The 72,089-nt window shown below is 28.7% G+C and overlaps 1 long non-coding RNA gene across 1 annotated transcript; it reads right to left on the bottom strand.

The window, feature by feature from the left end:
• Positions 1-25,047: 25,047 nt before the first annotated feature.
• On the bottom strand, positions 25,048-45,988 carry LOC129910574 (uncharacterized). Its single transcript, XR_008771526.1, has 3 exons — positions 45,870-45,988; positions 25,227-25,320; positions 25,048-25,096 (listed from the first exon to the last, which is right to left on the bottom strand). It is a non-coding gene; the product is annotated as an uncharacterized LOC129910574 (long non-coding RNA).
• Positions 45,989-72,089: the final 26,101 nt, after the last annotated feature.

The following is a 72,089-nucleotide window of genomic DNA, read 5'->3' as shown; positions in this document are numbered from 1 at the left end:
TTAGAAGATTTATATTGACACAAGTCCAATTAAAATTGAATAATTTTAACAAAAGAATAAAATTGGTCATGTTTCAAATTGGTTTTAAACTTATTTAAAAAAAAAAAATTCAAAAATTCAAAAAAAAAAACTTATTTCGAAAGTACAATAGCACCATTACAATCCAATGAATAGATCTTAATTGAGCCCTGTTCTTTATTCATCGTTTCATCTTGATAGCATACAACACAAACAATTATTTTGATGATGTGGAAAATTTATGCTGAAATACCTTGGCGATATATAATATAAACAATGAAATAGTTCAACCATCAATTTTAATTCCTAGAATAACCGCTTGGTAAATAGGATTAAGGTATTTCGACGGCAAAATACACACACAAAATGCACATCACGTTTGACTTTCTTAATTGAATCCTTAATTGCTATTCTATTTCGCAAGGTATAAAACAAAAACCACCCACACACATTGATGAAGAATATATATGTAGGATGAAATAGCTCACATCCTTTTGTGGGTTTTAGGCAGGTATAACCTGGAGGAGCATTAACATCTTACCACACAGTTATGAGGGTTTAATTTTGAGAGAAAGTATAAATTCCATATTGAGTGAAGAGTTGACAAACAATTTTATAATGTGGGGAGTTGAGGCACATACGAGAATGTAGGAGCAGGGTAAAATACTAATGTTTATTGTACTCGTATGTTTTTTTAGAAAGTTTTTTTTTTTAAACAATTTTTGATTAAATGTCAATGAGCGTTATAAAATACGAAAACAATTGTGGTTATGCATATTAATTAGAGTTTAAATGAAAACACAAAATATAACCTAAAGGAAAAGCTTATTTTTTGATTGTGATAAAATTGTTATTAATTCTTTTGAAGGAGGTATTTTTAGGAAAAGTATTAAATTCTTTAATACGATGTAAGAAAGAAGAGTTATGAATTAGGCTGAAGGTTTGTTCGTTGGATCAAGGCTTTTACAAATGAAGCTGTAGCTTATAAAATCAAGATAGCTTAGAAAAGTCAAGGTATCTTACTAGGCAACATAACAGTTGTAAGTACAAGTAAGCTTCACGAGGAATATACGGGTCAAAATCATGGAGGTGGGAAATTTCGAGAGCTGAATTTTCAAAAAAATCAACTTTGTTTTATGATAAAAATTTCATGCTGAAATGTTCACTTAAACTATAATTTGTCGGTTCTTGAACGGGCAGGACACAAAAATGTATATTTTTCAATTTACCGTAAAACCCCAAAAATTAGTAGGTACTACAAAAACTTTCCTTGAAATGAAACGACTTTAGAGGTCCAGAAGTATTATCAATGTGCATGATGTATCATTATAATTAAGATAGAAGGTCTTAAGTAAATCAAATATAACTTTATTTCTTGGTTCAGAGACCAATTTCCACAAAAATATGCTTTTATGCACTTCCGAAATACTAAGGCCATAAGTAATTTTTTTCTTTATTGTTTTATTTATATCCATACTTAGATAGGATAATGATTGAAAATACCCAAAAAAAGCAAAAATGCGAGTGCAAAGACCATATTATTTATTCTCATTCTAAGAGCGTTCCCGGGAATGACCTGTTTGACCTTAATTTATTTTTATTTTTTATGTCAAAAAGTAAAACAAAATATTTTTGAGATTATATTGTAGTGACCTCGATTTTTGATCATAACCAAAAAAATAAATTTTAGTTCAAATATAGCCCATAACAAGCGTTCCCGGAATGACGGTTAATTCATGTACGCTATATATTTAATATATTTATCCATAAAAATAGGTTTTTAATGATAAATCTATATAATATCAACTTTAAAAACTCCTTGCAGCACCATTTGTACGTTAGGTGATTAAAATATTGACACTTTAAGAAATGTTGGTGCGATACAAAATATAATTTTTTTGTAAGAGATGTACAAATTTATAAATAGTATTTTGTGTCATTGGTGTTAACAAAAGAATTACTCAAAAATAATTGACTTTAATGTATTTTTAAGTCATTTGAATATCAGTTTTTGAGTTATGGACAGAATATGTCCGGGAACGCTGTTTTTGAGTAGGTATATTAGATGCAATAAAAAAGAAATGGAAACTTTTCTAACCGAAACAAATATATTCCTAGATGCGTGCCTTTTATTTTAGTTGGTAAATGCGAAAAACTTCAATTAAATGTTATTTTGATTTCAAAAAATTCCTGGACCTCCATCATTTCGACCAATACATATTTATATCATTGTTTATTCTTATCAAATCATTTCAATTTTTCACACTCGCTACAGAGTGAAAAAAATATTTAAGATAATTTTTCATTTATACTTTAACTTGGTTTTGAATTTTTGTTTTAGGGCCAAAACTAACTTTGCCTACCTGATGTCATATAACAATTATTTTGATTAACATTTTTCTGTGTGGTGTATGTATTACACAAAGAGCCAACTTTTGAAATAAAAAAAAAAAAACGATTTTATCGTAATTAACTGTACTTGCCATAGGATGATTATTTTTATTTATTAATTTCTTGTAAACGAATACTAACATTTTTATACAAAAACGATAAAGTAATGGTTATATAAAAATTTTACAAAAAAAAAAAAGTTTTGTATTTTTAAAAAACTATTTGAAAATATTGTTTTGCAAAATCAATTTTTTGAAAACGTGTTGATGAGTTGTATCGAAATTTTTATTTCATGTTTTCTTATTTTTATTACTTTAAAAAACGGCTCTAAGGATTTTCATTTTTTTTTTAAATTTATACAAGAAAAGCAGATGTCATAATTCGTTTTGTGATCAAAATCATTAGTTTCCTTAGTAAATAATTTAAACAGATTTTATGTGTTTTTTTACATTACTGATGAAATCAAATCATTTAAAACAATTCGTTAAGTTATGAGTAAACGTGTCACGAACCGTTCATAGAAAGAAGTAAGGAATTCTTATATCAGATTACAAATATGTACCTATGTTAAAAATAAATTAAAAAAAATAAAAGCTTAGATTTCAACTTTTGATTTAAGTTTAAGTCAAAGCATTATCTTATAGAGATTTATATGAAAGTTAAAAAAAAAAAAATAAAGAAAAAAAAATAACTTAACAAAAAAATAAAAATATCATTCTTTGTAGTAATCCATAATTCCTTTCACAGAAATGAAATCCCAATCGATTTTTATACTTTTCTATATTATTTCTTTTACAATTCAATTTCAATACAATATCAAGGATTACTATCCAACCACCACCACTATGAGTCTTCTTTTCTTTCTATGTATTCTCCTCCAGTTACAAAAAAAAAATTAATAAATATAAAAAAAAAGATGAAAATGTAGGTATTCCCTCTCTGTTGAGTTATTTCTTCCACATTTTTTTTGAAAAATTGTTCTGAGGCTGAGTTCTTTCTTCTTTTGCAAAAAAAGAACTCACAGTATACAGACGCACGTCTACAATACTTATCAATGCGATGTTGTGCACAAAACGAAAAAAAAAACTGAAACTTAAAGATTCCATCCACGATATGACGTGTGATGGTGCAAGGATTCCTTTCGCATGAGAGAACTTTTGGGCGTAAGGTAAAATTCAAAAAGCTAAAATGTAGTATACATATATACGAAGTTAACAAAAAAAATCGTCCTTCATTTCTAATATTTCCATATTCCCAGGGACGAAACGACGAGAAATGCTAGAAATCTTTTCAACCTACACCAGCTTTTTTTTCCTTCGTATCCTTGATCTTCTGGAGAATCCCCCCAAGTCACTAACCAAACCTCCCTCAATATATTCAAAAATCAAACTTTGAGTATGTAATTCCAAGGAGTTGCTACATGAAATATGACAATAATACAGTACACGAGAAGGTGAAAATTATGAAGGCAGCAAAATTGTGTGTTGAAGCAGAGTTGAGGGTTGAGGTTTTTTTGGTTTAAGGGGTTTGAGTGGGTGGGGGTAACATCAACATTATTTACGAGTTATGAGAAACAATTTTGAAGTTCATATACTTTGTTAAAAAAATATCATAATACCAGTACACAGAAAGCCCTAGCAATTTATATTCTGTGAGCAATATTATAATGTGGCTTATCCACTTGGCTTCTAGGCGAAGTGCATATGGGTGCCAACCTTAGGGCTTATGTTGATCAATTTTTCTAATGGATTTACTCTGAGCCATACACACCTGAGTTTGGTATTAAACAAGTGGAAACATGCTTTGTTTTTGAATAAATCATAGAACGGTGATCAACAGGGGGAGAGAACTGTCAAGGTTTTACTTTAAAGTAACAGTTTTAATTTTGCTAATAAATTTGTATAAGTTTATTGGATTTTTGGACTATTTCAGATATTAATAACATTTTTTTTTAATATTCGTAAAAACGCAGCTCTTTTTTTTTAATAAAAACATTTATTCAAGCTACATTTTTCTGCATTTAATATTAAATCCAAGCAAAAATTTAAATTTATATAGGTAAGTCTTGATACAATATAATTATAATGTTATCCGAACGCGAATCCTTTGATATCCTTCAAAGTGTCAGAGTAGGTTTTGTTAACTAAATATACACCCAGAAACCGTATATCTCTCTCTCTACCTTTGACGTTAAAAGTCTAATTAAGAGAAACTTACCGCAATTGCGGTAAAACATGAACCTTATTATAGTCCGTTGGATATTATCCTGTTTTATGGGGTAATAATGATGGCTGTGCGGATTTAATTAAGTGGCACAATTTTAATTAAATTTGTTGGTATATACCTTGTGAACTGTATATTCGCAAATGATGAAGAGCTTTAAAGTGTAGGTAAATGTATGTAAAACTTTAAAAGGATATCAACGTGAATTTTTGTTAAATAGTGTAGGTATGTAAGAAGTTTTATTTCGGGCTTAAAGGTTTTAAGTCCACTTTTCTTGTATGCTCATGCGATCATGATTTAAAACTGGTTTTAAATTTTCTACTTTATGAAAGCCCTTGTTTAAATTTATTTCATTAATTATTTTCCAATTTTCTGTAGGTAGACGTTTTCAGAGAGAAAGTAATGGCTTTTAAGAGAGAGAAGACTGAAGGAAAAATGTAATAAAAAAAACAGTTTTTCATGGCACAGAGGTGAAATCTGTTCATGTGAAAAAGTATAAAATCTAGAGAAAATACAAAAATAACAAGAAAAATTTTCTTAATAATGTATGTAAATACATTACACTATCACCTTACAGACTCTTCTTGTCAGTTCGTAGTAATGTAAAAAATAAAAAAAAAAAATAATCTCAATTTCCCGGCAGATTCGAACCTAGGCAGGTAAACTTACTAGACATTCACCTTATCCTCTAGGCTATCTCCACTTTTTGAAATAGGTAAACTTTTATCTATATGTATAAGCGGTTTAGGATTTGCTTTTGGATTGTTGGATTTGCTTTTTTAATTCAACGCACGATACTAGCGCCGACAATTTTACAGCGGAAGTTTCCCTGGGTGTCCACTTCTATTTGTAATTATTCAATGATAATAGGCAGCACTATATTTGTGAAAAATTTCAATTAATTTCGTATACGTCAAAGCAATACCTTAATACCTCTATTGCCCATGACCAGCCACCAGTGTGGAAAGTACCGTATTCTAAGTTTGAAATTTAGACATGGTTGGCTCTAAAAAAATTTGGAGGCATCGTATACAAAATATGTTTGAAGCCTCATATAAAAAGTTAAATAATAAGCTTTCAGAAATTATAAAATTTATTATAAGTAGTGTCATAGAAAAAATTGATTAAATATTGTGAGAAGATAAAAGTGATTTTTATATGCTTTTTTCATGAAAAAATGATTGTTTTCAATAAATTACGTTTATACATTATACTTTTACGCATTGTAAACAATTAAGAACGACTTTATTCTTTAGAATGGTGTAATTTTTTTTGTAAGAAAAGGTATTTTTTTAGCTTTTTCTTATAAATTATGAATGGATTCAAAAAGTTATTCCGTGTTTCTACAAAACATTCAGATTTAAATATGTAAGGCATTAATCTTTTACTTAAGAACCTACTTTACTATAAGATTTATTATCTTATAAATTTTTTTACAAGAAAGTTGACACATAAATAATTTTTAGATAATTTTTTTTTAACAAGAGCACACAACCTGTTTTCTTATAACGTTATCACGTAATATTATCGACTTTACAGACAACCACTTTTTTGACGCTATTGTCGGTTGTATTTAAATTGAATGTTGAAGTTTATTAAATGCTTCTGTATTTAAATTTTTCTTAGAATCGGTTGCTATTTACAAAAAAATTTAAAACCCTTTTTCAAGTACAATAAAAATCGGTTTGATGGTATGTATTTTTTATTTCAAAATCACGATATTAGTGATAGAACATAAAAACAAAAAAAAATTAGTTAGGTATAGCTTTTAAAAAAGCTTAAATACATACGAAAGTTACAATTTACATCTTACCCTGCACCGATTTTTAGACTATACCAACATACATATTTATCTCACAAGCAAATTGAATTCAAGGAATACAAATATGTTTTTCATTAAATACTGACGTGCTCCCATAAATTTAAGTAGAATCAAATAGGTATTCAACAAAAGTAGCATAAATGATTCAATTTATTAATCTACCTCAACATCAGGCAATCTTTTGTTCAGATTGAAACAAGTATAATTTCGTTTATTAAACCCATTCAAGTGCATCTGAAAATGCTGCCAGAATATTATTAATTACTTATGTATTCCATAAACGTTGAGTTTAAATAATCCTCGCTGATGCATCGCAGGAAGCATCAGCATCAGCAACTGAAGAGAATTTTCTCTTTACCAACATCCATCTCAAGTATTAATATATTTTAATTACGTCAATTTCCATTACGATGCTTAATGATTTCCATTACATTGTTCTCAACTGGGGAATACTCCTGTGGTTTGTGGAATACAGAATCACCTAGGTATTAATGGATTCCAAAAAAGAAGAAAACAAAAAAAGAAAATATACATTTTTAATATAGAAAGCTATGTTTTAGTATGCAATGAATTTATCAATTCTCTTTGAACTCTGCGGCATTCGTTCTCGTCGATACGAATTCGCAAACTTAAAATTCTATAAAGGCGAACAATTTGGAAAAAGCCAACAAATAAATTAGAAAATTCAATCATTTGGTTCATTAATTCTAAAACGTGATAGAACTTTTTAAGCAAATAACAATATCTTCTTTTAAGATCAAAGCCAGCCACAAGTGTAAATGAGTTCTCCTGGAGAGAGTTTGTCCCCCATAGAAAACCAATTCACACACACACACAAACACATTATATCTAATTCACAGTGGCACAGCAAAAAAAATGGCAATTTTTGTTATGACCGCATTAGTCCTTTCTGTTGGTGGTGTATATTCACTTGTGAGAGCTTTTATTATATCGATCCAAAATACGACCATTTCAGTACTCTCGGATACCGTTAGTATACATTTTTACCCCAAACGAAATCCCAATGAGTTTGCTTATTTAACATAATTTATGGTTGATGTCACGTATAGGGACCAAAGGTCAAAGAAATTTATTTTGTAAATGGACCGTAAAATGACGATAATGAATTTAATGAACGAATTAGGTTCACAAAAAAAAAAGAAAGCGAAAGATTTTTGCTTCGTAATATGGCTTGGCACACATATACATTCACTGTCAGTATGTCTCAATAACCATAGTGACTCTTTTATAAGTTTTTTTTTTATTTTTTTAACTTTTTATTTTATATATTTTGTGAATTTAGAAAAAAATAAAATAAATGAAATCATGATGGTCAATTTTTGATGGAGCACAAAAAGTTTTGCCTTTGAAGAGCTTAGTCGAGTGCATACCATTGACGAAAAGTTTTTTTTTGCAAAGTACACAAGTCAAATGAGATCATAAAGTAACCCAAATTGCTTTGGCCTTTTGAAAGAATCTTTTTTTATGAAAGCCATTTAATTTTGACATACAAAAAGGATGCAATTTTTTTTTGTTGGGACTAGTTATTTTTTATTTGAAAATTTACTTGCATACCTACACAAATTTTAAGTTTTCTTTAATTTAAAATAAATATTTCAATAGAAACGAAGTTAACAAGTTCGAAAAGTGTATAGTTATTATTAACTATTTACTTTTCAAGTAAGTTCTTTATTCAGTTATTTAAAGAACGTTAAATATTTTCGTTTATTTTTTTAATAATTTCAAAAATATTTATGTGTAAATGAATTCAGAAATAATAACTACATTTTTTTAATTTAAGCTTCTTTTTTTTATTAAATTCTATGAAATGAACAATTTAACACAATCTATTTGTTTGCTTCTTCTATGTCCTTGTACTTCACCCTAAACGCAGATAAAATACTGTCAATTAAGACCAGTAATGTCGAAAGTCACACAAAAACAATCACGATTACAAGCGAGATGAATAATAAGTTATTATTTTTCTGGTTTTAATAAAAATGTTCGTTCTTGCTGATTCTCATCATTTCAAGGCACCTTATTTTGTATGGGAAATAATACTTTATGTTGATTTTTGTATGAATTTTCGAATGAAATTAAAGGAAAATACTTTGATTACCAGCTTTAAATAGAAAAATTGTTATTTCAAAGCTCAGTCTGCCAGACGCATTTAAAATACAAGCATTTTAGTATTCCAATTTGCATAAACAATATTAAACAGGTTGGAATTTTGGACCTGATCAACATCAAAATTTGTTTGAAATCCTTTTTTGCTGCCTCCCCTCTAGAGGGACATGTTCAAAATCAAATATAAAAAAAATTTATTTTAGGCGGAAAAATAGATTAACTTAAAAAAAAAACTATAAAAACATAAATTGAATATTTGGTTATTTTAAATAGTATTCTAATGTACCCCAGTCTCCCCTATCAAAATTTTGATTTTGTAAGAATTATTATAATATATAATTATAAATTAAAATTTTTTTCTTCAGTCGTTTCGAGCCACAAATCTTAAGTCAGGCATCCTATTCTTTCATATTTTTCTTCCACCGTTCTTAATGGAGTGCTGATTTTTTTCCCAAGGAAATCTGTTCTCCAAATTATTAAAGGGTTCATTCCATATCAAGGAATGGTACTAATGAAATGAATTCTAGTTATAGTAAGTTCAAATTTAAGTTAAAGCTAACCTAAAAGAAGTTAAGATCATTTTTTTTTCTCTCCAGAGAATGTGGATAAAAAGGTCGTTTAAACGCAATTCGTGTACCCTGTACACAAAATAAAAAAAAAAAACAGCAACAAAATTTTCCTAACGGATTTTATGCTAACGGGCAACATGTGCCATACAACAACAGCAAATGGAGCTGGTATTTAAAATGGAAATCACAAATTACCCTCGGAATTGCAGCACAAAAGAAAAATGCATTGAAAACTATTTTCAGCATCATAAACTCCTTTTAAAGGTAAAGGAGTCATGGTCGTTTTTTTTTTTTTTTTTTCTACAATTTACCTTCACTAAACTCTTTCTATCTTTCTCTCACTTTATAGCTCCTTAATTTGTCTGCGGGCATTTTGTTATTTTCCTTATAGAAGTGACTTACCTTTTTTTTTTATTTTGGTTTGGCCATAGCCATTTTAAAGGTCTGGTTTTTGCCTTCAGGTTTTGGAGGAAAGCTAAAAATTATCGTTTCCTTTTTCTGGAAGTGAATTGTAAATTGTACTCCTGAAAGGCAGTAGCTAAAAGGAAACTTTTTCAATATTCTTTTCACAGAAATGAATGAGTGAGAGAAATAGCTTGAGGTGGTACAATTACACTTTTTACTTTTACCTTAAGGCTCTGGGTAAGACTGTCTGGACAACTCTTTATATACACACAACGGAATGAATATCACAAAATGAAATATGTTCTTCGCGCTTTATAGCTTTGTGGATTTGAATCAATTAAGAACGAAAAGGGTTTATATTGTTTTTTTTTTGTTGGATTTTCATTAAGTATTAAGAATATTGAATTATATTTTACTAGCGTTACTTAATTAAAAAGAAGATTTTTTTTATAGTTTAATGAAAAAAAAAATACATATTATACTTTTTACTTTTTTAGATAAATGTCCAGAGATAGGATTTGAATTTATTACAAACTTTTACGTGAGGTGATTCGATTCCCTGGAGCTATTAAACCCAAACACTTTTATGTCTTAAGACAAAAGTTTGCCAGAAATCCTTTCAGTGTCTATAATAGATACAAAGTCATTAAAAGAAGACAATGAAAACCCTTTGTGAGAAATCGGCTTCGATGAAAATTCGTCAAGAATATCTAAAATAAATTGCTGTGACGAAAGTACAGTTCATTATTCAGTGTTTTATGGTTCGTGTTATAAAAACGTGGATAGCGATGTCATTAAAGATTATTGCAAAAGAGTTTAGAAAAATAAGGAGATCGGATCAATGTTACATAAGGTGTCATATTGAACTTTTTAACTAAAGGTAAGTGGAATATCCTTGAAAAAGGTGACAATGTTACAGAATAAAAATTATCAAAAGTGAGTATGAATTTAAGAAATGTACCTATTTAAATCGATTCACTACCAAACTGGTTTAATTATTTGATTTTTACTCTTAATTCCAAAACCGTTAAGATGACCACTACCATAATATTGCGTTTTCAAGGCAAATACCTTAATTAGTTTAAGGATAATTGCTGTTTGCATTATTTTCTCATTAAGCTTGCTACTCGACACAATTCTAAGGATGTAATAATTTCCATGCGTAGATTTACTGAAGTGTGTAAACCAATCAGCATCTAACTCACACATCTCTATTGTGCGTTTGCATTCATTACGTCACGGTAATCTCTCTCTACACACAGTTTGGTACCTATTCAGAATTCAATTTCAATACTAAAGGTGCTGATTACAATTGTGGTTTTGAATTCACTATAAATTTATACTTTATATGTGTAGGTGTATAGATTATAGCGTGGGAATTACATATATAAATTATAGAGCCTCGGGACTTGAAACATGAAATTCGTTCGATTTATTTTCGATTTATGTGGTTGTTTGTTAATTCTCATTTTGGGAATTATTATTATCGTTCATCTATGAATTTTTGGAGGACAGCTTATATTGGTTGAAGTACACATTTAATTATAATGCATGTGAATTCGCTTTGAAACAAAACCAAACAAACCATCATTTCAACTAGCAAACTATATAATAGTTGCAAATTTGAAAATATCCGATGAATAGAAAAGTTTATTCCCATGATGATTTTGGAAAAAAAATATTGCCACAAAAACAAGATTTTTTACCGCAAAGCCCAATATAATCCTTTTCATGCAAATTGAATAGAAAAAAAAAATACGCTTTAGGGGTGCGATGCAAAATCATTGTATTTATTAGTTTTGATGTTTTAGAATTCCTTTTGATTTTTTTTTTTCAATAATGGTAGTTAGAAATAATGAGATAAAAGAAGTACAATAATAATTTTTTTTAAAGAATCCAGAAATCATTTTTTTCTATTCTTTGTAATTCTAATAACACTACTACAAAATCAGATATGTTATTTTATAAGAAACTAGCTGACCCGGCGGACTTCGTTCCGCATTTTTCTAGTATTTATTTCCAATTTTGGCTTTGTAATGTGTTAACCTTTTCCAGTACACAAAAATCGGGCCACAACTTGATATGTGGAGCACAAACATAAAATTGTATAAAGTATTAAAAAAAAGAAAACCATTGTACGAAGTTTCATTAATATTATTCAGCCCTATCGAGGTATCCGTTCGGAGAAATTTTTTTTTTCCTATTTGTTCGAAATCGGAGAATTTTCTATCGAGGTATCCGTTCCGATTGACATATCGGAGAATCTTCCGATGAAACATGGCGCTCATCAACGCATTGCGATGAAGTGTGTTCAGCAAGGACTTTTTGACAGTTGTGCTTTGAATTTCATCGGAAATTCTCCGACACAAAATAGAAGACTTGAGCATCACGCTGACACATGTGTCAAATGAATGCGATATTATACTTTATTTTTTTGTTCAGAATTAGATACCTTGAAAGAAATGTAAGTTCCGATCAGAACGGGCTATCGTTTCGGAACTTTCTCCGAACGGATACCTCGATAGGGCTGATTATTAAGGTATAACAACATAAATATTCAGCGGAAAGCAAAATGGTGCTATGTCCTTAACAGATCCTATGGAGTTACTTTTTTTTCCCAGGCGATATGTATGTTGTATGCATACCAATGGTTTTTTCTGTTATTTGCCTCAAATAGTAAAAAAATGTTTTTAAAAACAAAATCTTTGTGTCTCGAACTCCTTTCAATTCAAATTCAAAAAGTAGCAATCTTTTTTTTTGTAAATTGTAAAAAAACTGACTTAAAGTGAAAAGATTCCGTCTTAATTCTATGCATACGTCTAAATATTAAAATATTTTTTTAAAAAAATTAAATCATTTTAAATTAATGCGGAAATCGTATTAATAATTGGGAGTTGAAACAACTTAAACAAATTTAAAGTTTCAGTTTATCATACCAAATTTCAACTATGAGATAGCTTAGTGGTAAACAATCTTATTTGAGGAAACAACATTTTAAGGAGTTTGTTTTTCTTAGCCTTGAATATGAGCTCTTTGAATTCCAAATATTGAATTTGCTCATAACTTGACAGCAGAGCCACGTACCAGGTCCAACTATAAAACAAAACCTGTCTCGAATGAACCTTATCAAACGCAAAACATTTCATAAAAGTCTATACAGCCATTCGGACTCCAAACATGGAATATTTGCCTATAATTTGACAACAGCGCCACCTACCGCATACAATTATAATTTACAAAACATGGATGGACCTTATCACACAAATGAACTTTCACAAAAATCTGTCAAGTCTTTCCGACTCCAAATATGAAATTTGTGTATACATACTTTGGCAACAACGAAACAAAGCATGTTTCGAATGAATTTTATCCGACACGAAAAATTTCACAAAAATCTGTCCAGTAAAAATATGCAAATTTCCTAGAACTTGACAACAGTGCCAACTACTGGGTCCAATCATGAAACAAATCTTGTCTGGAATAAACCTTGTCTTAACACAAAATTTCACAAAAATCTGTCCAGTCATTCGACCCCACCTATGGAATTTGCCTATAATATAATTTGCCCAAATTATAAAACAAAACTTGTACCGGATATACTTTATCACATACACAAAATTTCACAAAAATCTGTCGTTTTTCTACCCCAAATATGGAATTTGCTATAACTTGACAGCAGCTCCACCTACCGGGTCCAATTATAAAACAAAACCTGTCTCTAATGGACCTTTTCACATAAATTTCACACAACATTTCAGAAAAATCTGTCTAGTCGTTTAGAAGGAGTAGGGTCACAAACAAATGCACAGGAGAAATATACATAATAGATACAAACCATAACTCTGATTGATGACACCTTCCATAATGGTGTAATACACATACTTTTGTTGATCGTTTAACTTCGACACATTGGTCGATATGGAACAACCAATCCTAACTGTGCCAATGCTTTACTCGCAATGATCAAACAGGTGTCCTCAATGAGGATCAGAGATTGAATATACATACATCTTATTTGTGCAGTCCATATGTGGATTTAATGTCACAAGACGAATAATTATTATTTGTTTCACTCAAAATCAGGCTTTTTTAATTATTTTGAAAGCTTTACAAATTAAGCTTAGTTAAAATTTTTTAAAAGCGAGAGTGTTTTTTTACTCGTACAAATTGACAGCTATGTAAAGATGCGAGAAAAGGTATTATTTTTTTTCATACAAACCATCTACATAGTAATACCTTTCAAACAAAAAAAAAATTACCAAAATCCGACCAGCCAAACGCGAGTTTATCGGCCACACACACTAAACGAACTCATTTTTATATATAAGATGTAAAAAAGAATTGAAATTGTTTTTAAAATATCGAAAACACCTTTTTAAGTGAATTAAATCTTCAAAATAAGGGTTTCCTTCTTTTAAAAAATAGTTTTCAAACAATAAAAAAAAAATTTGTATGCTTTTCTTAATAAATTATTATTATTTGACACACAAAAAATAAATTAACAAAAAAAATTTCACAAAACCGTTTTTCGAAAACTACATAAAAACATAAACAACTAAATAATTCTAATTCTAAATATACTCCCGACACCCAATTCCGGAACCGTTTGTTTTCTGCTTTTTCGAGTGATTGTGACTCTTGGTTCATTATTACTTGCTCTATAGAGGGCAAGTATTGGTTTCGTGTAGAAAAAAAAATTTGAGGTTTTAATCAAAATCAACATTACGATGATGGAGAAGATAAAAAAAGTGGTTTCATCATGCCGTCCGTCGGTCTGTGCGTCTGTGCGTGTGTGCGTCTGTGCGTCCATCTGTACATCGATCTAGAGCCTAAGCGGATGGATGGATTTGCTTGAAACTTGGTACAGATGCTTTTTCAGTATTCCCTAGACCCGTTTTTTTTTTATTTTGTTAATATCTCCTTTTTAACGCAAATCTCCAATATAACGTTTTCGAGGTATTGCAATTGAAAACGGCTCTAACGATTTTGATGAAATTTGATTTACGTAATAGACTTTTTGATTCTAACAAAACTGCGTTTTTAGTTTTTTCGCAAAAAATTCCGAGAACGGAAATATGGCGTTGCCGTTTTTTCAAAAATTGACATATTTTTTAAGTTCATATATTTCATCAAATCATAAGTCAATTTTATTAAAAATACATTATTAATATTACGGACATCATTTTGAAGTATATTATGTAAAAAAAAATATATTTTTAAAAACATTTTTGAAAAAAAAAATTTTAATTTAATTTTTAAACTTTCGATTTTTTTTTCTCGACACTAAACAAAATCTTAAATTTCCAATAGATACCTATTTAAGATACAGATACTGTGAACTACAAGAGCAAGTAAGTGCGAATCAGTCGTGCATTTTATTTTTCTTATTCACATGACTCTGGGGACATGGGCCTGCCTTTTTTTGCTTGAGAAACAAGGATTAGTTTTTTGGTGCATAAACAATAATTTGGGAGTTTTTTTTTTATTCTGAGCATACATTTATATGTATATGTTTTCTTTTGGGAGAATTCAGGAGACGAGCTTATTTAGGCTTGACAAAAAAGAATAACTCATATATTATTTTCCGCCTTAAAAAACGATCTTCAAAGCATATGAAGTCCATAATATCGTAAAGGCCATATCAACAAAATTTCTGAATTGGTTTTTTTGCAAATTGCCAGCAAGAGATTTGTTGACGCTTAAATCATCTGATCTGTTCGTACTTTGTTTTTGAGACTAGATCTTTATATAAGCCAGAAAATACCAATTTCTAAAAACCCTTAATACAAATCATAAAGATTTAGGCTTTTTCTTTATAGCTCGGAAGTATGAAAAATATATTTAGGGCCTTAAAGATATTATGGGTAGTTTATTTGTATATATCTTATGGACTCTTTATTTTTCTTGTTGCAAATAAAAATCAAATCAATTTAAAAAAAAAACCTTTAAATTAAGCTTACATAAAAAAAAACCTCTGAGGGACTCTTAACCTTTAAATTAATTTATTAATTCTTACATACATAAAAAGTAGGTGCAATTTTATAAAAATAAATAAAACATAACAATTGAATAAATAAAACGAAACTTTTATCTCTTCAGGCAAAAGTTAAAAAAAAAATTTAAAATTTTCAACTTTCCACTTCCAAATTATATATTTTTCATAAGCAAATATAATAATGACCATGCTGGTTGTGTAACAATACTTATACGGAAAAAAACAATTTACGATAAGTACCACACAATTTACTTACAAACAATGAAAACAAAAAATAAAATTAAATAAATAAAATTTGTAACAATAAAAGTCATAATTTAAAAATTGAAAACCAAAGTAAACAAGGATGTGGTTAAAAATATGTTGGTTGTTTTAACCAAAGTGATAATATTTTCCGCTTTGCGAACAAAAGAGTTCACAGAACTTTGATGGATGTCCTCAAATTGTGGATAAAATTAACGCATGAAAAATTTCCAAAGTGTATGTGCATATATTTTCAGCTTGTGTATATCTATGCAGATGCAGAATATCCTGCACGTAATTTTGTAATGTTATTCAACTTTTCATGTCTCCCACATTCTGTGGATTATTTTTCTGTTTTTTTTTTTTTTTATTTAATGGGTTTCAACTCTGCCCTCTGCCTGGTTTTCAATTTAATTTATGGATTCTTTTGCCAAATATCTCTTACAAGGATATGTCTATAGGTTTTTTTTTTTTAAACACGAGTGTTATCAAAAACTATAAAATTATATTTGGCAAGTTGACAAAAAGTATCTAAATTCTACAAAAAAATTTGGATGTTTTGCCAAAAATGCAATATTATGTAGGATTCGACTGAAAATTACAACTTATTTTTATTATGTGCTAAGAATGACGCAACAGTTGTTGGAGGTTTTTGTTTTTTACCACTTTTAAGAAAATTAACTCTTATCTAGAGAAGTAGGTAAGTTTTAATTAGAATGAAGCTTAAATACCTGCAATTGCAATTGGAAGATATTTACTTTACATAAACCAAAAATAATTCCAAAAACTAAGCATCATTGTAATAATAGGTACTCGTATAATCCAAGTTCTGAGTAAATAAAATTCGTAACTAAAATAACATTCAAATAATTATCTCGATTTTGAGTTTTGAGGGAAAATATTTTCCCAAACAGAAATGTATAATATTTATTTTGTTTTTGTGTTAGTTTTAGCAATTTTGCAGCTCGAGAATTTTTGCATTCATATCTGGTATTTAATATATGTTTTCAGTTTTGTATACCTTTTCTCTAGAAAACCTCATCTGCATTTGGAACACAACAACTGCAATGCAGATTCCTGTGGTATGTCTTTCAGCTATTTGTTTAATTATCTGCAATGAATTACAGTTTCATTATTTATTCTGACCAGAAAATGAAAGGATTTTATAAACCTTAAAGGAGCTATCTCTTATCATCATAATCCCCCCCCAAAAAAAAATTTGAATGGGAAAACTCTTAAACAAAAACCAAAAAACAAACTAACTCTACCTATGTTGACTTAGTTTAAGGTACAACTTGAAATTCTTATATAAAACTTAATTAATGAAATATTCTTTGTGGAGTTTGTTTTTATATTTTTTTTTGTGCTGGAGCAGCAGCAGCAACAGACCAGAAGTGAACAGGTGCCTTTTTATGATGAGACTATACCTATAACGAGTGAAGTTGCTGCCACATGGAGTCGTCGGTCGTCGGCAGAGGAAAAACGATGGCTGTCAGTGGCAAAAATGTGAAACTAATTAACTTAAGTAGGTACGTTCAACATGTTAGTCCTGTGACTCCTCTGAGAATGAGGTTTTAAAGAAACGTTAACGATGAAAGGATTTTGTAGGGTGGATCAAGTTTTTTTTTTTTTTGACTTGTGCTTTTTATATTTAAAGAAGGAATATTTAATTAAAAAGAGGACTCTCTGAGTAATCTCAAATAGTTTATTCTATATCTAGATTATACTGTCATTTTTTAAATTGCATTAAACAAAAGAGTTTTTAGATATAAACGAGTATTTATATGTAGTTATATGAGTTTTCATAAAAAAATATTTTTATTCAATGGGATGCTGCTGGAAAATATTTAGTTTTACTTTTTTTTTTTGGTTTCCAAAATTTCATAAAATAAAAAAATATGGAATTGATAAGTAGGTTCGGTAAACAACTATCTGTCATTGAAATCAAATTTAGCTTAATTTTAATTAGTATAGGTTTAAATATTTTGTGGGAAAAGTTTTTCAAAATCTTAAGAGCCGTTTTCGAGAAAATTGCAATACCTACATCAAAAATTTTAAATGCGGAAATGTAACCTTCTAAACGAGATTAAATAAAATGCACGACTGGGTCGCACGAACTTGCTCTTAGATTTAAAGTTGCTTAAATTTTTAAGACTTTATATAGAAATTTGGAAAAAAAAAATAAAATTCGTTTTTTAAAAAAATAAAATAAAATCTAAAATTGAATTGCCCTCCAAAACAAGTATGCAGTTTTGATTGATATATTAACATGCATTTTTAGAAAAAAAATTTTCAAAATCGTTAGAGCCGTTTTTAAAAAAAAATATTTTTTTATAAATATTTTTTTAGAAAAAAAGTTTTAAAATAAAACTGGTATGCCATTTTGTAGAAATCACTAATCAACATCTAAAAACAAAATTTCAAAAAATTCAATGTCCCGTTTTCGAAAATTTGATTTTTCAAAAAAAAATTTTCAAATTTTTTTTAAAAATCCAAAAATTATTTTTTTGGAAATTTTATTTTTGGTTTATACTTAAATTATATAAATGCTTCTTCACAAAAAGTTTCGTTGAAATCGAATAATCAGTTTCGGAGATAATCGGATTTGAAAAAAACCGTTCTATGGCAGGTACCGTTAATAATGATTTTCAAAAAAAAATTTTTTTCATTGGAAAATAAACCTTAGCTTAAAACTAACATTTGAATTTTTTAAACAAAATTGTTGGAGCCGTTTTCGAGATATTTCATTTTTACTTAAATCGGTATATGACATGTACCGTTATTTTTGGTCAAAAAAAAAAATTAATTCCAAAAACCCCTCTGGAGAGTCGCCAAATAACGCTACATACCAAGTTTGACATTAATCGGTCCATCCGTTTAGGCTGTAGCTCCTTATACAGACAGACAGACAGACAGACTGACAGACAGACAGACAGACAGACAGACAGACGGACTTCCGGGACCCACTTTTTTGGCATTGTCTACCATCGTAATGTCATGGAAAAATGTTATCTCAACTTTTTTTTTTTTTGTACGAATGCATAACTTGATATATAGTATACCTATATCGCAAGTAAAAAAGCAGAATTTTTGAAAACGGATTTTTTTTTGAAAAAAACAGAATTTTGAAGCCAAAATTTTGAACCACTCCCTAAAACTATTTAGGTACTAGGTCACAGAAACCCCGCGGGATTAAAATCAAATTCACGCATTTTTGGACAAAAAAAGTCATTTATTTTATATGGGTTGATTTACGAATGGCTAAAACCAAGCCTTACAAATCACTTAAATTTATTTTTTTTTCTTAAATTATTTTATTAAATCCAATCTCCGACATTTGTTTTTCTATTTTTTTCTACAAATTGTTAAAAGTATCGAAAAAACTATATTCTTAATATTAAAATCTTGAGATTAGTTATTTTTTCTGTAGTAATTTTTTTTTATTTAATCACATGAAGTAAATAAACTAATTGAGACTAATTTCATAATCAAAAATAATCAATTCTTGTAATTTTTGGGTGTGGTTACTTTTTGAATTCTAGACTATCCTTAGTTCACATCTTTTATCTCATCCAATATCCAGATTCAAGTTTAATCAACACAACACACAATTTGTAAGTGAAGAGTAAACAAACCTATTTTCAAGGCGTAGACATTGTCTCCGGGAATATTCAGTGCTTAATCCCAAAGGAGTATCTCCGAACACTAATAAGATGTTATTGCTATTTGACTTCTTGTAAGACAAACATTATTCAAACTCCGTGTAGGTGTAGGTATGTTATTGTTTTTTTTTGGTAAACTTAATTAGTATCCAAACGGTTGTTGGTTGTCTTGGTTGTAAGTAATTAGAGGATACATAAAGGATGGCTTAAGAACATAATAGTACGGTTAACAACTATATTCTATTGATTCATGTCCTTGAGGTTTTGTATAAGGAAACAACTAAATATGAATACAACACAATTCAAAGTGTTTTGTTTAAAAAAAAAAACTCATAAAACTTTTTTCATACGAAAAGTGTTTAAAGAGAAAAGGTAGAAAGATATGTTATGTATGTGGTTTATGTTCTTTGGAAAAAAAACAAATAAAAGAAAGAAAGAAATAACATTACCAATCTAAAAGCGATGTTCATAAGTTTTTAAACTTAAAAAGCATTTGTCTGTTTTAACATTTTTTTTTTATTTTTTTTTTTTTTGGTAAATCCCATGCGGTTAAACCACATTTTCTCACCACGAACAGATAAAAAGAATTCTTTTCTAAAAACTTTACCATGAGTCCCAGACGTTTTTAACAGAAAATTCCATTAGCCAGTGCAAAAGGAATCCAATTTCCAATAACATGAAATTCGTTTTAATAATTTTGTTGTTTGCCGCTGCCATCTTTCATTTGAAATAAAAAAAAAATCAGTGAGTATTTTTTCTATTCTCAATTTTTCATATAATATGAAATCTATGTGTTGTTTAATATGTCATTTGCTTCAATGACAAACATGAAAAAAAAAACAACTTTTAAACTTCTTCGATTTATTTTAAATTTAATTTCAGGTTCCTTGAGTATAAAATTTTATTTTTTATTTTAAAGTAGTTTTTTTTGTCGTCAAAAAATCCACACAAATATGACACATCCTTGGTAATGCTTGAGTTTTTTTTTTTTGTTGCTCCGCACTCAGATACTTAGCACTCAAGATATATAAATCCAATAAATGGCTTCTTGAACTGTAAGACGAAGCTAGGCAGTTATAATATTAAGCCATTTACGGTTGGCTGGTTGTATCCTTTTAACCATCTCTACAAATCTATGTCAGTTTTAATATAAATTGATTGCACATAAGCCTATACGCTTCGTGATCCCGTGTTAAATTATTAATATGACTTCGTAATCTCCTTAAGGCGTAAATGTTCCTTAACAGCAATACAAAGTAGTAGCTAGATGTTTGTGTATTATAAATAATGATTTTGTCAGTGAACCGATGAACTGAAGAAAATAAATACAAAAATCCTTTCTATTTTTTTGTTTTTGGTATTAAATATTAATTTTAGATCAAGATTGTTTTTGTGAAAAAAAGGATACTTAAAGGAAAGCATTAATGTCAAACCGACATAATAATGATACGACTTTTGTTTATTATTTTTTGGGTTGTTCCCGTTCACACCATCTAATCAAACTTTCAAAAATCAATTAAAAACTCATTAAAAGAGATGCCACTTTTCGGTTGGATATATGTTTCGGGGAGTGGTTAGCTGTGTGTAATAAATTGTTGCCAATTTTTTGAGGATTAAACTTTTGCGAATTGTTTTTTCTTTTTTTTTTAGTTTTCTTCTGGCTATAACTTTTTTATTCAAATTAATGCAAATTTGTTGTTGATGAACAGCTAGTATATACTGGGTGTTGGGAAGCTTTCTCTTAACTTAATTTATTTAGTCAGCATATCCACAGCCACTGGTTTATCCTTGACAAGTGCGCTACTGAGGATTACATTCTAAAGAATGTGAGTTCATTTAAACTGTGTATATGGGTTTATAAATAAATTATTCATTGTGCATTATGTGAAGTGTACCTAGATACATTTTTATATTTATTTTTTTTTTGTAGAAAGTTGAGGCGTTTGTTGTGTGAGTATAGTTAAGAAGTAGTTATGGGTTATAATTTTTATCCTTAATGGGATTTAAGCTGAAAAGTTTATAATTTCTTTAAAATAAAGGATTAATTTTGTGGTTCTTTTAAGTTGAATTAAGTAGTTTTAATTTTTATAAATATTTTATTTTAATTCTTAATGGTAAATATCATTCTTTGTGAATATTCTTTAAATTTTAAATCATATTTTTTATATTCTGTTTGTTTAAAATTATTTTAAGAATTTATGTACCTACGTCCTACATATTTCCATGGAACAAAATACACAAAATGGAATTTCTTCTAAATTGATGCAATACCGGAAGGAAATAAATGTAAATTGAAAACGTTAACATGCTTTGTTTAAATGTTACAAAATTGAAATAACAGCCTGAGAGATAATTTGCAAAATCGTTCAAGTTGATTTGTATCATAAATTATGGAATATTCAAATTCATGTTGTTTTTGGCCACAAGGTAAAATTTAACTGTGTGGATATAAAATCCGATTTTGCTTTGAAGAATAAAATTCAATGGAAGTGCTGAAATAAAACATCTGATTTTTAATTTTTTGTACTTTATTTGTTTTGTTTAATTCAATCGATAATTTTATACGAGAATTTAAAAATAAATACAAAACTTCGAATTAAAATATGTACATAAACTTTTTCATAAAGTGGCAAATGTCTTAAAGCTATTTGTAACTAGATACTATTTGTTTTATAAATTCAACATTTTTAAATAGTTTTTGTTTTTATTTTACTGCATTGTCAATTTTTTTTTATATTATTTTATTGTGTTTCTTTTTGTATATATCAGTTTTTGTGTGCTTTGCAATACACCTATAGTACAGGAAAGATAGACTTTTTCGTGGAACGAAATATAGGACGGCTGAATTTTTCAAATCTGAAAGAGGGTTATTAGAAAAGCTTAAGTCCTGGTTTTCGGGACGCCACCCCCCTGGCGAAATCCGCCATTTTGGAAAACGCGAATCGCTCTATATCTCCAAAACTATTTGTTCTAGAGAAATGGTTATCAGACAAAAGTTCTTGGAAATTTAATAATCCTTTTCTTTGTTATACATTATTTTTCTAAGCGGGCAATAGTTTTGAGGTTATGTTGTTTTAATTTATTTTTTTTTCGGTTTTTTTAAGTTTTTATCATTCCCACTAATAGTAACATAATTTTTTAAACAGTTAAAGTTATAGACCATCAAATTACCAATAATTTGGTGTAATTTTGAAAGTCATGCGATGTATGAGTCGAAAGTTATTGATCTGAAAACTATAATCTAAGTACAGGAAAGTTAGTAAATAAAACAGGCATTTTGTGAAACGAAATATAGGGAGGCTGATTTTTTCAAATCTGAAATAAGGGTATTAGAAAAGCTTAAGTCCTGGTTCTATGGACGCCAACCTCTTAGCGAAATCCGCCATTTTGAAAAACGTGAATTGGTCTATAGGTATCTGCTACACTATTGACTTGACCGAATAAGTTACCAAATTTTAAGGTAATATAAATATCTTTTCTTGTACATTCACTGTTTTTCAGCGAGGACAACACTTTTGAGGTTATGCTGTTTTATTTTTTATTTTTCGTTTTTTTTTTTTTTTATTTTTCTCAGTCTCTATGTTAGAAACATAATGTTTTAGAATCATAAAATTTGGATGTTTGACTTAAAACAAAATATGTGTACCACAATATTCTAAATTATACCATTACCCACCTTAACAACTCCCTCTCATATCATATGTTTCTTGTTTTTACATTACGTACACGATTTAGTCTTTTTTTCATATCTTATGCAAAAACATATTAGTATATTAATTCAAAATATTTAAAGGGATTGCTCTCAAAAATCCGTATCTTTGGTTTGAAAAGTCATATAATCTTCAAAAGTATACCAAATTGATGGAAATTTGATGTTCTACAACTTTAATCATGCTAAAAAATTATGTTTTTATCATAGAGACTGAGAAAAAAACGAAAAATAAAAAATAAAACAACACAACCTCAAAAGTGTTGTCCTCGCTGAAAAACAGTGAATGCACAAGAAAAGATATTTATATTACCTACAACTTTAGTTACGTAACTTATTCGGTCAAGCCAATAGTTTATTAGATGTAGACCAATTCGCGTTTTTCAAAATGGCGGATTTCGCCATGGGGTTGGCGTCCCGAGAACCAGGACTTAAGCTTTTCTAATACATTTATTTCAGATTTGAAAAAATCAGCCTTCCTATATTTCGTTTCACAAAATGCCTGTTTTATTTACTAACTTTCTTGTACTTAGTCTATAGTTTTCAGATCAATAACTTTCGACTCATACATCGCATGACTTTCAAAAATATACCAAATTATTGGTAATTTGATGGTCTATAACTTTAACTGTTTAAAAAATTATGTTACTATTAGCGGGAATGATAAAAACTTAAAAAAACCGAAAAAAAAATAAATTAAAACAACATAACCTCAAAACTATTTCCCGCTCAGAAAAATAATGTATAACAAAGAAAAGGATTATTAAATTTCCAAGAACTTTTGTCTGATAACCATTTCTCTAGAACAAATAGTTTTGGAGATATAGAGCGATTCGCGTTTTCCAAAATGGTGGATTTCGCCAGGGGGGTGGCGTCCCGAAAACCAGGACTTAAGCTTTTCTAATACCCTTCTTTCAGATTTGAAAAATTCAGCCGTCCTATATTTCGTTCCACAATATGCCTGTTTTTTTACTAACTTTCCTGTACTACTAATCGAGAAAGAAAAAAAATGTTTTTATTTTCTTATCAGAATTTTCAAAAAAGGCCGATGAAACATTTCTCTTAAAAATACAAAAAAAATTATACCAATATAATTATTTGTAGAGACAAATGATTCGAATGTCTCAGACTGTAATTTTGAATTATTTTCTTTATAGAAAATTTTATTTTAATTTTTTATTTAGATAATGCCAAAACGAAAATATTGAGATAAACTAAAAATCTAATAGAATTCTTTTTTTTAAACCTTATTTTACTGGGCTAAAATTCAATTTCTTCCAACACAAAATAAAAAACAAACTTTTCTAAAATCAGACTTAACAAATCTGTTTTCAAAATCTTGTATTAGTTCACACATGGTCAAAAAGATAACAAAATGTAAATTCTTTTCATTTCATTTTAATACTCTTTTTCAAGTTTTATCTTTCAAAATCTTCATGCAAAGTATCTTTTCGGGTGTTAAACTAACTTTCAAAATGAAGAAAATATAAACTTTAGCTTTACCAAATCATCCCACACACACACATACTCTTCTTCTATAAAAAAACTTTTTGAATTGCAATTCGAAGCCAAATCGAAACGATTCACCGATTTCTTCGATTATTTTTGTAAAGTGCTACATAAATACAAATTTCCTATACACGTAGTTGCATCTCTCCATGAGGTATTACATGTTGCAATGATAACATAGAAAATTCTTCTCACGTATTTTGTGTTGTCTGTGTGTGTGTGTGTGGGTCAGTGTCTATGTGAATGCATTTGAAAGATATATAATTGTGCATAGACTGTGAAGCAAAAAAAAAAAAAAACAAAAATCGAATCGTTTTGATTACAAAAAAGTAAAGTAAAAAAAAAAAAAAATCGAGAAAACTTTTCCATTATACCTTTTTTGTCCCGCGTATAGTCTAGAGATTATTATTTTTACAACGGAAGCTGGGAGTTTTTCGTTTCAGCGATTTTTCAAAGAATGTCGTTGAAGTAATTTGCAAAAAAAGATGTCAAAAAAAAGAAAACATTATTACAAAACTTTTAGAGCTTTCATACCAAGATTAAGTCATTTTACTTTCCGGTGAGAAGTTGCATATTATTCTCTCGTATAGTTGAGGTGGATTGTGTGTCTTTTCCTTTGCTGGCTTTGTCGTCGTCCTTTTCATATCCTTGAAAGAGAATAATGGAAATTTGAATATTAGAACTTGATTAAAGTTTTCAAGTGGAACATAAAATTTCTTCAAAAGTGCGAAAGAAGACTTTATTAAAACACTCAATTTTGTTACGTATACGCCACAGTGGCTGAATAATTAGTTTTTTTTTTTTTAACTTTTAGTCAAGGATTTGGTGGGTTATTCATTTTTAGTGATTATTAGCAGTTAATGATGTATTACACAAATATCAACAAACTATTTTCATACAAATACAAGCTCATTGGAATTTTCTTTATCATTTAACGCAGTTAGATACCTGGTATTTGAAATTGTGTGTTCCTCTGTTTCTCTGTATTTTTGATTTCAAAATTCGTAAACTTTCTTAATACCTTCATTATATGTGTGTATTGTATGTTTGTATATGTAATAAATTTCATCTGAAGTTGTGTCTCTAGTCCACAAATTCTACCAACGAAATGGGACATTGGGAGCTGCTGTGGTTCTTCACAGAGAACAATAATAAGAAGAAGAATTCAGTAAAGAATGACAATAAACTGCAGATACCAAACATAGTTTTGAAAGCAATGGCGTCCATCTTCCTGTAAATGGTATAGTTTCCTGAAAACCCCAATACACAATATAAAAGGGATAAAACTTTGAACATGCACATAGTTCAAAGGAAAATTTAATAACCCCAAGGCACTTGTTAATTGCAAACAACATGGGTCTCTCTTTCTCTCTGTGAGGAACTAAGCAACGACGACAATTGTCAACTCGAATGGAGTTGGAGTCGATGAGGAAATGATTTGTTGAACGATTTTTGTTCTTTGAGAATTTAGTATTTTATTGGAAAATCTATTTATTTCAGTTGGAGAGCGTTTCATCAATCGATGATTAAGTTCTTTGATTCCTTATCTTTTGTGTAGAGAGGGCATTTGTTCGATTGGAAGAATTTCTTGTAGAAGATTTGACTTTTAATTCAATGAAATTTTGTTTGTTTTTATTTTTTTTTTAATAACGTAATGGAGTTTTGAATTGTTTAGTTTTGGAATGAATTTATAAGTGCTTTAGGAGATTGAATCTTTGCATGTTTTTGTATTGTTTTTCAGGGGAAAATGGAAAATGAGTTAAAACAAACGTTTGAAGGTTCATATTTCTTGATTTTAAGTCTTTGCGCATTTTCGGTCAAATTATGTAAAAAAAGTGAAAAAAATGGTATTTTACAAAACAAGCCCAAAAGCCTGTAAGAAATTCGTTTAAAAATTGGAATATTTGTATCCTTTGACTTTGTTTAATAATTCCATATCCTAGTTAAAATCATATAATTTAGAAATTTGGAAAAAGCCTAATAATTTTTTTTGATAAAAAGTAACAATAGGCGTGTTTTTTCTATTACTCAGTAGCTACTCATTTTTGATTTTATTCGCAAAACAATAATAAAAATTACACAAGTACCTAAGTATTTGTTTTTATTCTTTTTCGAATAATATAAAAAAATGAGTAGCTACTGAGTTGTAGAAAAAACACGACCAATATATAAAAAGGGAAAGAATTTAAAATACAATTATCCTTTATTAATGATTATTTGGCATACTTTAAACAAAAAAATGTTTTGAAAACATAATCCTCTTAATTTTGGTATTTGTATCCATTAGCAATCAAACTAATTTCGAACACAAATTGGGTTATTAAGCTTCGTTAACTAATTTCTATTAAAACAACCCCAAATGAGAACCTTAAATTTTAATCCTATTCAAATATCGTTTTATAAATCAAAAGAAAACGAAGTTTTAACTTACCTTTCCAACAAAATTATTCATCATTGAAAAAGAGAAAAAGAGATATCACTGGTTGAAAGATGAAACAATGAAAAGCTTTTACATCAGCAACTGGACATAATATTGTTGCTTTAAAATTTAAAAAGGGGATAGTTCTGTGACGGCACAGTGGTGACAAAAATATCATATACCTATCTGATTTTTCATGTGAACATAATTAAATTAAATGAATGATAACGAACACATTTTTAAGTACCTTGTTTGTTCAAATTTTAAAACTAGATTCAAATAATGAACCAAAAATGCTGTAAAATATATATTTTCTTTAAAAATATTGATTTCGAATTTTCTTGTAAACAAATATTTTAGTGGCTTTGCGAATACTTCAAATATTATAACCTCAAAATAATTTTAAGAGAAGTTTTTTATGTCTAGTTTTTTATATCTTGAAGAAATCTTGTATATAACTACGGAAAATTAATACTCTTGTAACGATACCTCTTTTATTTAGTTTCGATAAGTAGTTAAGAAGTCATAAGGGAACATCTAAACTCAAATATATACAAATTGGTTAAATGCATAGCCTTAGCCCTCGTAGTCTCGGAAACTGTTCGCGCTAGAAGGTTAAGCACAAAAAGACGACAAAAACATACCAAAAGGAGAATGGTAATTTTGGCCCTGAGACCAATAACGATGAGTCATATGTCATTGGGAAGGTATTTTTGCGTAGATCAATTGTTTATATAGCGCTAAGACTCAATTCGCTGTGGGGAAAAAGTTATAGCCATAAATGTAGAACATAGTAAAAATAGGTAATAGACGGAGAAACGACCGCCGAATTACTGAGATCATACGGATAAGGGATAAAATTGGTGTCAAATGAAAGATAAGTTGATAGAGAAAATGAAAAAAATAGGGTTACCGCTTTTAAAATGGTAACTTCTATGTGGCAACCCTATTTTAAAAGAAATAATGGTATATTACATATCTTTGTAGTATGATCAAATAAGAACATTTTTTAAATGCCAAACGAAAACTTAGATGGTGAAAAAATTAACAAAATAATATCAGAAATGTTGGCCTTCAAATATGGCAACCCTATTAACGTTAAAAAAAAAAAAAAAAAACAAAATCAAAAAATATTTTTTGAACAACAGATTACAATTTTGTATCCACTGAAAGGCTCAACTCTATACCAATCTTTAGGTGACAAAAAGACGATCAAGTACTCGGGAACCTTACGGAAATCCTAAGAAATACTTTACAGCCAAAATGTTTGATATCATATGTTATCTTCTTACCTTCAACTCTTTCAAATTCCATACTTTTTGTAATAGTTTTTCTGTGTTTCTTAACATTTGCGTAAGGTTGCGCGTCTTTTTGTCAGCTAAAGATTGGTATAGAGTTGAGCCTTTCAGTGGATACAAAATTGTAATCTGTTGTTCAAAAAATATTTTTTGATTTGTTTTGTTTTTTTTTTTTTTTTTAACGTTAATAGGGTTGCCATATTTGAAGGCCAACATTTCTTATATTATTTTGTTAATTTTTTCACCATCTAAGTTTTCGTTTGGCATTTAAAAAATGTTCTTATTTGATCATACTACAAAGATATGTAATATACCATTATTTCTTTTAAAATAGGGTTGCCACATAGAAGTTACCATTTTAAAAGCGGTAACCCTATTTTTTTCATTTTCTCTATCAACTTATCTTTCATTTGACACCACTCATCAAGAAAAAATTAACGCCAGGGATAACCTAAGGCATTTTTAATCACAATATAGTTAAATTAACCAGAAATCAGTTAAATATACTAGAAAAATAGTTAAATATACTAGCAATTATATTATGCCTGCGTTATTTTCTTTCTGTGTACCATTTTGCTATCAAAAAAAAAAAAATCATAAAAAAAGGAACTTTTTTCCAACACTTGAAGTTCCCTAAATGTTTTATTCAGCAACCCTTAAGCCTTATATTAATTTTACTATTTTAAATGAAATTATAATATTTCAGCAAAAATGAGTAAGTAAACTTTCCGAATCAACTTTAAAATACAAACCCCAACAACTTTGTACCTATTTTGGTGCTTTTCCATCCTCTATCCACAAAAACCCTGAGATTTATATTTCATTTGGGAATTGCTCAAACAATGTGTGGTTTCCTGGTCAGAATATTCTCTTTCATTACCGGTTTTATGTTTGCATCCTTTTGAATGCCCCCCATTTTCAATATTATAACTCTGTAGATAATACATGTATATTTCACACTGATCCTGTGGATTCAAATGATGACGATGATTCTATCTCTATGTATTCTATAATAAATTTATAAATGCAACAATTCTATCGTTATCGTTAAAGTGTTGGTATATGAGCCATTGAAATATGCTTCTTCGTTAATTGTTGCTAGTTTAACCTCAAGTATTTTGCTGTCAAGATGCAAACTAAATGAGATCTTAAGATTTGTGAGTCCCTGTGGTAACATTAAATTGTGTGTTTGGGAATTCAAGAGTATTTGATTTGATTCATTGCATTAAATAGAACCATAAAAGGTATTTCAAGAATAAATTTATTCATTGACTGGTTTATTTCATTTTAAGAAATATTGATGTAGTTTATTTTTTAACTCAGAACTAAAAGTAATTGCATACAAAAAATTAAATATTATAAATAAATAAAAGTTTAATATAATTTTTTAAATAATAAATTCAATCTATTAAGTTTTTTTTTTCATACAATTTGAGCAAACTACTAAAATGAACTTCTTCATTACACAAATATTAAAGTAAATACCTTTTCGCTAAAAGGACGATGGAAATTCTGGTTTACGATGCACAACATAAAATGAAAACAAATATTTTCTTTTCTTCTCTCTCGGAAACTGTGTGTGTTTGGGGGCGAAATTACTTAATCAAAGAAGAAAAAATTCACAAATCATTGAAATTTATCGAATTTCATTCTGATTTCCATCATAAATTGCAATTGTTCAGCTTCAGCTTTCAATAAAAGAAAACAATGGTTCAATTTGTTGTGCCTTGGGCTAATATTTGATTTTTATCTTTGTACCTATTATTTTTTTTTTTGCTTCCGACTTTTTAAAATTTTTTATTTTTTTTTTATTCCTGATTACAGCCACGTTATCTTATAATGGTTGATGAGTATGTAAATGGAGGGTGTATTTTTTTTCAAGTCTTTCTCTTCTTTATACTGTTTTAGATTTGGAGAACAAATTTGATTACATTTTCTTTATTATTTATTTTAGACTTTAAATTTTAAATCAAATCTCAAAGGGCATACCGAAAAACAGAAGACAGATAATATTATTTCATGCCCTGAGGGAAGTTCAAACACGCGAGTCTCTTTTGCAATTGAAGTAAAATAATAAGAATATAAAACAAAGACAAACACAGAAGAGAAAAACAAAACAGAACGGAGTCTCTTACTTTTAATTGTCATCTTTTGAGTACCCAAGGATCACGAGAGGATAATTTTAACTTGCCCCATTATATTAATAAATTGAAATACACTGCTGTTGAAGGAAATAATATTTAAGGTAGTAAAATTTTTGTTTTTATATTGCAATTTAATTAAAGACACACTTCAAGAGTTTGGACACTAACCCGTTTTCGATAAACTAGATTTTCAAAAATAAAAATTCTTATATCAAAATCGTAAGAGGTAAATTTCATCATGTAACGTCAGATATAGACGAAACCGTGGTGTACAGATATTTTTTTTATTATTTTTCATATTTCCATCATTTGTTTAGTTGCTTAGGCTTTCAGTTGTTTGTTGTTTGGTTGTTATCTCAAATTCAATTTTTTATTTTTCAAAAACTTCAATAAAATTGCCCAGGACTGTAAATATGAGCTTTTAACGATTCTCTTGGCAGATTAAAGAGGAAGATAACGAAGATATTAGATAATTTGTTTTATGTCGTAACTCTGTTAAGGAGAAGTATGTATATTGAAAAAAAATTACATTATGAAATATAAAACAGGATCTAAAGTTTGAATACCAAGGTTTAGTTTTAAAATAGTTTCGTTTTTTTTTTTAGTTATGACTTGGTAGACTCTATCTAGACATTCTTGGCATTTTATTTTCTCCAAGAAAAATTGTAGAGATAATTTTCTTTAGGCATATCATTTCATTTTTTTGGTGACTTTTCAGAGTGGTTTTGGAAATATTTTTTGATGACCAAAAATTACTACGGAAGAAGTCTTTTAAGTGATTTTCATATGGTTCCAAGAAATAAAAACAAATCTCCTACACATATCGTCGGCGTAAAGCAAAATTGTTCTTAGTCACAAAAAGATAATTTTACAGGGCACGATTTTTAAGTTTCAAATTGGTTTGCAATTTTCTGCTCGTTCGCCATTAAACCCAAAATTGGACATAGAACAATTCCTATACAAGTACGTGTTTTCCTTAAATAAAAAGTGGACTTAGAACAAAATATGATGAGACTTAGAACAATCAAGAATACTCGGGCTCATTTTAAAAAGGCTCTTTCCTTTTTTTTATTTTTCTATGTCCCATTAATTTATATTATCTGCGGAATGAAATTTTTTTGACAGAACGGTTTTCAAATTTGGAAAGAGCACCCTCAAATTAGTAAAACTGCATCATTAACTCATTTTCGGTAAAAAGTGGATTTACAACAATTTTGCTTTACGCCGACGATATGTTAATCCAGTGTGAAATTTAAATATTCGTGTAAAATGCTCAGAACAAAATTGAAATACTTAGGTACTGATTGTAGCTAGTGATTATTTTGAATTAATGTATTTTTTTTAATTGTTCTACTTACAACGCTATTCATTTTATCCTTTGAAATACAAACTTTAAAAAACTTTTATAAGAAAAAAAAAATGCTCACAAAATTTTGGTACTCTGTCCTGTGTTCTGTCTGAATTAAAATGTTTTTGGGAAGAACTGTACCTTCCATAAAATCGTTTCTTTTTAATTTCTGATTTTCTCCAGACTTCAGGCAACTTGTAACTTTTTTGTTCACAAGCACAAAATTAGCTTGTATCCAAATCGCAAAAAAAAAAATTTTTGCAGTTCAAAAAGTTAAATCGAAAACTGGTTAAAAAAAATCAAATCTGAAAAAAGCTTTTTTTCATGATATCCCATTTTCTTAGAAACTGAAAAACTTAAAATCATGTGGTTTCCATTATTCAATTAAGAATTGGGATCTTATAATCTTATCTTGTTAAAATTTGTACACAACGTTATTTAAAAATGTTTGGTTCAAGACTTGGTTGTTGCTATTATGGTTGTTATTAAAAAATTACTTTCTTATTTTAAATCTGCTTTTTTTTAAATGAAAACTCGGTAGAAATAGACCCTCGCTAACACTGAAATTTTTGAATGTTATCTAGGTACCTACTCAAAATTATTTTCACAGTGTTATAATTTGAAAAATTCTTTAATTTTCCGCCAATTTTTTTTTTAACTTTAAACTTACCAAGCAGAAGAAAAAATTATGAATTAAACTGTTTTCTAAAACGGTGTTAAAGTCTTGTGCTACTAAGTTCAGACTTCTTGAAAAATGCTGATACAAGTTAATATTTTTGCTATAAATAATATGTTCATATTATGTATTTATGTTCTTTGAAAGAGTTATTATTTTTTTAAATATAAACAAAAATAAAAATCGGTTAAAAAATGTTCCAGGCTCGTGGATTTTTTTATAGCATACAGAACATAAAATGACATGCCAACATCGTTTTTGATTTTTTGAACTTTATTTTGCATAACTTTAATTGAGGTTTACATAACTACCTATTTAAAAACTGGCTATCATATAATTTTTGTATTAGGTAGTTATCTATTTTGAACAGAAATAAAAAATACTACTCAACTACTCTCAAAACAAATTTAAATAAATAACAAAAGTTCTAAGCCTTATATGTACCTACTCATATAATTGGTTCATTGATTTAGATCCTAAGCAAATACATCGTCTAACTTCTGCCCTCATATAGCCCTTATCGTTTCCTTTTGAATGACAAAACTTTTTACTAAAAAGTTTGAAATTTGTTGGGCGGACTTGAATTCAAAAATTTTCTTCAAGTAAAATTCTTCGTCATATACTCGACTCGACTCGTGTATGCATAATAAACTTTTCAAATTTGAAAACTTTTAAATATTGAATTAACCATTGAGCAAGGAGAAACCTTTTTAAATGGTTTTCTTATTTTAAATAAAAAAGTGTGTGACAAGCAAAATCCTTCTCAGTGAATTTTAATATGGTTCCTAAAAAAAAAATAATTGATATAATATTTAAAAGGAATTGGTTTCATGTATAATTTCTTCAAAAACATTAAATCATTAAAGTAGTTAGTTCAAATTTACATGTTTTATTAAGAATTCTAAAAGGTATTGAAGAGCTCAAACTTAAATGTCAAATACTCATACATGTTTCGCATTTTATTTGAATTTTTTTTACCAATATTTTCGATAAATTTGTGGGTTTCTAATCTCAACACACGAAACTTTAGCACATCCTGTGTTGGGTACGTGAAAGTTTTCCCAAAAATTCCCCCATCACTAGCTACGACTATTATATAAGTTGTGCTTCATGTAGATATTTGGTCGCAGAGCTTATACCCAAAACCCGCAAATAAAGTCCTCTCATGCCTGAGTTCAGTTCAGTTATTGACGACAGCAAAATGTGGTTTACATAAATTTTATTTTATATTCATTTTTGGAACTAAAATCGTGGTGGTTTTCTTGTTTCTTAATGGAAACGTTTCTACACATTGCTGAGAGGAAGATATTGAGAATTCTCTTATCGATTTAAATATACCTTGCAAAAAAAAAATGTTCAAGAATCATTAATTAGGAAATATACTCTGAGTATGAAATTCAATTTTTTTTAGATACAGTTAATATGTATTGGTTTTTTGTTTTGTAGGAAATAATTTGACCTCTAGCAGTCGTTCTCTTACAATTTTGTGTATCTTTTCATTTCTTTTTATTCAATCTATATAATTTTATTGAGAAAAGAAAATAGAAAAAGAAAAAAATATAAATTTCTGCCCGAGCAATCTTTCACAATGGAATTTTTACTTCCGAAAGCAGAACAAAGCAAAAGAAAAAGCAAAATGGAAAAGCAATCTATATACTTTATTGCATTCGAATTCAATTTCAACGTGAAGCAAAAATAAAAACAATTCCACGCTACAAAAAAAAAAAAAAAATAACAAAAATTGGTTTTAGCAACAAAGAGTATTATCTTATATTGAAAAAGTCTTTCTTTCTTTCCTTCCCCCTTATAGATTGGGAAGCATAGGTATATCCTTATAGATATCATTTAAACTTTGGTTGCAGGAAGATACAAGAATGCGGCATCCCAATAATCCTAAAAATACTTTGTGTTACTTACTCGATTGAATATACAATAGAAAAGAAAAATAAAATAAAACACATTTCCTGTTCAAGTCGCCAGTTTAAGGATATTCGCGCGCGGAATTCAAAGGGATGGGTGAATACTGAATAAGTTTATATCTTTGTTTTTGGTACACGAATGTTTTAGTATATTAATTTTCCAGCTCAGAAAACAACGTTAAAGCATTTGGTAGTGGGAATTCTCAGGTGGTACAGTTAAAGGATGTTTTTAGACCTCAAACAATTTGAATAAAAATTCGCTTATTTTTTTTCATAATTTCTTATTTAATAAAGAAAATGATTTGTTCTTGAATGTTTAAAATTCTGATGATAAGAAAATCTTATACGTATTATTTCGCATCCTTTTGAATTAAAAACCAACACCCTTTTATACATTTTTCTTTTATCCTTGCATTTTTTTTCGTTTTTCCTGCTTTTCCTCTAAATTGATAAAAAATACTTAAATACTCTCGAGATTTAAATTTGTAAATATTGAATTTATTGATATTAATTTTGGATTTGCCAGTAATTGAAATCCATTTCATTTAATGTTGGTTGCGGCTAAAGTAAGCATTGCAGTTATCGTCCTTTATGCAGCATATAGCAGTAGCTATGTATTTATATGCCTTCTGGTGAATAATTAAAGCTCATCAACACGCAATCATCATTACATTTTATTCTGATTGTCATGCCACGACAGCAATGCTGGCATTTATCCAAACGAATGGCAACTACACTGGACAGGACCAGGACACACGGTGTGGCTAGAGATAGGTAAGTAGTATCTACTTGGTTGATGCAGAATAAGTTGATTCTAATATAATGAAAATTTATTGAGCACATCCCACACCAATGTGGTGATGGTGTAGTGTCCTACTTTATTCCTCGCTCTCTCTCGTGATACCTGATTGTAATGTGTTGGTGTGGTATTGCCATTAACTGTTATTAATTTCGATGGTAATTTCACCATCTGTTTAAGTTCAACAATTTTGCAAACTAGAAAGGAATAAGTATGCTAATTGGGGGAAAAAGCCAATGTGATACCACTCTAGGATAAGGGATTTTGTTCTCGAAAATAAATGAATGAAAAGCAAAACACAAACATTTTTGGTCGAGAGTGCTTGCACACACAATGGTGGTCAATGCGTATGAGGTATGATGTTTATTTTTTAAAACAAGTATGAATGTGTTAAAATGTATTGATATAAATTGCTCTTAGAATTCAAGTTGCTTAATTTTTCTTAAATATGTATTGTTTTTATTCTTTATAGCTAATTGATAAATAATTATAAAATAAAAAAATATAAAATATGTTTTCCTAAATAAAAAAAAGTTCAACAATTTTAAATGAATCTTAGCTCCAAAAAAAGTATACAATTTGATTTGTCTTATTACGATGCATTTTGATAAAAAATAAATTTCAAAACCGTTTGAGTTGTTTTTCAAAAATAAAATAATTTTGAATTTTATTTTAATAATGTTGATATGAAATTTTGTAGAAATGTTGAATTTTGTAGAAACTGTATTAAAATCAGAGGTTGTTTTTTTTTGACACCGTAAAATCTGTAATTGGTCCCAAAAAGCGAATTATTCGCGTAAAACGTTTAAGAACTTAAGTACCAATAAACTTTCAATTTGTCATCGAAACGAAAAATAAAATGAATTATTGGCTTTTTAGGGCCAATTACAGATTTTATGGTGCCTTCGAAAAAAACTCACTTTCACCTAGATTTTTTAATGAAAACTCTTTGTTCTTGCTTTCTGTCCCAACGTATTTTTTAACATTTTTACCAAATTTATATTAATATTGTTTTTACTCAAAAAAACACCCTTTTTTAACCTTGATATTCTTATAGACACTTTAGATTCTTGTTTCTAATCTCAAAAGTAACATAATTACTGAATTTTATTAGGGTACCACTATCATTGCTTACTTTTTCCAATATACCCACATTTTCTCTACACCTAAAAAAATACAGCCTTTTACATGAAAAAAATGTAAGACATATTTTATTCATAATTGATAATTCCCATGGGAAAGAAAACATTCTTAATAAATTTTGTAAGGATACATTTTATACCATTGATTTTATCGGACTTATCGCGGATTTTCCATGTTTCCGAAAAAAAAACACCCTTTCGACTGAAATAATTTTAAAGACTGCTTAGATTCTTGGTTCCTGTTATAAGTAAAATATTTGTAGGGGAGAGTGGGGCCAAATGTAACACTTTTTTCTAAAATCGATGGTTCTCCTACAAATTTGAAAGTGGGTCAACCAGACCTTTTTTAAATTAAAGACCCATGTTTTAGCTCCAAGATCCATCATAAAAATTTAGCAAAACATAACGGTAATGTTGAAAAATGAAGCTTCCAAAAAAAAAATCGTGTTGTTTCAACTTACCCCACATACGGGGCAAAGTGTAACACATACCGGGGTAGGTTGTACCAAGAACTAAAAATAAGAGAAAAATACCTTTATTTGTTTATATTTATTTATTTTTAATTAATAACAATAAAAACAAACCTCAGTCATGAAATTTTGGTGCAAATTTGTAAAAAGTGGAGCAAATCCAAGATTTCCAGAGAAAATTTGACAGTAGTCTTAAATAAAAGTTATTCGAATTCATAAATTGTTTTATAAGCTTTATGAATTCAAGTGGTGGTTCAAAAATGTGTTTCCAATTTCAAAATAAATACAAATTCAATTACAAGCACTCATATTCAGGGTTGTTAATTATATTAGGTAAACAATTTTTCAGTATAGGTAGGTTTTTACATGGTACAACTTGCCCCGGAAAAATGTTACAACTAGCCCCAGCATGAAATTTGGCACATAAAATCAATTTAAAAAAAAAGCGAAACTGATATAGAACTAACATATACACGCTATTTGAGCCAAAACACAGTTGCATATAACAAAAAAACACTTAGCACTCTATCTTTTTCGGGTAAAGAGGTAGTGGTAGACCAAAAATAAAATTTAAAAAAAAAGTTACAAACATGCATTTTTTGGGCACCACTAGTGTAACTTCTCACCCTGTCGTCTAATCTTCATCTGAAGAAAATGTGCCGGTAGATATGCAAAAATTGAGCATTTTTCTCCTTTACGCGTTTCTTAATATTGAAAGGAACATCGCTTTTTTTAGCTGTTAATTCTTACCCCTGTTACATTTAGCCCCACTCTCCCCTACCAATTTTTATTGGTGTAACATTTTTGTCCCAGTTTTTCTGGTATGTACCTACTAATTCCGAATTTCATCATTTCATTAAAACAACCACACTTTCACTCAAGATAATTTTGACGACTTTTAGATTTTTAGTTCTGATAACAAACAAAATGTTTTCACAAAGTTTAAAAAATTAATAAAATTTATTTCAGTTGTTATGATATTTACATTTCTTACCCTTCAAAAAAAAAAAAAAAACACCCTCTCACCAAAAATATTTTTAAGAACTTTATGAATCCTTTGTGCCTGCTTTATCTAAAACCTTCATCCCGAATTTCATCAGTGTAGCATGTTTTTCACATGGTTTTCGGTTGCATTTTAACTGTTGAAGTAAAAAAACAAGCACCCTGTAATCGGCAATAACTTTTCTTAAAGCAATCGTATTGACTTTATTTTTATGTCATTAGATTCAACATTAAAAAAATGTGTCATATGGTTATATTTCACAAACAATTTTTGTCCGCTCTTCCTCTTTGGTCCTTGGTTCTTATCCCAAAAGCAAACTTTTTGCCAATTTTCATGAGTGTATTAAAATAAATTGTCGTTTGAAGTTTTATTGTATCATTCACCGTTTAGAAAATAAAAACGAGAAATAAAATTTCAAACTATCATATGAATTACAAAAGTATGATAATTTGAAACATGGTTTTTTAAAGCAGACTTAAACATATTAAATTCTATTTTTATTAGGTAATGAAGAATGAATGAATTAAAAAAAAAAAACATTAGTAAATTTAAAAATATAGTCTAAAAGTTAAGTACAATCAATGACCATCAAAATGATAATACTTTATTTCAATGTAACTTCAACATAATGTAAATAATATATGACATAAATTTGCTTGTCTGATAAATAAATCGATTCACACAATGCAACTGATTGAAAAGTGTTTCTAACCTCATTTCTTTAAATAAAAAAATTACATCTTCCTCAAACCACACAATAACTTAACAATCGTTTTCACATCACTGAGCTTGAGAGTATGTTCCTACGTTTACGTGTTCTATCGATAAGAAAGAACAACTCTTAACAATGATAATGGCTCTCAATCAAAACCATTCTGACGTGAAGAACATTTTCACATTCATAAACATCCATACCTACTCTCCTTAAAGGATTGAAAAACGATTTTGAGCAACAAACACGTTCACTTTAATGTAACGACATTTTTTTATAATGGAGACATTTTTTTTTTAGTTTCGCCCATTTCAGACTGATGCCAGTGAGCTGTGAAAATAAGATAATGTGTGTACTTCCAAGACCTTTTCGACTTTTTGATGTGATTGAAGCTCTTCTTGTTCTTGGTAAATGCCTTTTGTCATGCTGGCATATTGCTTAATTCTAAAAACAATTTGTCAAATTGTGTGAGTAAGATGATTTTTATGACTGCTATATGATATCAAGGATATCTTCAAGTCAATGATGTATCATGGCCATAAAAGGTAAAGATGGTTTTATAACTTAGAAAAGTAAAGACTGTTTTGAATAATGACATTTTTCAAACATAAAAACTTACATCATCAAGACTGCACTAATCTTGTCCAAGAGCTATCCTCTCGAAGAGTATACAAAAACTTTCCCACAACATTCTTCAAAGAATATTCGTTTGGGATTACCCACAGATTTAAATACCATTATCACTCTTAGGACGATGTTATAATTTGAATCCATGTATTCAGTGCCTGGATTTAGAATACCTTCATACTCTTACCTTCACAGTTCTTCAGTTCTTGTTAACAAATTTGTTCTGTTCCTCAAAATATACACATCTATTCGCATAGATACATCTAAATATTGACGAGAAAATTTGGCTTTGGTTCTTATACAAACTATAGAGAGCTTCGAATTTCAAAATAAGGAGACGACAATCCAAACTTTTGCAACTATATTCTATGAATACAAAGTATTCTACATTACGGAGGCAGCATGACTCCTGAAACAAATCTAAAGGAGCAGAACAAGACAGGAAAGAGCAACTTTTGATATTCACTGCCGATGCCGATGCCACTGCTACTGCTGCCGTTGTCGTCGCTTAGGTATTCAAACTATCAACTTCGTAACCACAGTTGCTGTCATTATATCCAATTAGGTTGAAACAATGTCGTTGTCCTGAGTCTCGTATAGAGTTGGTCCTAGGACCTAACTCACCAAAAAAAAAAAATAAGAAGTAAGTTCAAAAGAGATGATCAGGATACACTGAACATTTTATTCAACACACACACACAACACAATTTTCGAACATATAACCAACAGAGAGAACGAGGAATAAGAAAAAACTTTTTACACAGTGACTTTGCCTCCAAGCCTCCGGAAATGTTTCACAACTTATATATCCACACATAAATAGGTACCTACTGGATACTATTACTCCATATAAATACATATAAGTCTGACCATTGCCCTGAGGCAAGCAAAACTCAAAAAGGACTTCACTGGTACTGCACTGCACTGCAGCACTATGATAAATCATTTCGTTATGAAAACTTTTCGTTCTAATGAAACTCATGGGATCAAAGTTCATGCAACTATAAACGATATAATGGACAAGGATATGGTTTTTTTTTTCTATCTCTCTTTTTTATCTATATCCAGGATGCACAAAGATAGAAATCGTAGAGAAGCCACCGCATGTAACTGTATCCTACGTATATGTATAAGGAATATTTTGCCTTAATAATTTCTAATAATAAAAATGGCTTTGCAATTTTAGGACAATTACATTTATCTGCAAGCTCTACAATAAATCCGACATCCGTATATTAAAATGGACAAAGGACATACAAAAGTTTCATTTGCAATACCTACCTACAAAATAAGGTCATACTCTGCTTTAGGACACATTTTATCTAATTGGAATGCTTGTTAAAAATAAAATTTATAGATAAGTTTCTGAGATGGTTTTATGAATATTAATTTTTTGTAATGCTGAAAATTTTAGGTATACAAATAAGTCGAAAGTGAAAGGATTTTCATTTATTCGGGAATAAAATTATAATGCAATTAATCAATACCAAAAACAAAATCCTTTGCTGTATGGATGTAATATCATAAATTTTCCATGAAATTATGTACACAGCAGTTTTACGAAGTTGCAATTTTTCACAGGAACTATTTAAACTAGTTAGCTGTATGTATAAATTTGCTGACATTTTTTTTAATAAACACGTTGTTACGGTATGTTGGAGTTCATTTGAAATGTATAAGCAAATTTAACATTCATAATGAAGTCCAATGTAATTAAGGGGATTTTTTTAGTTATTTGTTATTACACAACCAGTTTTTTCTCCCATGAAATTTGTATTTAAATAAAGCTGAAATTAGAGGTATGGTCTGAGTTTAAATAGGGTATAAATTGGGGTAGTTGTGATTGTGAGTTCTGCATTTCTAGGATGATTTCAGTTCTTCCAGAAGTTCACTTAATTTGTTTAGAAGGGAGATCGCTTATATTTGGAGATCATGTTCCTATTTTAGCACCTTTGACAGAAATCACAACCAATTTTAAATCTACCATTTTCTCCGGGAAGAGGCTGTTTTTGGTGCAGTTTTTGAGATATATGTCGGATGATGTCTGATGAACGAAGTTGGTTACATCAGTTGGATATCTTATCTCGGGTGCCCAGGTTTGGAGATCATTTTTGAGATAAGTTTTAATCCTTTTTCGATTCATAGTCATAGTTAAAATGCTGAAATCTATTATAATTTTACGTTATGAAAATAATTTCAAACGTCTCCAGTTCAATGCAATTTTCGGTTCGTTTCATAAAAAATTGTTTTCAAAATGATTAACAAGAGGAAGAAGTATCAACAACAAGAAATAAAATAGCAGCAGAGACTATTTTCAGTAAACGTCAAAGTGACATTAGCCAAAAAAAATATAGTCACCGATAACAGAGAACCATTGTAGACTATGAAAGGCTTTTAACAGCTAAAGATAATGATTAAATTTAAAAAAATCGGTTTCACGTCCAATTCTCGTAATATAAAAGTTTAAAAAATACAAATCTCTAAAAATTACAAAAAAAATTGTTTAAATACAACAAAAATAAAAACAACAACAACAAAAAAGAAGCCAAGCCAAGAAGTCAAGCTAGAAGTGGTTAAAACTTACAATTCTGTTGATTAAATATCCATTACACGAGTTTTTTTTAGGAACAAATATAAAAGTGCCTATCTTTTTTTCCATTTTTGAAAAACTAATATAGTTTTTGTCATCTATTTTAAAGGATTTGACTAAAAACTAAATAGAGCATTTAAGGAAAAAACTTATACTTTGCAATTCAAAATTAAAAATAATGAACTTAAATATAAAAACATTTTTAATTTTTTTCTAAAATTTTGACTTTGAAATTAAATTTCTCAAAAATTATTTACTTAATCAACTTCAAATGAACATCCAATTCAAGTATAATATTTTAGCTTTAAAAAAAGATAAAAGACATTATAATATGCTTTTGCTTTTTGTTAAAATTTTTTCTCCGATTCAAAGTCAAAATGCCTGTTACTCAAAATCGGGATCAGGTACGATTTTGAAATTTACAAATTTGGAAAACTGAAATCATTTCGAACAAATCTGCATCATCTGCCGCGTCTTCAATACCACCGTGCATTGAGAGCAATAGTGACAGAGCAAGAAAAACCAATAAAAATTTAATGAAGGTCACTTCACTCCTGCTCTCATATATCGTGCCTAGACAAATTTGCATCTAATCAAATAACGCTTGATAAATTGTATTTATTTATTTAAAACAAAGTAAATGCTGTAAAATCAACAGTAGGTACCTATATAAACACGATTGAATAGATTTTTCCAATGAAAAAAATAAAATATCGGCAATAGTGACCAGGTTTATAAGTACCTACTTATTACCATAAACTAAAGAACAAAAAAAAAAAAAAAAACACCAAACAACATTATTTTTTTTACCTCAAGTTTTTTTTATCAACATTATAGGAAAATTTCCAATCAGCTGATGCACAAAAGCCTTCAATATACATTCACAACCTTTTGCAAATAAATTTGCAAAAACCCTAATAATTAATTCAAACCACTGGATTCTATCAAAAACAGGCACCATTATCCTAATGTATTTTATTTTTCTGCGGGAGCAATTATGCAAATTTTCCCGCACATTATCGCCATTGTGCTTTTTGTAATGAAAAGTGTGAAGGAAAGCAATAGGTAACGGTGGCACGGTGGCGTCATATAGTCACACAAAATTTAATGGTGAATTTCAATTGTGTTTGTGTGTGTGTACTGCTCTTATGCTCTTATAACGTTAATTATACATAACATTACACCCAATATATACGGTTATGTATATCTGTTCGCATTCTGACTGTAATGCCTAATGGTTATTAGGTATAGTGTTTTTTTTTTTTTTTAACAGGTCTCTTGTGTACACGTGTGGGTCTTTTTAAATTCACGTAACAGTAAATTTTATTTAAATTAAATGTAAATATGCAAACAAATTTATATAAGTTCGATTTATTTTATTTGGAGGTTAACTCAAAAATTTATTTTATAAACAAAATGCACGATGCAGCAGTAAAAGTACTTGCTTAAATAAGAATTTTTAGGTGTCTAAAAATAAACGTTAAATTTAATATTAAATAAATATTTAATTTAACATTTATTTTTAAACGCCTAAAAATTCTTATTTCGAAAATAATAAAAAAAAATAATTTAAAAAAAAATATAAAATGCTCGCAATAGATAAAAAGACAAATTTTTGAAAACTGTTGTTCAAACATATGAAAACGTAATTTGTATTCCCTGATTAAGATTATATTTTATAGTTGACTGCCATTTTTTAACAATATATATTAAATAATAATTCAAAAAAGATTACAAAGCTTTGCAAACATAATTTAAAGTCATCAATTATTACAAGGAAGAGTAGGATATAATGTTACTTCAGAGAGATAAGGATTTGTTTCTCTTTCAACTGAATTTCTCTTCTGTCTGTATTAAATTAAAAGCTTTTTTTCAAGATACAAACATAATAGAAACTCAATATCTACAAATAAGAGAAGATGTAAATATGTATTTTATTTGAATTTCTCACGACCCGACCAAAGCACATCTGTTGAATCTATTTACATGTTTATGTCTAAAAAGAGAAAAGTAATGTATTGAAATGGAAAGTACTAAATTTTTAAGGAGCTTTTTCTATACTCCTTAAATTTTTAGAACTCTCAATTACAATACATTACTTTTCTCTTTTAATAATTGCAATTTTTGGGAGATTTTTAAATGTAAATGATAAGGAATAATTGAAATATTTCAACACGCATGACATCGAAATTAGTGCTAAATTTAGATATTTAAGCTTTCTTATTGAATAATAGAGTACGTCTGTTATTCTCTTTTATACTTAATTTAAGCTTTTAAGGATGTCTTTTGTCTTGAAAAAATAGCTTTAAGTTTGACAAGGTTATGTAACAGCTTTTATGTTTTAAAGCTTTTAAAAATCACAATTTATGTATTTAAAATTTAATTTGTTTATTTTTCTTAGGAGCCCTTCCTAAAATAATGTTAGATGATGATATTTGCCTTTAAGAACATGTACTACAGAAATTTGATGTTTGTTATTTTATTATTCAGTCTCTCCTTTTAGCAGATGTTGGTATAGGTATAATACATTTATAATTTGATATTATATAATTTAAATTTATTTTATTCATGATTTTCTTAACTTTCAACTGTTATGAGTTTTCAGAATTAGATCAGAAAACAATATTTATGTCATAAATAACTTTAGGTATTGTAAAATAATTTGTTATAGTTCTATAACCAAATATATTCCGCCAGTATATTCTCAAGCTCTGATAAGATGTGACTACACAAAACTTTAATTTATAATAACACTAGCTAACCCCCAGTTATTGGACATTGTTAATGGAATAATGGCACTTGATTCTGAAGGCCGAATTACACTTCAAAACAATTTATAAGTGTATTTCCAAGTATTAAAACAAATTACAAAAATCATGCTTGGCTGAGTGAACGTGCAATAATGGCTGGTTCAAATAAAAATGTGTCTGAAATCAATGCAATAATTTTAAACGATATAAATGCACAATTTTTTGCCTACAAATCGGTTGACCCTATCACAAAAATGAATGCAATGTATCAAATTGAATTCATTGGGTATACCAGGACTGCCTCAACATCATTTAGCTCGGAAAGAAGTAGCGCCCATTATTATGCTTCGGAACATACAGCCACCTAAACTTTGCAATGTACAAAACTTGTCTTGAAGAAGTTAATGGCAAATCTAATTGAAGCTACCATTTTTTGTGAAAAACTCAAAGGCGAAGATGTGTTGATTCGTCAAGGTCCAATGATTCTGTCAGATTACCCATTTGAATTCAAGCGTCTTCAATTTTCTGTAACATTGGCATTTACTATAACCATAAATAAGGCACAAGGTCTATCTTTAAAAATATGTGGTATTAATTTAGAGAATCCTGTTTTTTCTCATGGTCAACCTTATGTTGACTGTTTGCGGGTAAGAAAACCATCTGCTCTATTTACATATATAAAAGATGGAAAAACAAAAAGTGGTGTGTATCAAAAAGCCTTGCCATATTTTTATTTTTGGCTTAGGTATATTAAAATTATATAAATGCTTTTTTAGAAAAAGTTTCGTCTAAATCAAATAAGTAGTTTCGGAGTAAATTGGATTAAAAAAAACCGTTCTATGGCAGGTACCGTTAATAATGATTTTCAAAATAAATTTTTTTTTTTTGAAAAATAGACCTTTTTGTAAAACTTTTATTTGAATTTTTTTGACAAAATCGTTGGAGCCGTTTTCGAGATATTTCAATTTTACTAAAATCGGTATATGACAAGTACGGTTTTTTTGGTCCAAAAAAAAAATTAATTCCCAAAACCCTCTGGAGAGTCGCCAAATAACGCTACATACCAAGTTTTACATAAATCGGTTCATCCGTTTAGGCTGTAGCTTCGTTTACAGACAGACAGACGGACTTCCGGGACCCACTTCTTTGGCATTCTCTATCATCGTAATGTCAGGGGGAAAAATGTTATCTCAACTTTTTTTGTAGGAATGGAAAACTTGATATATAGTACGTACCTATATCGCAAGTAAAAATAAAATTTTTTGGTGCATGCTGGTGAATTTTTTTTGTACTATTTACCTGCGCGTGAATTCCATAGGAAACGTCTTTTGGAGCTTTTCCCTTTTTGTACCTTATTTTGTATCAGAAAGTATGAATTCTTTGACTTTTTTAAGACTATAAACAATAATATTTATTATTTTGAAAGCCTGTCTTAATATATTTTTTTTTTTACAAATTAAGCTTAGTTAAACTTTTTTATAATCTAGAGTGTTTCTTCACTCGTAAAAATTGACAGCTATGTGAAGATGGGAGAAAAGGTATTATTTTTTTTTTGATACAAACCATCTACATATTAATACCTTTCAAACAAAACAAAAATTACCAAAATCGGACCAGCCAAACGCGAGTTTATCGGCCACACACACTTAACGAACTCTCTTTTATACCTATATAAGATATGAAAATATTATTTCGATTTTATTAGAATTAAGCGGAACTTTAAAACTATAAATTTGCTTATCGGTTTTTAAAAATTCCAGTACGTTCACTTTTAAGGGAAATACAGTCACTTAAAAACCTTAAAAAAAATTGGATTGTTTTTTGATCCCTTAAGAAAGTCATTGCAATTTTTAAGGGTCTTTAGAATCCAATCCTTTCAATTTGATAAATAAATGGCTTATATGTATGTTGAAGAAATAACATCCTAAACTTCTACTCCAATAGGTGTAAGTAAATCGTTTATCGATTGTAACGAAAAGCACACCTCTTAATAATTAAATTCAGTTATATGTGTTCTAAAGGTGCCCAAGAGAATATAACGTTGGCACAAAGCCAAAACCACGAATCTGCAAAATTGTAGTTTTGTGAAAAACGTCTTCAAAGTTTTGGAAACACATGCAATCTTATGGAAACTCGTGCAACAAAAAATGATATTTTAGGCTTCTAGACAACAGATGGAGGATTGGGATTAACGCAGTGAATAGAGGGACCGATAACAAGTAAAATGGCACATTAAAGTAAAAATGTCCAAAAATGCAGATTCGCGGTTTTGGCGTTGTGCCGACGATAATATCATGTCCCTAAATCCAACTCATTCATTAAGAAACTGAATTCAAACTTTTGCAAATCAAATTCACCCATTGAATTCAAATACCTAATTGAAAAGATTATAGCATCAATTGCTAGTGAAATATTTAAATAAAGGTTAATTTGATTTGCAAAATGTGAATTTGGAATTTATGTGAAATTCTATGTAAAGAGTTTCCTCTATTTTAATATTTTAATTTCTATTAAAATATAAATTTTCCCCCCAAAATTAATTTTTTTATTCAGTACCTAATTTAATTTTATTTTCAAAAAAAAAAAAAAAACAATCATTATAAACCTGAAACATATCTTTCTCGAAAAGCGATAAATCTATTAATAAACTTTTATTCGAATAGCAAATTTTTTTAACATTCTCCATTAATCTTTCAGTTTTTACTCTCTTAACCATTTCGATACACATCAATTAAAAAACTCAAACAAGCGAGAAAAAAACAAATAAAATAACAGTATACGGAAACTGCAATTTCCTATGGCAATACGAACGAACTTTCCAGTATACGCATAAGCGAGTTAAATTTTGGTGTTCAATTTGGAATTTCACAATTTTAATTGAATAAAAAAAAAAAAACGTTTTCTGATGCATATTCCATTGGTTCTGCACGTGACTATTATGGCCATCCGGGTGGATCCAATGCAGGGTGAAAGCGGTCGATGAGCAAATAGACTCCACGAGGAACAGTGTTGCTTTCTGATTTCAATTTTGTTTTCCTGAGTGTTGAAAATCAATATTATCCATATTGTTACTTTGTTGCTGGCAATAAAAACATGTTGAATGTGATGCAGATGCTGGCCATTTAATTTTTGGCCTTTTTTTTGAAAAATTATTATCGCCTTGTGATAGAAATCGTTATTAACGATAGATCCTCTTATTATTTTTTTAATTTCATACATTCTCCCAAACAACTTCTTCAATTTTAACAATATTTGTTATGTTAAAACTTTTAGGTAATTAGTAATTAAATAATTATAATTAAATTTTTTTTTTGAAAATTCAATTAGACAAAAAAAAGAAGTTGAATTTTTTTTGGTCTTAGGTGCTAATTAATGTAATAATTCCTAAAAATCTTTTTCATTTTTTTTTTTTGTAAAAATTTTAAATATTTTATTTTTCAAAGAAATAATTTTAAAAAACTTAAAAATTTGTACAACAAAAACAATAAATAAATAAATATATAATTAACAATACTATGTTTATTTTTATTTAATTAATTTGATATTTTATTTTTTATTTGCTAGATTTGTTTTACTCAATTTCTCGACTTTGGAATTGAAGTTACCCACAATAAAACAAAATCTAGAACAAACAATATCTATCTACTGAATGAATAGCATCTTCAAATAAATCTCAATACTCTAGTACACTCTGGGGTTTTCTTGAAAATAGAAGACAAAAATTAATTCTAGAAATTATTTACTTCAGAAAAAAAAAAAAATAATCAAATAAATATCACAACAAACTTTGTCCTCTTCCGTCCACGTGAATGCCTAGAAATGGTTTTTCATTTTTCATTTTGTCATCGTCAGAAGTTGTATCCATAAATTGTTTTTCTTATTTATTTTATTTTATTTCTTTTCTTTTTTTATTTTATTTATTTTTTGTGTGGAAAACAAGCATGGGGAAATGGTTTATATATTTTATTATGTTTCATTGAACTCCTGAAAAATGGTTTATGAGGATTTATGTAACTATTGGACACCATTTCGAGAGTGTGTGTGTGTAAACTTACATTTTTTTCGAGAACAATCGATATTTTAAATTAAAAAAAAAGAAAAATTGGTAGCTTATATGAAAAAGGTTACACACAAACATACTTTCAATTCTTCAGCTCATAAACCCATAACCAATTTGTGGTCACTGATGTGAAATAACTCATGTGGTTGCACAAGCTGAACCTGTTGCAAGGATTTTTAATCAATATTCCAATTTTATGTACCTAATCTTAATTAAAAAGAAGGAAATTCATTCAAAAGCGGGTGATGTACGCCATGGGTTTTAAAGTTATTATTCTTTTATCTTTTTTCATATAAATGGATAATTTAAGGATATCTAAATATTAAAAAAAAAAATTATTTGAAAGAATATGAAAACAAAGATATTTTTTTGTAGGTATATATTTCAAGTCGTATTTTTATAATCATTGTTCTTAACCTGTCAACACAGTTGCCATAAAACTCATCTAAAAATAATTATTATTTTGTTACCAAAGAGATACGTTGAACCCTTAGGCTATTTCATGTCGATTGTGGTCGTTCCATGAAATCCTGAGTTATAATGCCTCGTAAGTTAGACTATAATTGCCAAAGAAAACCTTTTTTTTATGGTAAGGCTTAAGAGATCTTAAGGCCAAGATTTACTGGAAAAATTCCAAGGAAACAAAAGTGAATTAATGCAATCCCTGAGGAAAATGAAAAATAAAAAAAAAAAGAAAAGAAAAGAAAATGGAGACAAGGTGAAGGAGTCTTATCTGATTTATAAGGGTGCAATCTACCAGTTTTATTCTTCCTCAAGTCTTTCATATAGCTAAGCTTTTATCTAAGGCAATTTTTTTTATTTTATTTTTTTTCTTCTGCTTTTGCGGTGGAAAATAGTAAAGAAAAAAAAAAAAAAGAAAATTTGATAATAACGCTTGACGGTCAAAAGGGATTTTTTTTCTTGTAGTATATAGACATCAGGATATACAGTAGCCAAGTAATATTTTTTTATATCTTCAAAAGTCTTCATTATAAGATTTAGTTTTATCCAATTGCGTTGCTATAACCACTGGAGCATTCCGGATGATGAATAAGACTCTAAGTAAATAAAGTTTATTATTCTCATTGTTAACAGTCATTATGGGAAGGACAAAAAAACAGAGGGCTTAAAATTGAAGTAAATAATAATTCTTTTGTTATATAAGGACATAATATAATAAAAAGAAGGATATTTAAAGGATACGAGTTTGAAATCAACAAGAAAAAAGTGAAAATTGAAATTTCTAAAAATAAACCAAAAATAAATGGCAGTATTCCTATCAAAGTGACATAACCAAAATGGTTGCGAACATTTAGCCCTAAGCTAATGTTTAAGAATTTTTTTTTTTTTTTAATGAGTGACAATAAGGATATCCCTTCTTCATAAGGAAATCAAATTAAATCACAGATTTTCAAATATATACACGAGTATTATTATCGTTTTCAAAATAATTGACAGCAAATTGAATTCCATTTTGAGTGGCTACAAGTTGAGAATCTTTTTTTTTGTATTATTTTGTATACCACAATCATTCTTCAAAAAGAACGACGCCAGAGACATAAAAATGAAAAGAAAAGGTCTACAAGAAGATGTTGGCAAAAGGGCTTGCGTTAAGTAGTATTCAAGTGTTTGCTTCAAGCTAAAAGCCAATTTATCTTTAGGATTTTTTTTTTAATTTGGAATGTTTGTGGTGGGAATTGGAATAAACTCAGACAAAGTCAAAATCGAATTTAAGAATTTATGTTATTTTTTTTTTAATTATTAAATATTTATCAAAATGGAAACTGTTTTAATATAAGCCTGTGTTTCTTTTTGAGACTTTTGAGTGTGGTATAGGATATTCCTAGAAAAGAGAACAATTTTGTTTTCAATGCAAAATTTAATAAGTCTTAGAGAGTGAATCAAGCGTAAACAAAGTTGAAACCAACTTCTTACTTATCTTAACTAAATTATATCCCTTAGAAGATACACCTTTCATTATACCTCCTTTTCGATATCTCTTTTCATTATCATCTATTTGACATCCTAAACCACTGAAACATTAAGGAATAACAAGGCATTTCACTTAAAATTATTTACAAAGTAAAATTAAACTTTCCCAAGTGAATTAGAAGCTTCTCAATTTTATCAACAGGTATAAGGATATCTATTTTCCATTTAAATTAAGGTAAGATAATTTAAGTTAAGTCATGGATGACAATCACTGAGTATTTTGTTTGATGATAAATGCTAAAAATATGAAAATATGATAAGTTACTATAGGTATGTAAAATCTGTTACAAAAAAATAATCCGAAAATTTTGATTTGTTTCGACGAGTTTTTTTTACCAAAAAAGAAAAAAAAAAAAAAACATCAAAAAGTATAACACTTCTAACACTCATTAAAAATTATTTCATTAATATTGAGGTCGGTCGTTTTGTAAAATTCAAAAAGAAGGTCTTAGTAATCTAGTTAATTTTAAAAGACATATTTTTTTTTGTAAATTTAAGTCTACTATTTGAGTCTATTATCCCCGGTCTCCCCTAACTATAGCCTTTGCAGTTTATATTAAATTTACTTTCTTTATAAGTGAAAAGAAATAGCAACAATTTTTTATTTTCTAAAGTAAAAAAACTGATTTAAAATTAACGCATTTCCAGTTTTTTTTTAGATCGAAAAGTTTCCTGATTCTTCTCTAACAATCAAACAAATGATATAAAAGAAATAAATTTTAACTTAATTGTATAAGAAAAGCGAAAAAAACATTTAAAAAAAAGATTTTCCGGTGGTGTTGATAATGGAAAAACTTTTTGCTAGACATTCTATGTAATGGTTTGGAAAAGTTGTTCATTTAATTCCTGGTGTATCGTCTTTCTTATTTTGAGGTTTAATTTTTTCGTTCTCTCTTTCAACTACCATCAAGTGGTTTTTCGTTCTGGAATTTTTATTTTTCACTTTGTTTTGGTTTTATTTAACTAAAAATATTATTGCTACCACACAAAACACCGTTACACTGTTATTCTTTTTTTGACCATTAAATTTTGGAATTCCTTTTATTTTTGGTGAAGATTATAATGTATCTATATTATCCTGCAATGCGACACTATAAACCAAAGAATTTATCAGTATTTTGATTCTCTAATGAAACATTCAGAAAGTATTTACTATTTTCAGTTTTTGTTTTTAATTTTCTTTGATTGAATATATTTTTTTTTCGAAATTGTAAATTTGAAATGTGGATATTTCATTTACTCGTACATTCATAAGCACTAAAAAAAATTGAAATTGAACACTGATTTTAAAATGTATCTGAGTCTTAAAAATTTGCTTGTGTATATATTAATATATCTTTTTAACCAACTCTACTGACAACAAAATATTCGAAATATGTATCAACTTTGCCTACCTTTTTACAGATTATTATAACAATTTCAATTAAATTACATTTTATAAGCTCATACGAGTATACCTTGAATACATAATATTATCAACCCTTTTTACCTTTTTTTTTTTTTAATAGTAATCGATCTGAAAATTATCTTGACACGTATATATTCTCAGACACATAAATATTATAATCGTATTTTTCCATGGGGTGGGCTTAGAGATACCTAATGTTACTTACTTGTGTAAAATTGTGTGAACGGATGCAATCAGACCATAAAACAAAGTGCCTGGAGTCTTAGGGCGCCATGTAACTAGGCGTTAGAAAGAAAAACATTTTATCCATCAACGAAGTTGTGTTTTAAAGTATTAATGAAATATTCTAGGATTGTTTTTATGAAAGAGTTAAATTTGAATTGGCCAAAATACTATTTATTGCCTAAAAAAATTTCCCTTTTTCTTGAATTTAATTTTTCTTGAAGAAAAAGTATAAATTAGTAGAAAAACTATATTGAGTTATTAAATTAACATTATTTACTTTTACAAGTTTGAAACCCAAAATTGGATCGAATTGTTTACAAATCACGGTAACACTGTGATTTATCTTGGTAACGCAGTGGATTTAAAGTTTTAATTTACTTATTTAGTTTTATTTAATTGAAATTATTTTTTCTGTGATTTAACTTCATAGGAGACTTACCTTGTTAATATAGTTTTAAATAGGAATGTCAGAGAGCTTGATTATATGATTTTACAAATAAAACTGAAATTTGCATTAAAGTAACGCAGTTGTTTGGTTTTGATCACTTTCTGTTAAAACTGTCATAAATATAGAAATATCATTCCAAACATATCGGTGCAAATGTTATTTTATAATAGATTAAAATATGACCATTCTATGTCAACTAAAATATATGAAAATATATTGCTAAAAATTTCCATTTTTTTTTTTTCAAAATTCACTGTCCAAAGGGACAACTTTTTAGGCACAAAAAAGTATTTTGGCCCAAATACTTAAATTTATTTCTCTTAAACTGTTTCAACTGTCACCATTTCTTTAAGAAGCCTATTGCTGTAAGAGACTTCATCTCTTACGATATAGCCATACAAATAGTTTAGTACTAAAATATATACACGGCAACTCTTTACGATCATGCATTTGCATTGACTCCGAAAAGAAAGCTTTAATTATGATTCTTTTAAAACATATGATTTGTTATGTATTATGTGTTCTCTTTGAACGTAACAGAAATATCGAATGATTTCTTAAAACAGTTTTATTTCTAATGCTCATTGTTCAATGTATAACTGCATTGTTTTTTTTTTATTGAAAAAGCTTATTCAAAGCTTCAAAGTATTACTGATTATGTTTTTGCATTAGAATTTAAGTTAGTCTTAATAAAGATTTTCAACAGATAAGTCTGTTTCATTGAAATGTAAAGTCTTAATAAAGATCTCACAAGAATAAGTTCTTGTTTTAATGATTTATTACGCTTTTTATTTATTTGCTTGTCGCTTTAGTTTTGCTCGTTTTTTTATAAGTTTTTTTAAATTTGCTTGCATGTTTTGCTTTTTTAATTTGAAATAGAAGCTTACAAACTATCAGAAGTGAGATAAAGTACTCAGTTAAATTAGTATTTGAATTGCATGTGTTACGACTATTTTACGCCTAAATTTTTTTGTTAATTTTTCGTAAAAATCTATATTTATGAATATGGATGCTAATGAACGTGCAACGAGTTTTTTGCAAAACGCTACTGTGCAAAGGCTTAAAGAGAAGCTATCTGAAATGGATTTGGCTACAAATGGTGCAAAGAGTGCACTAAAGGCTCGCTTAAGTGAAGCGATCGAATCATTGGAGCTAAATCAGGTTGAGCGTTTTTTCTCTGATGATGATGTTGTTGTGGAAGATGGTAATGATGACGTGAATGATGAAATTGATGCTGTTTCACAACGTCTTGAGAGACTCCGTGAAGTTGTTAAGAAAAGGAAAGAAATTCTTGCCCTTGAGAGACGTCTGGCTGAACTTAATAGCCCTGTTCGAGAGTTTCACGCTTCTGCCACATGTTCGTCACGTGACATTGAGGATTCTTTGCCATCGTTTTCTGGCGACGATGATTATCCAATTAAGAAATGGATTGAAAACGTGGAAGATGCAATCGTCACATACCATCTTAGTGAGGCAGAGTCTTTCATATATTTTAAAAAACTTCTCAAAGGTACTGCCAAGTTGTTTCTGAGATCTAAGACCTTTCGAACTTGGAGAGATCTTAAAGCTGCTCTGTTGTCCGAATTTCATCATCACACGACCGCAACAGACGTCCACAATACGTTGCGAAACAGAAAGAAGCGCCGAGATGAAAATTACCAGCAATATGTTCTGGCAATGCAGGAGATTGCTTCGTCTGCAGAGATCGATGAGCAGGATGTGATCGCCTACATTATTAGAGGAATCCCAGATTCCATGTTCAACAAACAACTCATGCTAACGGCGAATACCATCAGTGAGTTGAAAGCTATTCTGCGCAAGTATGAGAAAATGAAAGCCGAGCTGCAACCATCGACGTCTAGTTACAATAGACATATTCAAAATTCGAAACCTTCGCCACGAGTTGAAACCACAGTCAAGTGTTTTAACTGTAACGAAGCTGGTCACATATCAACCACGTGTCCAAAATCACGTCATAAAATGGATTCATGCTTTCTTTGCGGCAAAAAAGGGCATGTTGTAAGCAATTGCCCCCAACCATCAACTGTTCACGTTGTTCAAGAACCGAAAGAACAATTGTCTGCGTTGTTGACTGATTTTCATGGTGTTCTGGAGTACGAGTTTGCGTCTGCGATTGGTGAAGCTGAAAGCTTTCGAGTTTCTATGAATGCGATGACTGTGATCGATACAGGAAGCCCAATAAGCTTCATCCAACAACAATATGTGCTGCCGTTTATGATGTCATCTGTAAAGCCGTCCACTGCCAATTTCGTTGGCATAAATGATTCCAAATTGGATATTTTGGGTAACTTATTATGTAATGTTAAATTTTATGAAAATTTTGTGAATATGTGTCTTTATGTCGTAAGCGACAAAACTATGAAAACTCCAATCATATTAGGTCGAGATTTTTTGCGTAAAACAAATGTTAAGTTGATGATTGGAGATTCAAATTTAAAATTTATTCAAAACAAAAGAGCTGACGTAAAAGAAAATCTTGAAAATGAAATTAATTTTGATAATTTGAAAAATTTCGATTATGATCGTAAATTTGAAAATGATAACTTAAAATTTGATAATAATAAAAATGATAATTTTGAAGGTTTAGAATTTGACAAAAAGAATTTAAAAATTGATACATGTGATAGCCGCGATGAAAATATTTCTTTAAAAATAAATGAAAATTTGAGTTACGATGTAAAAGTAAAGTTGAAAAGTTTAGTTTTCGGGAATATTACAGCTAATTCCAAATATTCTGATGATTATGAGATGCAAATAGTTTTGACCAACTCCAACAGTTTTTTCAGTTGCGCACCAAGGCGACCTATATACGCTCATAAAATCGAATTATCGAATGTGTTAGATGATTTGAGTATCTATAATCCGTTTGATATTTGGAAGCGATATATGGAATCGATTAGGAAAAAAGCAAATGAAAACACTGTGGATAGTCAAAACCAAAACAAAATTTATTTTTATAAGCGCCATAAGAAGCCATTTAAATACAAAGTTGGTGACCATATTTTAATTAAAAATGTTGTTAATACTCCTGGACTAAACAAGAATCTTATAGACAAATATAAGGGACCATTTGAAGTTGGGGAAAAATTACCAAATGATCGATATCTCATAAAAGATTTAGAAAATTTACAGATATCTCGCGTGCCGTATGAAGGAGTATGTTGTCTTGAGAACATGCAGCCTTATGTTCAACCATAAGTCTTTTTGCATGTTGCATGTATCAAAGTTTAATATCTGTTCTTTTTTATGATATTATTTTTATAAAATACAAATATGTATTATTAACTGTCAATTAACTTATATTATTTTATTATTTATGTTAAATTTCAAAATTTAATGTCGAAAAACTTAAAATTTTTGTTTTTATAAAACTTGAAAAGAAAATATAAAAAATTCAGATATACCATTATTAAATCCGTTTAATAAAACAAAACAAAAACATGTGAAAGAAAAAGAAATAAAAACATACAAGTATGTTTACGATGAATTTTAACAATATTTTGTAAAAGATATAAATAATTACTATGTAATTTCGTTATAAAATGTATTTTAAAAAATGATAATTTATTTTAAAAATCTGTATACAAAAAAAAGAATAATTGTTTAATGTATCAATGTAAATCAATGTAAATGCATGCAATCGTAAATCGAGGACGATTTACAGTCAGGATGATCGAGTTTTAAGAGACTTCATCTCTTACGATATAGCCATACAATGATTTCTTAAAACAGTTTTATTTCTAATGCTCATTGTTCAATGTATAACTGCATTGTTTTTTTTTTTTTTTTTTTTTTTTTTTCTTTTTTTTTTTTCATTTAAATAAGTTTTGCTCGTTTTTTTTATAAGTTTTTTTAAATTTGCTTGCATGTTTTGCTTTTTTAATTTGAAATAGAAGCTTACATTGCTTACATTGCTTGTTCATCTGTCCCATTATAATCCTATAAAATATTGTTATTATTTGTCAAATGCGGTATAGTTGTAAGAATATTTCCTCTACGAATGAAAGCCATATTTCTTTCTAACGCGGTGCATTTGTAAAATTTATTTATTTATTTAATATCAAAAATTCAGATGCTCAGAGTGGAGGTTGAACCTATTCCAGCCCTGTACGGGGTATTTATTCAAAATACATATATTTCCCGACTTGAGGAAGTAAGAAAACTTTTATGGAAAGAGTGGGAAAATTATTTAATATTTTATGAAAAATGAATAAGTATGAAAGAAATTAACTCAACTACTTTACCACTTGAAATTAACTGAGTTGTTTGATAAAGAAGGTATGATAAGTACATAAATATACACTTAAGACATTAGTGGATCAATTGATGGAAAATTAAGTGGAATTTGTTCATACTTACTTTTTTCCACTGAAAATTGAAAAATAAATAGATAGCCACAGAGGTTGAAAATTCGAGTTGCAAGCATTTTTTTATATAAAAAACAATAAATCCAGAAAAGTGTCTTTCTCATTTACCGGTTAAAATAAACCCAGAAATAAGAAAATTTTTTTTTTCTTTTTTATTTCGGCTAATATATCAAAACAAGCGTTCCCAGACAGCCTTCAAAACTGATTTCCAAATGGCTTAAAAACTCAGTCAATACACAATGTTGAAAAATGTTGCATAAAATTTAGAGATTGAGAAAAGGTTTGTGTATTTTGCCTGGGCTTATAAAATGTTTTCTGATTTTAATATTCTTCAGAAGATGAAACTGTAAGGCTATAAAAAGGTAAAATTTTCTGTAACATTAGATACTCAGATTTTATCCAACTTCATATAATTGCACGGAAAATATTTAAATTTAATTTATGACGTCCGTCAAGGAAGTACTCATAAAGAAGATACTTTTCTTACCGTGCAAAACCCCTTCTTTGTATAACTGTTAGGCTAATTTTATGTCGTCATCAAACACCAACGTAGAAGGAAACAATAAAACCTGAAGACATCATAAAGAAAATCCGTATAACGATTCAAAGCAGATGGTCCTCTTTTTTGGTTAGAAGTCTTAGATTTTATCGTGCAATAATATTATATCCCGATGGACTGCTGAGTTTTGTTTATAAAACATTTGAATGAACGCAAAGTTTACAGTTTCTTTAATTTTTTTACATTTTACATTCCTAACTATCTATTTGAGTAACTTTTTCTTTGGAAAAATGATTTAAATTACATTTTGTTTGTAATTATAATTATTAAAATCAATGAAGAAAAATAAACTCCGACGATAAATTATCAATAAATATTTCGAGTGTTAAAAAAATCTTAAACTTAATTAAGAAAGTAATCCACAAAAACCCACAATAATGTTGTTAATTTGAAAATTGGCCAATATCCCTTGGCTAATATATGTTGACAATAAAAATACAAAAACAAAAACAAACAACTGTCTTTCGTGCTATGGTCAATTCTTGGAACATCGTCCACCAATAATTTCTTACGACTTTCTTGCCCTCTATATCTCTCTCCTATAAAAATATCGATTCTAACTTTAATGTGGCAATTACTTTGTCGTTTTGGCAAACAATTTAATGACTCATAACAACACTTTAATAGCTTAAATAGCTGCAATAACAATACAAAGATGCTAAAGATGGAAAATACGAAACAATCGTTAAAAATGTTAACATCATGAAATATATATTTCTAATACACATGGATGGTATAGAAATATAAAACGAAAACGATGCACACTGCTAACAATAAGAGTGATAATGATGCTTGAAGCTTTTCACTGTTTTTTTACACAGGAAAAAAAGGATACAAAACGAAGAAATGAAACAGAGCAGACTCTGGCAGGATATATATATACTTACAACGAAACAGAGAAATGTAAATCGTTGACTTTCAGCAAAAAGGTTTACAATTGTTTTAATTGTTTTGCGGTGAATGGAATAGAGATAAAGAGTGACAATGAAATGAATAGAAACACTGCGATTCGCTACTCCCTCAAAGGGATGATGATGATGATGATGAATGAGTGAAACTATTAAGTTTTAAATACTGACAGGAAATGCATTAGAAGACTGTTATATGATGGATGTTGTCTCATTGTTTTGAAAAAAAAAAACAAAAAAATGTACATTTTCATTATTAATAGTGGAATATCATTATTTTACAAAGTAAAAAATCATAAAGGGTGCATTTTTGTAATAGATTTTGTGTGGTTTAAGGATTTCAATAACATTTTTTAACCCAAAAACAAATCACTATGACAAAAAATTTTAATAATAATTTTAGGTTATTCCTTAACTGTTGTGCAAGAAATATAGGCCCATGAGATTTCATTGGGATTATATTTTGTGTTCAATTGTATTTATGCAAATGAATCTTTACCAGGATTGTGTTTCTCTATTCAAAACAATGGCAAAGGGACAATAGGTTCTAACTTGGATTTGCTTGCAGTTTATGTAAAATACTCTGGGTCTAAAGATAGATTTATATCACACAAATTATGTATATTTGTGTATAGTCTTTTAATCCCTTCAAGAATTGACATTGTCATAATTTGCATTGAATTTCCTTTGGGACATTTCATTTAAACAATAAGCCTGATTGAAAATTGTGTTTAATAACAACACACTAGAAATTTTCATATTTACAATTTCCTTACGACAAACTGACGACAATAAGATATACATATTTAAGACTTAGGATTGAGGTGATAGTGATTTGTTTCCCTTGAGAAATATACATACATACGAGTATATCGAATAATTAAATCAAAAACATGTTTTTTTTTCAATTATTTTGAGAGTGTAAATAAATATAGTCCAGTCAAATTGTGTCGCAAGTGGTGGTGTTTTGGTGTAATTTATTTTAATGTAAAACTTTCTGTCTTCAAAAAGTAAATTTTTTCGGCTTACTGTAGTTGAAAATTGAATTAAAAAAAAAACCGATCCTGGAGAATAAATTTTATGTAGATAGTAGATAGTAGATAAATAGAATTGTTAGAAGTAGGTATTTATCTTCTCTGAATGCATTTTTCCAACTTCAAATTAAAAAAGTCAAATATTTTTACTGATCAAAGCATTTAAAAGATGTTACAAAATACGTTTGCTTTTCTACGAATACAAAAGACTTTTTAATTAAACTCATACTGTAAAAAGTTGGCTATACAATTTTCCAGAAAAATACATCTTATATTTCTAAGACCATTTTCCATAAATTCATTGATTTATCAGAAAATGTATTTCATTGGAGAAACCATTTCCCATACATGTCCTACTTTATTTTATTAAATTATATTCAACCCCAATTGTATACATTTATGTATAAACACACACCAAGTTCCATATGAATTAAAGCTGTACTATAAATTCCATAATTAAGAATACACCCATTAAACTCATTCAGAAAATAATGTTAAATATATATGTTTGCCATGTATATGAACATCAAAAGGAAAAATCCTTGTTTTCATAAAAGAGTGTTGTGTGTGACCCAGAAAGTGATAAATATTAATTTGCTATCACATTTCATCAAATCGTTAAGCTATGTGTATATACTCGTACTCTTTTCTCGTCTCGTGACATTGTTTAAAGCTGCGTGTTGTTGGAGAGGCTTAAAATATATTTATCAGACATGACGACAGTTTTTAATCACTGCTGCTGATATTTGCATGAACTTCATTGGGCCTTGGTATAACGACGACGACGAAGCCTTTTTTCAATTCCACAGAGCCTTAATGTAAATTGGTGTCGACTCTTGCGTGAATAATGTTTCATTAAGTTTTTATTCTTGCTATTCAGTAGGTTGTGTCATTATAGTGGTTATTTATGCATTGTGCATTAAAATTAAACTCAAAATCGATGTTTTTAATAAAAGATGAGGTTAAGATTGACTTTTTTTTATGGAAAGATACTCTTGTTCTGATATAGACATTTCGTTAGTTAAATAAATACATATTTTTTATATGAAACATAATATATTATATAAAACAGCTTTAACCGCCCTCTTTCTTTAAAAAGTTCTTAAATCACACAACAAAAAAAATCTTAAAGATCAACTTGCATTAAATTTCAATGAAAATTCACTTCTTTCGTTTACCTATTTTTTTGAATAATATCGTCCCTTTATTCAATGTAAGACGGTGAACTAAAAGGATTTTCTCAGTAAACGAGAGTAATTTCTTTTCAAGGCTTTTAAGGGCCTATGACACTATAGCAGGCATATCTACATACTTCTTCCATAAGTGTGCATCATACATTTACGACGACGATACACTTCTTCCTCTTTGGTGTGAAAATCTTATTTACCTATGCCTACCTACACTTTTATGTATATGTGAGTAGTTGTCTGTATAAATACGTAAAGGAGCATGATATATTAAGACATCAACCATAAAAGTTTCGTAGGCGCATATACCTACCTTCACAAGGTTTCGTACGCTAAGAGGCTTTTACCATCAAGTAGCTTTTCACTCCTTGTCTTGATATACATTTTGTCTGCTTTTTAGAAATAGGAAGTCATCCTTATAGCTTCGTATGATGCTGTTGATTACAAAAAAAAAAAAAAAACAAGGTAAAGTTTTTTGAATCCAATAGTGTTGTTTTGATTTATAAGAATACACATCAACGTGATTTAAAATAAAATTTAAAAACGAACATTTGAAGATCTGATATATTAAAAATAAAATATAACTTTGTATTAAAGTTACTTTTATAGCAATATTTTAATTGATAATACACAAATAAAGTGAAAGAAAAATAATATTTTTTTTAAATTTTAAGTAATTTTTTTTAAGTTGGCCCTACCTTCTAAACGCTACTTCTTCCCATACTAAAAAAATGCATGTTTTCACTCTTCTACAAAAATATGTTATTATTTTGCGAAGCTGCGGTGAGCCGTAGTTATCGTTACTTCTCCTGAATAGCGCACTGTTAAGCCCCGCTTTGTCAAACAAAAGAGTTGAACAGCGAACTTCATTTTAACTTTTTTCAATTATTTTTTTTTATTTTTATAATATTTTTCTAAAAATTGTCATGATTTTGACATATCTCTTTCTCTCTCTTCCCAACTTCATTGTGTTGGCTTCGTCATGTTGCCAATTGAAAACGTATTCAATTCTTCTGATTTTGAATGGGTGCATTTCTGAGGCCGAACTTAAGGCAGATGTATCGCCCCCCTTTCCTTATCTTAAGTTTGAATTTATCTAAAACTGCTTGCATTTCTCACATAATAATAATAATATGAAATTTTGCTCGATTAGAACTGTGAAGTTATAATTAAACTTTTCTTTTGTAATTTACTCATATTTCATTCAACACAAGATCCTTTAGTCTATAACTTTGAATGTTCTTAAGTAGCACAAAAGTCTAAAATACACCAAAATATTTGGTGTATTTTTTGCACTTTCGTGATATCGTCGGTGAAACCAGAAAACTGTGTAACTCCATTTTAGCAAATTTTATAGGAGAGCAAAAAAACAAAATCGTTTTGAAGGCATTTGTATGAGTTTTCATTTTCTAATTTGCTAATAAAATAAAAAATATGAACTTTAAGGGGATTCTAAGTTTAAGGAACGGTAGATATTAGGTTTGTCTAACAGATGGCATTCAAATCTAATTTTCAGAAAATTTGGAGTTACACACTTTTCTGGTTTCACCGACGATATGCATTTTGAATATAAAAAATACACCATTTTCTCGTATATAATAAACTCCGGTGGTTAAAAAAATATACCGATTTGGTGTATAAAAGGTGCTAGTAGTATATTAAATGATCTCGTTTTTGGTGAAAACTATCCCTTTGAAATTGAAAAAATACACAATAAATCTATGGATAAAATACACAATTTAAATTATTCTGATTTAAAATTTGAACCAAAGTTTATTTTTTACCTCAAACAGTTTGATGAATTCTAATTCACACCATTTCTTATGAAATAAATGAAAATGAACTTTTATTCACTTTCATAATATTGCCATAAGAAACTAATGGTTAAATATGAATTTGTTTGCCTAATTTAAAAACGAAAAACATTCTGTCTACTAATTTTAGATACTACCCCCTCTAAAAATCAAGCGCCTCAAAAACGTCACTGAATTAATGATTTTTTTGTTCGATTTTAAAAATCAGTTTTTTTTAAAAATTATAATTTTGTTGTTGTTTTTACATTTTTTTAGAAGAGTTCTTTTATAATATAATATACCTAATGGAAAAAACAAGAATACGGGATAATTAGGTCAATAAATATACTATTATAGTAAAAATTTAATTGCTGTCTTCTTTTTTTAAATGGCGGCCATTGAAAAATATGGCGTCTCCCATTTATGCATTCTGGTGAATTTTATGTCCACAGGGTGTGCTTTCTACACCAAAGAGAGTGTACAAAATATACCGTTTTGGTTGATTTCAGAATCGAATAATTTTATGCACCATTAATGGTATATTATAAAAACAACTGAATATCGGTGTATTTTTTGCACAGAATCTTAAAAAAATGTTGAAATTTTTCACAGAAAAGACAGTGGTATAATTTTTATACCACTAATTTTGAGAAATACACCATATTTTTTCAATTTCCTCAATTTTACACCAAAATTAATGAATTTACACCAATTTATACACCAGTGTGCTACTTGAGTTGTCAGCAAAAATTGGACAATTTGCCACACTCTTCATGGATTTTTTTTTGAAATATATTTCTACAGAAGATATCAAAGAAATTATCCATAAAGAAAGAAAGAATCTGATGTGAATTTTAAGACACACAAAAAAATTCAGCGTAAGCTTTTATTTTTATTTTTTTTTTTTTTTTATTTTTTATTAATTTAACTCAAAAGAAAAACAATCAAAAATGAATTGTATTTCAAGCAAACAAAGCAAAGGAAAAATTACATACCATAAATTTAAGCATTTATGTAAGCCGACAATAGGCTTACACATGCATAACTTTTAATGTCAATAAGTTGAGTTTTTTTCATACATTTTTTTTAATTATAATTTAAATGAAGCGTTTGGATGAAGAAGGGGGTAAGTGACATTTTTTCGATTTTCGGTTTTTTCTGAAAAATAAGGATGCCTTGCGAAAACTTAAATTTCCGTCTAATCTACGTCACGCTACGATTAGTATTTTCTAATTTAGCGCTTTCATTTTTGGTATAAAGGGGTTACTTACAACTAAAAATCGTATAATATGAGTGGAAGAATGGGGTAACAGCACTTAACTCCTTTTTGGATGAAATAAAAAAACCAAGATTTTTTCGTCCGAGAAAAAAATCGCATAATATGAGTGGAATAATGGGGTAACAGCACTTAACTCCTTTTTGGGTGAAAAAAAAATTAAAGGAACAAATGATGTTCATACCAAGGGAACACCACTGGTTTTATGAAAAAGCTTTATCGGAACCATGCGAACAGAAAACAACTATTCAAAATAAAAAGAAAAAAAATGAATTTTGTTACTTAACCCCTTTGTATTCTTAAAAATTCAAAAAACTTATATCTAAGCTTTTTGTGCAAGAAAGAGTTAACTGCTCTTTTTCTGAAAAAAATTGTTTTTTTTAAATATACCGAGCTACTGTTTTGAAATAAAAGTAACATTGCTAAAAAGCTATTATTTTTCTTGTTTTATTAGTTTATTCAATTTTATTAAGATTTTAATACGAAAAAAGTTCTCAACAAAAAACTTTAAGTCCTTATATCTCGAAATGTTGCAAATGTCACTTACCCCCTTCTTCATCCAAACGCTTCAAATCATCAATCGTATATCGTCGCCTGAGAATTGTTTTGTCGTATACGCCAATTTTGGAATTTTGGGAAATCGCATTTTAAGGTTTGAGCTTTTATAAAAAAAAAACTGGCCGATAGATTTTTTTCAATTTTTAATAGAATATTTTGTGCGATATCTTCTTCATATTTATGTTGTCAAAATTGTCACATCTATTTTAGTTTTCAAATTATCAAGGTTTTTATCCAAAATCAGTTTGTCGTAAACGCCACCAAAATCAACTTTTTTTCCATCCCGTACACGTACGACAAAGTAGGCGCACGTACAACATTCCAATACTAAAAAATAAATAAAAAAATGTTCACAGTTCGTTTTTATTTATTAATTAAACATTTAAAAAATAGTTTCTTATTACATAGAAGTAGTATTGGTTTGACTTAGAGGCTCAATTATTAAAATAAATAGATTTAAAATAAAGAAAAACCAAAAAATATGACCATAAACATAAAAAAAATTAAAAAATGTCTTAACAAAAAATAAAAGTCATCCTTTGGCTATGAAATATGAAAGAAATAAAATAAAAATAAACCAAGTTTGGTTAAATTAATAAATTAATATATGGTCATAACATAAATAAAAGTAAATTAAATAAATATCAAACTAAAGAATTTATTCTAATTTTTTGATTTGAATAACGCTTCATAATATTCTTGGTCTGATTTAGGCATAAATATGAAAAGGCTTTTAATATCAATAATCTTATCCTTAGTTATCGAGTTAGATTTTTTAGTAATTTGAAGACATTGGCAGAACAAATTTACAGGAGTTGCTATGGTAGACTTTTTATATGTTTTAAATATTGATGAGCTTTTATATTCCACTTTTCTACCGCTCGCTTTATAAAATAGTGTAAAAGTATCATCAGTATCATCAATTTGCAAAACAATAACGCAAATTTAGCGAAGAACAATGGCGCCTTCAAAAAATAATTTTCGACCAGTAGGTGTTTTTTGTGAGCGGGTGCAATAACAAAACTCACAGCAACCCTTTTTCGCTTCGTTCACGACAACGCGTGAACGAAGAGGCGCCACGGGCTCGGCGCCCACGACTACAGTCGACTTGTTGTCTTGAACGAAGCGGCGCCCGCGACCGACGGTCGACTTCTTGATCTTGTGTTCGATAGAAGATCAACAAGTGTACATATTTATAAGCGGTACTTGCGACCGAGGATGAGGTCAAGTATCTAGCGGCAGGAACAAACGACAAGAACCATGACAAAATTAAATACAACATTTGAGATGTCTCTCAGATGCACTTTTTTCTTCCTTGCACCTCTAGGAATAGTGCAAAACCTCAAGTAGCGCAAAGCTTAATGCAGCCCTTAGTTTTTAAATTCGTTGTCCTTATAGCACATGAAGTCCTTATTTTCAATAAATACTTTTCTAGTAGATTTATTATATTTGTTTATATTCTATTTGGGTCATATATCTACATACATGTAAGACAAAACAAGTTCGAAATTTTCTACCCTATCTGTTTTGTACGACGTACGACAAACCAATACTGAAGAAAAAAAAGCTGAAAAATACATAGAATTTTTGTCGTAAACGCCAAAAGTTGGCGCTTACGACAAACCAAAGCTAATCCGATGCTTATTTTGTGGATATACGACAAAATGCACACTAATTATCTCAGTAACGGTAAACGATAGGACAAATCTGATAACAGAAATGAAAAGAGAACGTTCTAAAACCTATTACTACATACCCAGTTTAAAAAAGTGCATTTTGGCGTTTACGACAAAACAACTCTCGGGCGACGATATGTTTCTCTTGTTCAACAAAAAATATATCCATTGAACGTCAGTAATATTACTAAACTACTTTTCAATATTGATTTGTATTATATTTTTTTTTTGTCATGTTTTTTTGAATCCATTGCATGTTTTTAATTTATTTTATTCATGACTCTAATAGTTTTCGCTATAAAATAGATCATAACATTGAATAATTAAATAAATCCTCTTGTTTGTGTTTGGAATGAAATACAAAAGCTGCACATGGAGCCATGTGAACGTGTTTGACTTTTGGTAGGCCATAATTCTGATTTATTGTACTCATTTATTAATATTTCGCTCGAATTTTCGATTTATTGAAAAACAAACAAACCAGAAAATTCCACAGAATTCCAATTTTTTTTTTTATAATTTATAGATGTACGCTTGTTAAAGTATTGATGTTATTAATATTGTTTTAACATCTATTATATGACGCTATAGGGCTAATAAGTCAAAATTTATTTATAGTTTGTCTCATTTTTTGATTCCATTAATGAAAAATGTATGTCCAATAAAAAAATTTTATTAAATTCTTTTATTAAATCCGTTAAAAGGACGCAAATGGTAAATTTTGTTTGATTTTTTATTACAATTTATTACTCTTACTCTTTTTTGGTTGTAATTGATATTAATAAGAAAATTTAAGTTGTCAAAACAAATCCGAGAATTCCAGCAAATATTATTTTTCTTAAAGTGCAATCTGAATATTTCCGCAAACAACTTTTATCACTGGTAAATAAATATCAAGGATAGTATTTTGAGATTAATTTTCATAGTGCCCATTGGAAGTAAAGATTTATTTGTACAATACTCAACAGGGTATCCTTCGCATATCCAATGCGACAATAGTTATAATCATTGCAAGGCTTCCAAATCTACACTCCATAAATGTTATTAATTTTATCATTCTAATTCCTTTCTATCCCGCATACATTCATTACTTGTTTATTTAAACATATGACGGCAAACAGAGTTTATAAAACTAGAAAATATAGGCCAAAGGATATCAGTATATGTCAAAGGATATCAGTATATGTCACGCACTCATACATAAACAGGAAAATAAATTGAAAATTACTCAGTGATATTTTGTTGACAGAAGTCCTTTACAGAATATTTAATTGGATTTCTTCGTGTGCAAATTTCCACACACAAGAGTTTCATAATGACGAATCATCATCAGGATATAAAATAATACCTTTAAGCTCTGTCCAATGTGTCCTTTTTATATGTTTATTTGTGTGAAAAGTTGAAAAGATCCTTTTTCAGTTGGTCTTTTTGATTGAATGAAAGAATTTTAAACAAAAAAGAAATGACCACCATGTCCTTGTATATGGCTGTGCTGAAAATCCTTTCAAATGAAGTATTCACCTTTTATGTGTCCTTAAAATTTATATAAACTTAAGTCTGGGACACAGTTTTTTTTATCGAATTAAATTAATCTTTTAATTGCTTAAATTCGAACACAAAAGGCAAAACGGGTCAGCTCATTCACCCAGTATCGTAAAATATAAATTGTGTGGTAGTTCTATACGATATGGTGTGTATTTGTCATTTGTGTATAGTATAGTAAAAATCCATTCCCTTTAGAATAAAATTAAATTGAAAAAGAGTAACCATGATTTATAGCCAATCGTAGGATATTGAAACCAAAAACAATTCACCCTAGGATAATCCCCATGGAACAACCAACCACAAACAATAAACTGAAACAAACAGCACCTGATTTTGAAATCAAATTTATACAAAAAAAAAAAAAAAAAAAAATAAAAATACTGTGAGGATTTTTTTTAGGGATATATAAAAGGGCGACTTAAATGGTGGACAAAGTGGACGTGGATTTGTAATTTAATCCTCTAAAGCGATATTGAGTTTTATAATTTTTGAAATTGATTTATTTATTGATCCATAAAATAAAAAAAAAATATTAGAATTGTTTTTAAATATATAATTTATACAGAAAAATTAGTTTTACACGATATTCACAAAATTGGATTAAAAAAAAAACCAAAACAGAATTTGTAATAGCTCACTGAATGCAATATAAATTAGATAACAATGCAAAAGTAAAAAATGATAATACTTACTCTGAAACCTAGAGTGGCACCTGCTATTTCAAGTTATCTCAGCAAACTTATTGAAAGCTTATGAACTTGAGTATACAAAATTAATGAAAAGAATTGAGTTATTAAAAAATGTAAAATTCTTAAAAAAAAAGAAATTAGTAAAAAGGACCTCAAAAACTAAAGTTTGTTAAGTTTTTCAACAAGTTTAAGTAGCTCTAATTTTCGAAACTGTTTAAATCTTTAAATTAAATTTTGACCTACTATGTTAACAAAGAAAACAAATTTAAAAAATACACAATTTTTGAAATGAAGCAATTTTTAGAAAGAATAAACAATAATTTTTTGAAAAAAAAAACTAAAACAAATTTAACTATTTAAAGAAAAACCAAAACCATTGTTTTTGGTCTCTCAGTTTCAGATTTCTACGTTAGTTTTTTTTTTGGATAGAATAAATTAATTAATTAGAAGAATGGTTTTAAGAAAACTTGTAGTGCTTTTCAATAATAATAGTTTAATCAATCGAATTTAACAAAGGCATAATGTATTTCTACAAAAAACAGATATCCAACAGTTTCAATTAAATTAGGACTTTTCTTTCTTTGCTATTTCATAAATGTATTTTGAACAAATAATATAACTGTGTAAAAAAGTTAAAAAAAAATCAATAAGAGATTGGAAAAGGTTGTCATTTTGTACATCCCCAATAACATTTCCACCAAACCTCAAATACAACTTTCCTTTTAACAACAACAAAAAAAAAAGAAAAAAAGGTAAAGTTGAAAAATGCACTTCAACATTATTAAGTTGCTGAACAAACAAGCTTTGAAAAGCAACAGCCTTTCATGTTATCACTGAAATGTTCGGTTTTTCCTTCTTTTTTGTTCGAGTTCACACAGGTAAACAAACTTCAATAGGCTCTGATGGCTCCAGAGTTCAACGGCAACCGTGTCCTTCTTGTCTTTTAGTTTTCCACTCATCCTTGTTTTTTAGTAAAGTATATGTATAGTAAAAAAGAAACAAAGTTTTTTTTACATTGTCAGGGAATTTTATATGGATACAAAGGCTATGCATATAAAGGATGCAGAATAATGCATCCAGGTACAACAATAATAAAGACAGAAGCTAACGTCTAGGATCATCAAGGGACATTTCACTTCAGAGTCTATTCTCTTTTTTTTCTGTAATCTTTTTCAACGGGCATTTGGCCTTATGGATATTTTTTATGTAGAGTGGGTCTTAAGCTTGGACCAGTTCATGTAGCAATTTTCGTGACATTAAATTTTTATTAACCTTCTTTTTGTTTTTAGACTTAACCGACAACGTTGATTTTAGGAAAAAAAAATGAAAAAAAGTGCGTTTTCTTAGAAAAGTTGGTAAGAAGGCTGTACATTTTTTTTTAAATTTTATGATAACTTTGATAAATTTTGTATGTTTTTCAGGTTAAAAGTTACTTTTTTTTTAACATCCAAACATACAAAAAAATAAAAATAATTAATCATGTCCAAAAGTCCTTTATCAATACCTTAAACCATAGTCTTAAGATTCAAACAATGTTAAAAGAAAATCTTTTCGTTAATCGTTGCAAGCCCATATTTCAGGTTGAGATAAAATGTCTCTGTCTCTGCCTAAATTTCTAAAATTGTACTAAAATTCTTAGAAATTCTCTTAATTTGTATTCTCTTTTAGACAATTTTGAATGAAATTATTATGATTTTAGTAAACATGCGCTATAACTTCTTAAAATTTGTATAAAGAAATAGAGACTAGCCTTTCTTCACTAGAATAAGGTAGCGCAGGGAAAGGTTTCTGTAAAAAAAAATTGTATGGTCATCTGAGTTCTGACACCAAGTTAAGGCGTTTTGAGGCTTTTGAAAGAGCATAAAGAGCGGCCAAATGATGTTAGTCATAATAGAGGACATTGAGATGAACAATTTTTTTTCATGATGTACCTACACAGGGATATAGAACAATATTTCTATTTGTCTATAAATATATATAGTCCTGTAATATTATCTATAGTTTTCAACACCTAGTTTAGCATATATTATGAAAGCCTGGGTATCAAATCATTTTGTTATGTTCTCATTTCTATTGTTTTGCCTTTTTTTTTTTGTTGTGGGTATAGAATTCAGAACTTGGTTTGAATAGATAAATAGATGATGTTTACTTGCTATACCATACACGTACTAAACAAAACTATTCTTTCGTCAATAGTAGTGTGGTTTGGGTTGGTATAATATTATCTAATTGGCATGACAGTCATGGTCAGGAATAATTCAATGGACAGATGAAAGGACCGAAAAATGATAAAATGAAAGGAGGACAGGATAAAAAATAGAAACCACAGAGTCATGCCAATGTGAATGTGGGCTTTGAATTACGCTTGTTTACGGTTGGAAGGTGTCTAATGGCATCCGTTTTGGGTAGCTTGCGGAAATCCCGAGGGCTTATGAAAAAGAATTTACAGTGTCAGTAAAAATATGTATTTGAGTATGTATACTCAGACCTATCAGACCTATAACACGAGGAAAATATTGCACATTTTGGATACGTTTTTTTTCAGGTTTTCAGACAGATTTTGAAAACTTTGGTATAAAAATTAAAACAGTTAAAAAAAGCAACTTTTTTACATATCTCAAAACCTTAGATACCAATTTTTAAAAAGATGAACTAATTCTAAAATTTCTGCCAGCTATTTTTTAATTTCGAAATCTAAAACCTTGTTTTAGATCGTGTCGAAATCTAATATCTAAAAAAATTAGCTTTATGTATCCAGAAATCCCAACTTATTCTACTCTCTCATACGCGCTTGTATACAAACACAAACACACATCATTTATACTATATTATGTATGTTGTTTAGAAAATCTCTTTATTCAACCAGCTTATAATGTCACGAACGAAAATCCGTTTCCTGGAGTCCAATTATAACCAAATTGCATGTCCTAAACATTGCAACTGCATTGGAAACACTAAGAGAGAAGTCTCCTTTAAGTAGCAAAGATGACACTACCTCTAATTGCACACTGAAATTATTTTCCTGTTCGTGCTTTGGCTTTTGAGATCTCTCAGACTCATGTGTTATTATACACATGTCATGATGAGTCTGAGCTCAAAAGCTCATTAATAAAACAAAAACATGTACTTTTTAAGTGGCTTTTGTTGAAAATATTCAGTTTGTAATAATAACTTTAATCGATTTTTTTCAAACAGTTTGTTCCACTAAAAAATCACAAATATCCATTTTCTCATTAAATTTATTTAAGTTCAGTAAAAGTTTGGTGGTTAAGGTAGAATTTCCAGAAAAAAATCTCTGCTTTAAATTCGTTAGTCTGGTGCGTTTTTAAATTATTAAAACTTTTTGACAGAAGCCACATTCAAAAATGTATAATTCCGGTATAACCTTTTCCAAAAAGGAAGCTTTACACAATATGAACCATGATTCATCACATAAAGTTACTTGATTGCAAAACATTTAAACTATAACAATCAGAGACAATATTATTATGTTTCGTTCTTAGAATCCATAGAAATTGCATTGCCAGGATCCAGGAACTCTTCATAAAAGTATATACTCCTTGTTGGAGCAAGGTTTTTTTGTGATAGACGACTCTATTTCTAGTGAAAATAAAAACTCTTGATACGAGTATTTTATACTACTGAACAAATAATAATAAGTTCTCAAGTACTTTATAGGGTTTTCAAAAAAGATTCTCGTAGAAATGAAAGGAGCCATACACTCGTGCAAACACATTTTATAGTACCCGTGTCATGTGTGCGGAACATTTATC

This window comes from Episyrphus balteatus, chromosome 2 (assembly GCF_945859705.1).
Source record: "Episyrphus balteatus chromosome 2, idEpiBalt1.1, whole genome shotgun sequence".
NCBI classification, from domain to species: Eukaryota; Metazoa; Arthropoda; class Insecta; order Diptera; family Syrphidae; genus Episyrphus; species Episyrphus balteatus.
Note: the sequence above shows the minus strand (reverse complement) of the source record. Positions and strands in the feature narration are given on the sequence as shown.